At 38.5% G+C, this 72089-nt stretch overlaps 1 long non-coding RNA gene across 1 annotated transcript; it reads right to left on the bottom strand.

The window, feature by feature from the left end:
- Nucleotides 1-24869: 24869 nt before the first annotated feature.
- On the bottom strand, nucleotides 24870-67455 carry LOC139160960 (uncharacterized). The gene is made up of 3 exons (XR_011558048.1): nucleotides 67013-67455; nucleotides 62676-62720; nucleotides 24870-25420 (listed from the first exon to the last, which is right to left on the bottom strand). It is a non-coding gene; the product is annotated as an uncharacterized lncRNA (long non-coding RNA).
- Between the last annotated feature and the right edge of the window lie 4634 nt (nucleotides 67456-72089).

Here is a 72089-nt window from a genome sequence, read left to right as displayed (position 1 = left end):
GTTATAAGTCACATTTTTTGGTGTCATCATAAAAACTATTAACAGTTATTAAACCATATACAGTAGTTGTAAGTCGAAGACTACTTGTCTTTGTATGTGAAGTCTGTTTTTGTTTTGTTTTTGACGTAGGTGTCTGCAGGTAATGATCGTGGCATAACAATTACAACAGAAACATGGATATGTTGTGCCCCAAAAATATGTTTTATTTATCTTTTGCTGTTCCTTGACATTCTGACATTCTGGCAGATAATTATGAACATGAATCACTTTGTTCTTGCTGATACTAAATATATGTGCCATCTTGATGTAATTTCACCCAGTCTGGAAACAGACTTTTTGAAGTTCTTTGTAATCCCTTTTTATGTTAGTAGCCAACCAGTTAGGTATCATTAGCAAAATTGTTCCCTACATTGTCTTCATTTATAAACTCCAAATAGTTTACAAATAATTTTAAAAGTACCATCAAGGTAAGATTCAAGGAGACTCCATTTTGATTGATTCTTCAATTTAAGCATTTCTCTTATTCTTGTTGTGTGCTTTCTGTTCTTTAAACTACTTATTAATCTAAGAGAGCCCTTGATCTTTTATATCATGGCTGCCAAGCTTGCTCAGTCTTTAAATGGGACTTTATCATTTTTTTAAAAGCAAGCACAATATATCTCTTCAATCATCCCAGGTTCTGACAAAAGCCATGCTGGTACTTTTTTGACAAGGCAGTCTTCTATATGGCACTTTCCCTTTAATTATAAATTGTAGTATTTACTCCAAGCAGGTATTAAGGTACCTAGCTTATAATTTTCTCTGTCCCCTCCCTTGTTCCTTGTTCTAAAAATCAGATTTACATTGGCTCACTTCCATCTCTCAGAACACATCAGTTTTATAGAGAAGCTGCATATTTTTACCGAAAGATCAGCAACTTCACACTTCAGTTGTTTAAAAACTTCGGGTAGATACTATTGGATACAGAAACTTCTTTTCTTTATTAGACAGACAGAGTATTAATCCAGTTCCCGAGACAATAATATAATTCAGTCTCTCAGTTGCTAGCCTGGAAAACCAACCTGGCTTTCTTTTGTCATCCAATAACTTTCGTAACCCATTTCCAGTTTAGAATATATTTAGAAATGTTTTCTTGCTCAATTTAATCTTTTTGTCACAGGTTCCTCAAAATCATTCTGAATATTATTTATTTCCTTTGTGTATATTTCCCCCCAAAAAAGTGTGTTCTTTGTTTTATTCTTAATTTGGGTAAGGCTTTTTATGAAGGAAGCTTGCATGCCTTTGATAGTTTCTCTGAGCACTCTTGCATTTGTGACATTCTTCCTTGAACTAAGACAATAGTACAGTTGTCCAAATTGCCACAGCAGTCCCAAATTAGATCGTCATCCATCTATCTATCTATCTATCTATCTATCTATCTATCTATCTATCTATCTATCTATCTATCTATCTATCTATCTACCTACCTACCTACCTATCTTCTTTCTATCTGTCTATCTGTCTATCTGTCTATCTATCTATCTATCTATCTATCTATCTATCTATCTATCTATCTATCTATCTATCTATCTACCTACCTACCTATCTATTTATCTATCTATCTATCTATCTACCTACCTACCTACCTACCTATCTTCTTTCTATCTGTCTATCTGTCTATCTGTCTATCTATCTATCTATCTATCTATCTATCTATCTATCTATCTATCTATCTATCTATCTACCTACCTACCTATCTATTTATCTATCTATCTATCTATCTATCTATCTATCTATCTATCTACCTATCCTCTTTCTATCTGTCTATCTATCTATCTACCTACCTACCTACCTATCTTCTATCTATCTATCTATCTATCTATCTATCTATCTATCTATCTACCTACCTACCTACCTATCTTCTTTCGATCTGTCTATCTATCTATCTATCTATCTATCTATCTATCTATCTATCTATCTATCTTTCTATCTTTCTATTTATCTATCTATCCATGTATCCACCCTTTACTTTTTAAAATTATTTAGAGTGGACATTTTCATGACTTTCAGTTATCAATCACTTTACATTTTGCAAGCCTGCTCTTTGAAATCAGCCATTATAGGGTTTGTTTGAATAACAATTCCCTTGTGTAAAAGTTAAATGCAATGCAATGATATCTTTTACAATCATTTGAATAATGTGTATGTTCCTTGCATTACTTGAGATTAAGAGCAGGATCATGCCCCCTCTAATGTGCTATTTGTGTAGCTGTTCTGAAGAATAATTTGATTTGGACTAATGAAAAACTTTTAACCAGATGTCAACTTTTCTACACAGGCCAAAAATCAACTCCACAGAAATGTAAAACTACTTTTATTGAAATTGACTATACTAGATATTTTTGGCAATCTATTTGTGTTGTACCGCCTTACAATTTAGTGAAATAGGGAAGTACCTATCAAAACTGCTTCCAAATGTTATTTGGCTGTTGGAGATTTACATTTTACCAAAGGTGTTTGAGCTTTCCCTCAAATAATCTTGTATATTTTCTATATTTTCTATCTGAGATGAGACTGAGCTTGAATCAGTGGGAGGAATTATAACTTGATAAAATGTGGGCATTGTGTGTAAACCTGCAGTGAATTTATGAAAATTTTTCTCCCTTGGTCATATTTATCTAAACTAAGCAGCACTAACTGCTATAACCAATTATTTCTTACACAAAGCTGCCTTACTGATATTTGGTGGTCAAACACACAGAAAAGTAAAATGAGAAGCCATAAATATTTCCTATAACTTTTAAATTGTTGACTGTTTCTTATTTCTCTTTTCAAAACATGAACAAGATAAGATTTTTCCATATAAAGAATAGACATTTGGTATATATTTATTTCAAAACTGGGCATATATTTATTTCGAAATTGGGCATATATTTACCATCAGGAAAGCTGAGCACCAAATAATTGAGGCCATTGAACTATGGTGCTGAAGAAGACTCCTGCAAGTCCCTTTGATTGCAAGGTGATCAAACCGGACAGTCCTAGAGGAGATCAAACTTGACTGCTCTTTAGAAGGCTAGATCCTAAAGATGAAACCCATCTAATGAGAAGTAAGGACTCACTGGGGAAGAACCTAATGCTGGGAACGATTGAGGGCAAGAGGATGACAGAGAATGAGATGGTTGGATAGAGTCACAGTATGAGCTTAAGTGGACTCTGGGGGATGGTAGAAGACAGGAAGGAACATTTTCCATTGGGTCACATTGGACCAGAAACAACTTCACAATTAAAAGAAACAATAAATATATTTATTTATTGAGACTTGGTTAAATGTTAATGTATGCAAAAGGTGAGCAGGAAGTTGATCCAGTGGGTGAAGCATTAATCTTGGGCTGAAATTCCACTTTACAAAGACTTTTCTCATTGCCTTGTGTGGGGATAGATATATGAATTTCCTTGTTTAAACATATGTCTTTGTAGGGTTAAATGTTATAGTCCTCAAGATAATGAGTAATAGGAAATGAGAAAAGTAACTATATATACTCGATGTTTGGAAGACCCCTCTGAACATCAGCAGAGAAGTAAATGTTTTTCTAAACAGGGAATCAATAGCTGAATTTATTCTATTGTTTCTCTAATGTGAAATCTGTGACATTGGAATGGAGAATGGGATGATTCCTGTTGGCTTCTGAAGGTCTAAATTCTTGCCAGATTTCGGCATAGGATAATATTTCTACTGGTGGCATCTTGGCCATGAGCCTTGGAAGTTTTCTCTAACAAGAAGCACAGCCTATCTGAACTAAAGAAAATGCTCTGTTCCCAGAGTGATTAATATGGCATTGTCTATTGTAGGGCTATAGTGGAGCCTGAAGGCATTGTCTGTTGACAACCACAAATCTACTTGATATTTCTTTTGTTGTCTTTTCTTCCTTGTTACAAATTCCTCTCACTGGAACTGTACTGTTAAAACAACAATCATAAAGCATCTATAAATGACCAAACATTAAATTGAAACATTTTGCCATCACCTAGATCCTAGCACAATATTCTACTGGACATACCTCCACCTGGAGCCAAAATGACAAGGATTAGGTTTGTTTCTCAGTTTTGGTCCCTTTCTACAAATACAGGAAGAGATAGATTTAAATGGAAAAGACATATAATGGTGTGGAAAAGGGGAGGGAGTAAAATACTGTGAATTATTGTGTTAAGATTCCATTCCCAGGATTAATAAATAAATCTTTATATGTGACTTCATAGACTTCATTGATAATAGCATACAATAGTAATTTGTTTTCCTATGAAGTTTCTTTTTTTTAAACTTCCAGATAGCTCTAGGGTTTCCTGCTGCCCTCCCATTCAAATGGTAGGAAACGCCAAGTGTGTGGAGGCTTTTGAGGTCAGCCCATCTAGATGCTATCACCTAATTGGTAACCTTAACTTAATATCTTGGATAGTGACTTCCCTGTGCTTTTAAGATGACAGTGGATAGAAAACCTGGCACTGTAACTTGATCTGGAGAAAGACAACTCACCCAAATACAGAACAGTTAAAGGAAGTAATCATGATTAAGTTCAGGGTGGGGAGAGTGATGTTGACTCAGCCTTCCATCCTTCCAAGGGGCGTAAAATGAGGACCCAGATTGTTGGGGGAAATATGCTGATTATGTAAACTGCTTAGAGAGGGCTGTAAAAGCACTAAGAAGCAGTATATAAGTCTAAATGCTATTGCTATGCTACTGCATACAGATCCTGATTACTGGACGTGTACTACCATGAGAGGAAAACGGAAACTGAAGTTCAAGATATTTTACTAAATAATATTTGCAAAAATCAAATTCTTCTACATCTCCTTCTCAGGATCTTTTGATTTCCCTGTGGGAACTGCATTCTGGATTTCTCTGCCAGAATCCCTTCTAAAAACTAACCAAGTACAATTCTGTTTTACCTCTGCTGGCCATTATACCACGTTTTCCTATAACGTTCAAAGATACCTAGTGTCTATGAAGAAACATAATGTCTCTCCAGAAACATAGCAAAGCTACTAGTTTCAGTGGCTGTTACACTGCCTGGAGCTCAGGCAGCACTTTTAAAATTCCAGCAGTGAGGGCTATTGCCATTTTGACCTTGCTCCAAATTCCTCCCCCTTCCGCATCGAATTTGCTACTGTGTAAAGGAATCCTGCTCAAGCAGGCAGAGCTCTCAAGCTGCTCAGTCTTGGAGACTCTATAAGGAGCCTTTTCAATGACCTTGGGAAGTTCACCCGGTTCAAGTAAAATAAAGTACTGACTGAATGCTGCAAGCAGCTGCTCTTGGCTAAAACCCCCCGAAATAATAATAATAAAAAAAAGTGAACAGGAAGCTGTAGAGAACTTGGACAGAGGTTGGAGAACTTTGCCTCTGCTTGTAAATTTATATAGGGATTCTTTCCCTTCCTTGTAAGAAAATATATTTTAAAAGCTGTTGCTTGAAGACACATAGTTCTACTCACTTCTGGTCAAGTATCGTGTCCATAATGATTGTTGAATGACAAATGACCAAAAGGTTTTTATTATTTATCAAAGCCGAATGTGTTTCTTGCCGAGTGTCTTAGCTCAAGGTTGTAATGAGTTCTTCATATCCCAGCCAAAGGACACCACAAAGTACTTGTTATCCTTTCTTGGCATTTTTAACTGCCCAGGGAACACCCTTCTTTTCCTATCTTTCCTTAACTTTCTCTTTCACACACACACACGGAGATCCTTTTTTCATTTATTTGGAAAGATAGAGGGCTTCTTATACTTTCCTCCTACAGCCATATAAACAATTGGAATATCTATAGCTTGCTCAAAACTTCAAATAGAGTCTCTTTTTTTAAAAAAAAAAAAGACCACAACTAGGGTGTAAACCAAGCTCAGATTGGGAATTCTTGTCTGAACAAAGACTCTGATCTGCATGCTCCTTACCTATTCATAAAAGGCTGCATTTGAGTCACCCCTATTAATAAATTAAGGAAGAGTGAATTTTCTCACTGAGAAATAGGAAAGGCAGCTCTGTCTGACCTGGTCAAAATGGATTATGTAAAGAGCATTTTTCACTCTTTCCTTGGTGCTGAGCTTGATGGTTTTCTTGCAGATGTTTCATTAGCAAACTAGGTTATTGTTAATGGCGAGTATTCTGAGCAGAGACAGGTTACAAGCGGTGTGCCACAAGGGTCTGTTCTGGGTCCTATTCTTTTTAATATGTTTGTGAGTGACATAGGGGAAGGTTTGGTAGGGAAGGTTTGCCTATTTGCCGATGACTCTAAAGTGTGCAATAGGGTTGATATTCCTGGAGGCGTCTGTAATATGGTAAATGATTTAGCTTTACTAGATAAATCGTCAAAGCAATGGAAACTGCAGTTTAATGTTTCCAAATGTAAAATAATGCACTTTGGGAAAAGGAATCCTCAATCTGAGTATTGTATTGGCAGTTCTGTGTTAGCAAAAACTTCAGAAGAGAAGGATTTAGGGGTAGTGATTTCTGACAGTCTCAAAATAGGTGAGCAGTGTGGTCGGACAGTAGGAAAAGCAAGTAGGATGCTTGGCTGCATAGCTAGAGGTATAACAAGCATGAAGAGGGAGATTGTGATCCCGCTATATAGAGCGCTGGTGAGACCAAATTTGGAATACTGTGTTCAGTTCTGGAGACCTCACCTACAAAAAGATATTGACAAAATTGAACGGGTCCAAAGACGGGCTACAAGAATGGTGGAAGGTCTTAAGCATAAAACGTATCAGGAAAGACTTAATGAACTCAATCCTTATAGTATGGAGGACAGAAGGAAAAGGGGGGACATGATCGAAACATTTAAATATGTTAAAGGGTTAAATAAGGTTCAGGAGGGAAGTGTTTTTAATAGGAAAATTAACACAAGAACAAGGGGTCACAATCTGAAGTTAGTTGGGGGAAAGATGAAAAGCAATATGAAAAAATATTATTTTACTGAAATAGTAGATCCTTGGAACAAACTTCCAGCAGACGTGGTTGGTAAATCCACAGTAACTGAATTTAACCCTGCCTGGGATAAACATATATCCATCCTAAGATAAAATACAGGAAAAAGTATAAGGGCAGACTAGATGGATCATGAGGTCTTTTTCTGCCATCAGTCTTCTATGTAATATCATCAGCATTGGTTATTCCTTGATTCACTCTATTGTGCAGTTTGATGATGAAATGTCTTCAAGAAAACCTCTAAGGTCAGAGAGCACCAAGGACTAAAAGTGAAACCCTGAGATACAAAAATTATCTTCCACAGAGCACTTTGTTTCCTATTGCATAGGAAATGTTTGTGTGTGCAAGTGAATAACTGAGAAAGGGAACGAAGAGAGCTGCTTAGCTGGAAATGATTTTGTCCCTGTTCAGGATTGTAGCAATTCAGTGCTGGCCAGACTAGTAATAGTGACAACAGATAAAACTGGATATTATTTTTGGTACATGGAATTGTACAGTTTTGTAAGTTTGATATACATTGGGTGGACAAAGAAATGGAAACACTTGACCTTTTGGCATCATAATGTTTGAACATGTTCAAATCAATCAAAACTTGACATATTTTAATGTGTTTTTTAAAATTCTGTTATTTGATATTTTTTTTAAACTACCTTTTTTTAAAACAGAAATTTAAGGAAATTGGTTATAACCTTCTAGAAATGGCCGACCTCTCAGACTTTTAAAGAGGCCAAATTGTTGGTGCTCGAATAGCAGGCGCTAGTGTAATAGAAAGTGCCCGATTGTTTGGCGTTTCAAGAGGTAATGTCTCAAAAGTAATGACTGCTTTTGAAAGAGAAGGGGAGTAATCCTCAGCCAAGCACAGGTCTGGTCAAAAGTCGAAGTTGTCAGAGAGAGACCATCAGTGAAAGTGAATTGTTAGAGCGGATTGCAAGACCGCAGCTTCTAAAATCACTGCAGAGCTCAATAGACACATACAGAACCCAGTTTTCACAAAAACTGTTCGAAGGGAGCTTCACAAATCTGGATTCCATGGAAGAGCTGGAAGGTGTTTCCATTTTCTGTCCACCCCCTGTAATGGATAATGTATAAATTATACAATGAACAATTCTGTAAATAAGACCTGTTGTTACTTTAATAACTGTTCTGGGTTGTTGTTGTTTTACTGCACATGTGAATGACACATATAATCCAATTAATTAACAGTATTAACTAATTAATTTTGGTATTAAAATAAACTAGACAAGAAAATGAGCATTGGGTATAATATGTGGGAGCCGGATTATATATTCTCCTCTTTGTCACTTGCTTGAAACTCACACATCTTCCGTTATTGTGCATATATTCATTTGGGAATCAGCACTTAGGAAAAACACATAAAAGCTAGCTAATTGCTTTGGGGTTTCGAAGAAGAGGAAAAATAGAAAAGCAGCTAACTGTGATGGCTCCTTTTAAAATATTTTTCACCCTACAGAAGAGGCGTAGATGACCAAATGCTTGCTTGTAGGTGTTAACATGTTTCCTAAAATGCTCCACTGCCCTCTACAGTTTAAATGACAGGAAGAGTATGGAATATATTCTATCTTGGCAAGGGATGAGGCTACGCACAGCACTATCCTATAACAAGCGAGTGTAAAATATAGAGTGAGGCTGGGTAGGCATTGATTCACTCTATAGTGCAGTTATATATCTCTGGCTGGCAGATGCTGCTGCGGGGAAAGAATGAAGATGTGCTTCAAGGATTGGATGTGCCTAGTTTGGCTGAATGATGAGCAAAGGGAGATGAAATAAGAGGATTACAAATTCAGGAAGGCAAAAAAAAAAGACATAAAAGAGAGCAAACTTTTTGGCGTTATGTAAACCAGACTTATCATAAACAAGGGAAGGATTACAAGCATTACCTTTCTGCTGGATTCATTTCAATGCATTGCTGCATTGACCAGCAGAACCTGTTCTGATAGGACATAGTTGTTTCAGCTTTCACGTATTGCTCTTCTCCTTTTTGCTGCAGTAACCTTGAGTCCCTAAGAGGACTTTAGCATACAACATCCTCAAGGATATGCTGCATTTTCACAAATGCAGCATATGCAAAAGAAGGTGGGAAAAATGAGGGGTAAAATGCTCCTGGTTTGTTTGTGCTTGTTGGTCGACAGAAAGATAGTTGTGAAGGGAGCAGGAGGCTCCAACCACCTGCCCACACGCCATCATTTGGGTTCTTTTACCCTCTGTGCATGCACAAAGTGTTGGTTATGACCTTTAAAGCCCTTCATGGCACTGGACCAGAATATCTCCGAGACCGCCTGCTGCTGCACGAATCCTAGCGACCGATTAGGTCCCACAGAGTGGGCCTTCTCCGGGTCCCGTCAACTAAACAATGTCGGTTGGTGGGCCTTCTCTGTGGCGGCCCCGGCCCTCTGGAACCAACTCCCCCCGGAGATTAGAACTGCCCCTACTCTCCTTGCCTTTCGTAAGCTCCTTAAGACCCACCTTTGTCGTCAGGCATGGGGAAACTGAGACATCTCCCCCGGGCATATACAATTTATGAATGGTATACTTGTATGTATGTGTGTTTAAAAAATTGGGTTTTTAAATATTTTTAAACAGTAATTTAGATTTGTTGTAAATTGTTTTCACTTTGTTGTGAGCCGCCCCGAGTCTGCGGAGAGGGGCGGCATACAAATCTAAATAATAAATAAATAAATAAATAAATAAATAAAATAATAAAATAAAGTGTTCCAGTGGTGATATCTGAGTGAATAGGTGGAGCCTTGCACTCCCTTTGTGACAGGCAAGGGTGAACGAGGAGCATTTCAACCTTGGGAAAAACAATCATCCTGTCTCAAATGCTTACCTATTCGGGAGGTTTGTTTTTTACAAGATATTTTTTTACTTATTGATTTTAAATAATAATTATAATAATTTATTAGATTTGTATGCTTTGTATAATGAGGATATGTTCTCCTTCGCTCATCTTGGAGATGCATACATGGCTTTATATGTACAATTTTTAAAAAGCCAAGCAAGCAAACAAATAACTTCCCCCTCCACCATCTCCTGAAACAATAAATAGTTGCTTGTAGAAACTCCTAATGCTGCTGAGGTGGGGTTTTTTTCTCTGTATAAATATTGCATTGCAGAAAATCTAAGCAGCACAGCACCGAGTTAACTTTACTAGTTCATTGGAATTCAGACTGGGCAGTTTTATTAAATGGTATTTTATATACATCAAAATAAAAATTAATTTGTTTTTTTCCCCTCAACATTATCTAATAACTGCCATTCTAGCCAAACAATCACACAAACATCAGCAATAATATCCCAATGATAAGTGCTGCACATGCATAATTCTTTGGAAAACTTAATTTTGCATTTTCTTTGTAGCTCTTTAGGGTAGCCCCAAAATTAAGCTAAAAATATAATAGTAAATCCAGATATTTTCTAAGATTATGATTCTGAGTGTTGACAGTAAATCCAGTCAAGTGTTTCAGTGGGACTTAATAGATACAGTGAAACCTTGTCTTACGAACTTTTCGAGATACGAACCGAGGATTTCAGATTTCTTTGCCTCGTCTTAAAAACCCTTTACATCTAATGAACTTGAGCCCGGGTCCGTGGGCTCTTTTACTGCGCGTGCGCTCTCTGACTGCCATAGGGATTCCCCTGCTTTGTGACTCTCACCGCCAGGATTTCCCATTTGATTACAGCCCCTGGTGGGATTGGGGGGGAGAGAGCCACGCCTGAACCTGGAGCCCGCTTAGGAGCCACTGCCTGCTCAGAGAAGAATTTGCAGCCGCAACCGCTGCTACAGCCACTGCGAAGTGGTTGCGAGAGCGCTTTCTCTGGATTGATGCCAGGCCAAAGTGCCTGGGGTTTTCCCTTTGTTTTCAAGTGGCTGTGCAAGATACCCCCTCCTTCTCCTCCTCCGGGGACAGGCATGCGCTCCCCTTTGTCTCCCCAGCCAAAGAAGTGGCGGCCAGTTGAAGTAGCGGCTGCTTCTCCTCCCTCCATTTGATCCTCGGCAGCTCCGTCCATGAGAAACTGCTTTGAGTCCTCCTCCCCCCTCTTGCCCATCAGAAAGAGAAAGAAAAGGAGAAAGAGTGGAAGGGAAAGAGAGGGGGGAGTGTGCGTGTGCGTGTGAGAGAGAGGCTGACTGCCTCTCCTTTGCAATGACACCAGAAGCTGCCTGTCTGCTGTGCTGGGCTCGCCCCCTGGACGCGCCCAGCAGCTTTGCCTGAGGACAAGAGAGCAGCTGAGGGACTGGCGAACATGGGTTTCTTTCTTTATTTGTCCCCCCTTCAACCTTCTCCTCAGAAGCTTCCTCCCATGTGCCTCATGCAGCTTCGCAGCCTCCTGTTTCCCTGGAGGGGTTTGTGTGTGGATGGGGGGAGGGGCTTCCCTGTCTTTCCCGATGCTGTTGCCCCCCTCCGACTGAGTGCGTTTTTGTGGTGTGCTGGGCTGGCAATGGGCTGGCCTTCACGAAATCCAGGTGGGGGCTTTCTATCTATCTATCTATCTATCTATCTATCTATCTATCTATCTATCTATCTATCCTATCCATCCATCCACCCATCCATTTATCCATCCATCCATCCATCTAGAGGCTTGCCTGAGAAGCAAAGGGAAACAGTTGCCAGTCCTGGACATGTAACAAAGGTTGGGGGGGAAGGAACTTTCACCTGGAATAGGGATGAAGCAGCACGGCAACTTTGGGTATCATTGCAAAGGAGACGCAGTCAGCCTCTCTCTCTCACACACACACAGGCAAACAAACACACACACACACTCCCCCCTCTCTTTCCCTTCCTCTCTTTCTCCTTCTCTTTCTCTTTCTGATGGGCAAGAGGGGTCAGGAGGACTCGGAGCGATTTCTCCCGGACGGGGCTGCCCAGGATCAAAGGAAGGGAGGAGAAGCAGCAGCGGCCAGATTAGGACTCTGGATTGCCACTTCAATTGGGCACAGCTTCTTTGGCCGGGGAGCATGTGGCTGTCCCCGTGGACTCTGGTGGAGTAGAAGGAAGAGGGGCATCTTGTAAAGGGAGCCTTGTCTGAAGCTGAAGCGCCGGGATTCTCCTTTGCCATCACCGAAAACTTTCAAGTAGGTTGGAAGCCCCACCAGTTGACAAGCCACCAGGCAGCTTCCTGCATGTGTCAATCCACCCATGAGGCTCCCTCTGGGCAGCCTGCGCTGTCTCCCCCCCCTCCACCCACCCCCGAACAAGGATCCGAATGCCGGTGGTAGTAAGGCAAAAGTTTTGGGCTTGCACGCATTAATCGCTTTTCCATTGATTCCTATGGGAAACATTGTTTCATCTTACGAACACCTTATGAACCTCGTCCTGGAACCAATTAAGTTCGTAAGATGAAGTATTACTGTACAGTGATCCCCCGGTTATTGCGTCCCCGACCATTGCGAACAGGGTAATTTGCGATTTTTGAACCCGGAAGTCAGAACACCATCTACGCATGCGTGCCCTTTTTTTCTATGGGCACGCATGCGTAGATGGCGCCGGGCAGATCAGCTGCTGGGCGGCTTCCCTAGGTCTTCCCCCTCTTGGCCGGCATCAGCGAGGAGTTTCCCCACCACCGCCCACGCAAACTCCTCGCTGCTGCCGCTTCGCTTGGGCCGCTTCCCAGCTGAGTACTCAGCTGGGAAGTGGCCCGAGCGAACGGCTTGTCCGCAGCCTGCCTGCCCGCGCGCCCCGCGGCTCACGCGCCCTTCTCCCGCCCACGCCGTTCTCTCGGGCCGCTTCCCAGCTGAGTACTCAGCTGGGAAGCGGCACGGGCTTGTCCGCAGCCTGCCTGCCCGCGCGCCCGTGGCTCGCGCGCCCTCCTCCCGCCCACGCCGTTCTCTCGGGCCGCTTCCCAATTGAGCCCTCAAGCCAAGCGCAGAAGTTCGCCTTTGGCGCTTGGCTTGAGGGCTCAGTTGTGAAGGCGCGCGGGTGTTTTAAAACGTCCCCGCCGACATGGGGGGCTCGCTAGTACCCCCCCGAACCCCCAACCCGGGTTTGGGGGTGTGCTAGCGAGCCCCCCATGTCGGCGGGGACGTTTTAAAACACCCGCGCGCCTTCACAACTGAGCCCTCAAGCCAAGCGCAGAAGTTCGCTTGGCTTGAGGGCTCAGTTGTGAAGGCGCGTGGGTGTTTTAAAACGTCCCCGCCGACATGGGGGGCTTGCTAGCACACCCCCAAACCCGGGTTGGGTTTGGGGGGGGTGCTAGCGAGCCCCCCATGTTGGCGGGGACGTTTTAAAACAGCCACGCCGCCCCCAATCTTCGGCTCCTCGCTAGCGCTGCGGAAGTAAAAACACCATCTGCACATGCGCAGATGGTGTTTTTACTTCCGCAGCGCTACTTCGCGAAAACCCGCTCGTTGCGGGGGGTCCTGGAACGGAACCCTCGCAACGAGCGGGAGATCACTGTATTAGCATTTCAGTTTTATTTCAATAAGTCAGCTCTTGAGGTTTATGGAAAATTCTATCATGGGTAAATATGGAGTAAGGGCCAGGCCTTGACAACTAGGTTTAATATATTTAATGTCATATTTTTGGATACTTTGGTGAGTGGTTTTATATACGTGATGAAACAGAAAAAGGCACAAGAGAGACCTCTTCAGGTTATTATTTAGTATATGGCCACAGAGAGCACATGGATAACAGTTACAAAATTATATAGAATGAACACATAATATTACAGAATGTATACGATGGAAATGTTGTCAATTTTGTTTGAGGAATTAAAATATATGTATATGTCATAGGTTGCGCTCTAAAATATGTTGCTTCATAAGGATAGAATAACTATTCTATCTATTAATATCTAGGCCATTTATCCAATATTTATCAATTGGAAAAAGTTTCTTCCCAAATGGCTAGTCAGTATATGGGTTCTAAAACCCTTTACTCCCAGTTCGCCTGACTGATGCTTTTGTGCATGCACAGAAGCATCCTGGGCGAGTGGGAGGAGCCCCCCCCCCACTGGCAGTACCGATTCTAAGAACTAATATGAACTGGGACCAACCCACCGCTGGATCCCGGGTCTGATGAAGAGTACCCCAGATACATTCAGAGGATACTCTGCACCATTTAAACAGAGTGTCTTGGCACATGCTATACAAGGTGCCGATCCTATTTAGAGTTTTCTACCCCTGGAAGAAAGGAAACTGTAAGCCCCACTGTAAATCAAAACAACTATTCAAAACAACTATTGTTCAAAATAACTATTTGCAGTGGAGTCAACAGCTTTATTTAAAAGTGGAAATTACTTTTACTATAAGAATAAATATCAATGAGGCTTGCATCCTAATAAGTATGTTTAGAAGTACATTTTTAATATGTGTTTATTAAACTGAATGACTACATTTGTACACCCTGTAACAAATACTGTATATGTAAGATTACATTATGGTTTGACTGAAGTATCTACAGTTAAAAGCAATACCAAGTCTTGTTGAAAGTATTGAATATTGAAAATATGTAGAGACCCGCTGTGAAGTATTTTATATGTTTAGATCAATGTGAAGACTGAGTATCCAAATCCATACTTGTTAAGGAAAACTGATCTATGACACATTAGCTTTGAGGTAGTACTGGAGGAGCTTAATGGGCTTTTATCAATGATCAGTGGAGTTCAAAGTTATTTAAGAAGCAAAGCTGTTTTTGAATAAATGGTGGCTCATGAAACAAGAGCCTGTTAACCTTCTTCCTGCTACTGAATTTGCATGTAGTTTATAAGCTATTGACTACTTTCTTTATTGTACAACATCAGATCACATGAAAATTCCCTCACCACAACAGCTGTCCAGCAAACACTTCTTAATTGCCTATAGCTTTTCAGTTTGAAAGGTTATTTGTACTGCGATTCCATAAACATATGTTTTGAAGTACTAAACTGAAGCAAATTTCTGAATAAAGTTGTACAGGGTGCGTTCCAAAAGTAAAGCGATTATTTTTTAAAAAGTAATTTATTGAACAGATTTGCACAAACACTTAAAATTCTTCAAAGTACTGTCCCTGGGCCTCTATACATTTTTTCCAGCGATTCTGCCATGACTGGTACGTGCCTTGGAAGGCGTCTTCAGGAACCTCTCGCAAGGTATTCATCACGGCTGATTGGATCTCTTCTATGGACGAAAAACACGCCTTGCCAAAACGTGCTATGAGTCTGCAAGTTCCTGGCCAAACACCAGGTGCCAGTGCCCCTATAGTCCTGATGTCACCCCAGAAGACTTCTTTTTGTTCCCAGCCCTGAAAGGAACATGTTTTTTGTCCATAGAAGAGATCCAATCAGCCGTGATGAAAACCTTGCAAGAGGTCCCTGAAGACGCCTTCCAGGACGTGTACTGGTCATGGCAGAGTCGCTGGAAAAAATGTATAGAGGCCCAAGGACAGTACTTTGAAGAATTTTAAGTATTTGTTCAAATTACATTTTTAAAAAATTAATTGCATTACTTTTGGAACACACCCTGTATAGGACCAAACTGTTAATCCACTTTGTGTGTGTGTGTGTGTGTGTGGTAAAAGCATGCTCCAATTATTTTACTGTCCCATTCTACTGCCTTTGTGTAAATATGTCTTTATGGTAATGTTGAACATATTTGATATGTTCATTGGTGAACATATCAAACATTATGTGCCAGTGATTATAGAAACATCATGTTATGAAAAACGTATTATTTAGTGATTTTGTGCTACATACTAAAACATTTCTATTTCAAATGTAGTTTTTGTAACATTATTTTTAATGCTGCAACTCTTTGCATTGATTAAATCCATTGGTGGTCAAGGTAATACAAAGGTTACATGTTAGGACTGGTATCTTATGATTGTCTTTGATTGGCATGAAACTAAATCTTTAATTTCTCTCAAAGAATCCAGATACCATAAACCTTATATTTTATACTCCACGATGTCACCTCCTGGGGTTTACAGTATCTGAATATTTTATAATCTTTGATCTTAAAATCATTACACAGAATTTTGGTAGGGATATAAATAAAGCTTAAGATATTTGGTACATTTATTAATTTTAAACAAGTCCCATTGTTCCCCAAAGAGCTCCCAAATTGGTTTCACAATTAATTTCTCTTTTCTAATTAAAGAAAGGTGGTTCTCAGTTCAAAGAAGAATTAAAACATTTCACCCATTCTATAGTTTTATCCGAGTCCTTTATATTAGTAAAGTAAAACAATTATTATAGATGAATGCATCCTGAAATAGAGATTTAAAATCTAGGTATATTATTTAAGGTACACTTTTAGTATGTTACTCTTCATTTGTCTATTCACCTGAATGTTTGTTGCATTATCTGTGGTAATATATTATTAAATACGTTGTTTATGCTTATTTTTTCTTTTAAAAAATATACAAGTTATACTGTCATTGGGGCAGCTTATAAATTAATTAATAAAAGTGTGTAATCTGCAATAATTCCTGAACAGGATCAATTATTATATACAAGCAAATAGAGAGGAAAAAACTTAAATAATTTTAAAATTGACAAAATTTTACTGTAACTTTAATTTTTAAAATAAAAAATATTGTAATTTTGATAACATGAGTCCTTCAGGATTGGGTGGCATAGAAGTCAAATAAAATAAATAAACATACAAATTCATAAAAATTCAAAATATCCACACAAAGATAAAATCCAGCATATACAACAAATGAAATCAGTATTTACAAGGGATGAAAACTACTGTTGCGTTGGTTGAAAAGCGACCCATCTTTTCCCTTTTATCTGTTGCCATTTCTCAAGATTCTTGTTTAGAATCATGGTACGATTGGTAGATTCATTTTTAATTCATCCCATTGGATCATAAAGGGAGTATTTATCTAAATCTTAAATCTTGCATAATTAGTGAAAGAGTATCAGTTAATAATAAGAACTTTCTGCCTGTTCTGCCGCCCAGGTCACATGCTGGTGTGGATTCTCCCAATACTCTAGAACAGGGGTCGACAAAGTTGTTCAGAATCTAGGAGCCAGCCAAAAAATTTAGGAGCCAGAATTTTTTTTAAGCAAACTTGGTTTTTTGCCGAGTCTCCACCTGACATCGCTTTCACCCCCTCTGTCTCCTCCTTCCTCTCTCATCTCTTTCCTTCCTCTCCCTCCCTTTCTCTCTTTCCTTTCTCTCCCTTTCTGTCTATCCTTTCTATCTCTCACCCCTTCTCCCTCTTTCATTCCCTTTCTCTCCCTCCCTTTCTCTCTCATTCCTTTCTCTCCCTCTTTCCTTCCTATCTCTCTTTCTTTTTCTCCCTCCTTCATATCTTCTTTCTCTCCCCCTTCCTCCCTCTTTCCTTTCTCCCCCTCCCTTTCTCTTCCTTTTTCTCTATCCTTTCTACTTCTTACTCTTTCTTTCTCTCCCTCCTTCATTCAATTTTCTCTCCCTCCCTTTCTCTCCCTTTCTCTCTCTTTCCTTTCTCTCCCTCCCTTTCTCTTCCTTTTTCTCTATCCTTTCTACTTCTTACTCTTTCTTTCTCTCCCTCCTTCATTCAATTTTCTCTCCCCCCCTTCCTCCCTCTTTCCTTTCTACCCCTCCCTTTCTCTTCCTTTTTCTCTATCCTTTCTGCTTCTTACTCTTTCTTTCTCTCCCTCCTTCATTCAATTTTCTCTCCCTCCCTTACTCTCTCTTTCCTTTCTCTCCCTCCCTTGTTCTCCCCTGGGGCTGCCTGTGCCTGCCCTGCACCATCCAACACGGACGGACAGTCCCCGGTCGTCGGTTCGTCGCCCCCCACCCCCCCACGGAGGGAGATCAGGCTGGCGAGGGCGGTAGAACTACGTCACCAGCCACTGGAGGGAGATCGGGCTGGCGGGGGCGGCGAATCCACCTCCCCAGCCGCGCGGAGGGAAATCCGGTAGGCGGGCGGGTGGCCGCGGCTCCCTGCGCGCCCCTGGAAAAGCGTACAGGGAACGGTGCCCGGGGCCGCTTTAGCCGCCCCCCCTCCCCCCGCCATCTCCCCGCGACTGCCTGTGCCGCTGCAGCCGCGGCCCCCCCCGCTCCCACCGCCAGTGCCCTCCCGCCGGGCAACCAAAGGACACTTGCCGATGACGACAGGGAACCTTCAGCTGGGCGGGCGCTGCCGTGCCGGTGCCTCCGACCTCCCGGTTCCTGCTCGATGCCGCGGTTTCTGGCGCTCTCCTGCTGGGCCCCAAAGAAGGAAGGCGGGAAAAAGGCGCGAAGAATGGAGGTCTCCTTCCTGCCTGCCTTCTTTGGGACCCAGCAGGAGAGCGCCAGAAACCGCGGCATCGGGCAGGAGCGGAGAGGTCAGAGGCACCGCAGCGCCCTTCTAGGCGCCAGACAACATTTTCTAGGCGCCACTGGCGACCAGGCGCCTGGGTTTGTCGAACCTTGCTCTAGAAAAGAAAAGAAAATTTCCCCTGGGAGCTGATTTTGCTCAATAAGTATTGAGGTTTATCTACCATTACTGGGATATTAACATACTTTCATTATACACACAACACAAAAACAGTGCACAGTGAATTGTGCTCCTGCCACCCAACATCGATCATTCCAAAGCTCTTTTATTATTATAAAAATCAATAAAATTTATTTTTTTAAAAAAAAATCCATACTTTCATTATTGTTTTTTTCAGAGTCAGTATAAAAAACCTGAAAGACAATAATTGGCATAATAGTACTTGAAAACTCACAACAACCTACATCAGAAACCATTCAAACTGTGTGATAATAAAACTGACACATGTTGCAAAAAAAAAAATGTAATAGAGCATTTGTGAAAGTGTGATCTAAGAATCTTTGGAGGTTCCTTAAAAGCATCTCCAGCGTCTGTGAGCTCATATTTATCTCCGGGACCTCCTTCTGCAGCAACCGGTTAGGTCCCACAGAGTTGACCTTCTCCAGGTCCCATCGACGAAACAATGTCGTCTGGCAGGACCCAGGGGAAGAGCCTTCTCTGTGGCGGCCCCGACCCTCTGGAATCAACTCCCCCTGGAGATTAGAACTGCCTCCACCCTCCTTGCCTTTCGCAAACTCCTTAAAACCCACCTCTGTCGTCAGGCATGGGGAAATTGATTCCCCTGGGCTGTTTCCGCTTTATGTATGGTTTATATAAGATGTATGATTGTTTTTATATTAAGGGTTTTAAATGGTTTTTAATTTTGGATTTGTACTGTTTTTGTTGTGAGCCACCCCGAATCTTCGGAGAAAGGCGGCATACAAATCTAATTAATAATAATAATAATAATAATAATAATAATAATAATAATTTGCCAGATACTGAAGATATATGCAAAAATTTTAAACAATGTGTTTTCATTATTATGTTTAACATTAGAAACATGGAAGGAAATTATCATAAAAATGTTTTATTTATGTTAATATTTATTATATTTAATATTTGCGCCTGATTCAATAAATAAATAAATGTTGCAAAAATGTGTCAATTTTAATTTTTTAATATAGTCAGTATCAAGAAATATAACCCATACTAACAAAAGCTCTTTTAATGATTTCCATAATTTTTTTAAATGGAAAGTGTCTTGATGGCAAAAAAAAAATTACAAACACTCATCTCATAGTTTTGAGTGGAGACACCGAAGCTGAGTGGCAATGGGTCTTCGGATTATTTAGGAATTATTTTCTGTTTGGATCTGTTACACTTTCTTGAGAGTTCAATAAAGCTTTATAATTTTGTTATATGTTGAACCGATTATTGAAATCTGAGTTTTCTAGGCTTAAAGTAGGCTGGCAGAACTGAAACTGATAAACTGCCTGGGTTCTTTTTTTCATGGAGTTGTTTTGACTTTCAGTTCACAAGAACACTTTCTTCTATATTCATTTCTATCCCAATAATTGAGCAGCTCTTAAAAATAGATCTATCGTTTTACCAAACTTCTAAATGTTCATAAAATGGCAACATGTGCAAGGACTTTCTTCTGCTGAAACTTTAAATTGGTAGTTCATATGGTTCTTGCATTGGTTATAAGTAGGATTTCTGGGAATTCCAGCTGTCATGAATTTTCTTGTTTGCTGTTGTTTATTAATTTTGTTATTTGCCATTTTATCTCTTGATAGACACGATACAAGTATTCTACAAAGCATTAATGTTTCACACAGTAAAAAACAAGCAGAATACATTTCTAGTGTAATATTCACAGCAACTTTTGTCATCAATTTAAAATTTATCTTCATTTTAATGAAGAGTCAGAAAATGCAGAATATCAATATAGTTGGGCATCAAAAGCAACATGTGGCACACTGAGTTAGTATCCATGCATGTCAAAGTTTGATTTAACGTTCAGATATCACCTTGACATGATCCTCTAAAAATCAAGGTCAATTGTGCCTGTAATAGAATGTTTTGATAACAGTCATATCTCCAATAAGTAGAAAACAGAACAAGCTGAACTTTTGTAAATATTACATCAGATGTGTTATTAGAGACAACATGCTTGCTAAAGTTTTCAGACTGGAATGAACCCACAAGTCATATAATTGTGACCTGTGGTAGGACTGTTTCCTGCTAAGACTGCAAATGGATGGTATATTACATTGGTTGCAAGAACTGGAACAATGAAATGAGGCCATCCGTATTTTGTGTAAATAAGTATAAGCCTTCTACTGTTTGAAGGGTAAAAGGGGATGTCAGAAATGCACGTAGTGGAAAATCCCAGAGTCAGATATTATAGAATATTGGCTGGATTGAAATACCTCTTTTATGTATGTACAAGAATATATACATGTCAATAAAATGTATATTCTGCCTTTCTGGAAGTATGCATCTTTTAGAGTACTTTATAATAAGGAAAACCATTAATAAATGCAACGGTATTTCCTTCCTCCCCAAAAAGAATTATAAGAAAAGGTGAAAGTAGCAGCCAAAAGAGGAAAACTGGACATTATTTATCTTGATACAAATGATACCTAATAAGCAGGGAGATCTTTGTCACATAGCAGTCAAGATTAAACTAGCTCCCTCCTCCAAAAGTTCCACAATTTAACTATGGGCATTAAAACTGTTTCTCAAATTCCTGTGAATTAGGATATAAAGAAGAGCTCCTCCATCAGATCTGAAGACATGGACACATTAAGATGCAAGACCTTAGGTTTTCCAGGACCTAATTTAATAGTACCAGAATTGTATTTCAATCACCATAAATACAATCCCGTAGAGCACGGGTATCAAACTTGCCATGTCATGTTGCCATCACATGACGTTTAATATTTTCCCCATTTACAGAGCTGGGGTGGGCATGGCCTGCAGGTCGCCAGTTTGACACCCCTCCTAGAAGAATGCCTATCAACTTTTTTTAGTGTTCTGGATCATTTAAAGCTCTTTTTAAGGTATTCAAGTTAGTTTCCAAGACTGTTATCACAGCAAGCCATTTCAAATCAAACCACATTGAAATTTTATTTATTATTAAATTTTATCTCTCCCTCCCTCCTTCCTTCTTTCCGTCCATAATAGCCTTCTTTCCAGAGTCCCCCCCCCCCCCCCCATAGCAATAATAAGGGAAAGCACTGACCCAAGACAGCAGTGAACTTCCAGATCTGGTGGTGAATCTCCTGAATCAGTAATGGCCAAACTTTTTGGCATTGAGTGCTGAAACTGAAGAGTGCGCACGTGCCAGAACCCAGAAGAACAGCTGGCCACCATGTACATGCTACTGGACCAGCTGGCCAGAGCTCATGTGCACGACAGAACCCAGAAGAGAAGCTGGTGATAGCATGCATGCCCACGGAGAGGGCTCTGCGTAGCACCTCTGGCATGCTTGCCATAGGTTCACCATTACGGTCCTAATTCATAGTCCAAAACTTTTACTATTATACATCATATATATAATAAATAATAAAGACCTACCCAGGCTCCATGCTCTGGGGAATCCATTATACCATGGTCTTTCAAGACTGAAAAATGCCAATGCAATAAACACCATGTCTGATTCAATCTCATTAACCTGGGCTATTCAGATTCAGAGCATATTTGTAAAACAAATATTATTCTTTCAATCCCAAACACTGGAAATGATATTCTGATATTTTCTCATGTGTGCACATTTTTTTAAAAAAGAGAGAGATTATTTTTTAAACAATGCATGTTTGTATTAATCAGTGCTTTATATTGGTTTTAAACACATTCTTAATCATATTTAAACGTAAAACACCTGTTTCTGAATATGTTAGTAGACATACTCAAGTCAACCAGTGTCACATTCTGACTGTTTTCCATAACTCGCTAAAAGATTAAGCAGACTCTGAACTGAATATTCTATTTTTGACTGAATACAGTAGGTTTAATAGCTCTTTATTTTGGTGTTTTGTGCTTGTGCATTTTTCCATTTAGGCCAAATGTTAATTATTTTACTTTATTCTTCAGCTTTCCAGCAGATGAACAGATGGTCATCAAATGTGTTTCAATCTCATAATTAAAACAAAATTTGTTTACTAAAAATATATCAAAGGTAAAATTTCATTGCACCAATTGATTCCATTGTATGTCTGCAAGAATAAACTGCTTTACTCTATTGTGATCAATCCTCCCAGTGATGTAGGAAACATTGATGCATAGAATGTTCTATTTGCCTAAAAATTAGTAACAATTTAGATTGATTTATTTTTATCTAAAGATTTACCCCCTTTATTAATATAATAATATACTAATATCTGCATAACTGAATCTGGAATTGTTTCAGAGTAATAAATAAATAAACAAAGCCCTCCAAATGCACAATAAGGAAATGGGGGGGGGGGCTGCTTTTATTTGGACAACTGGAAACAAAACTGCGTTCTGTGCAATAGACTTGAATTACTGAATAAAGGTGAGATGGTAAGAGCTTTAGCCTCTTTTTTTAAAAATAAGCTGAATATCAAACCATATTGCTTTCAAATAATATTAAATAATATTTAGTTTTAAAGATTTGTGATTATTTTTCAAAAGGCACATTTGACATTATAGTGGAGAGCTTGGGTTAAAATGAAGGTACTAGAAGTTTGTGTACTTTATAAAGAAAATAATGTACATATCTCTTATTTCCCCTACTTTCCATATTCCTATGATTTGAGATTGAAATATTAGGATGTTCCAGAAACAGGAAAAATATTGTCCTATAGTTTTTCTTATTATAAAATAAGTGAAAAAACTAAAGTTGCCCCACCAGATATTTTCCTTTCACACTTTTCAAAACAACTCACATTTCTTTTGGATTACCGGTATTTGTTTTTCTAATTGTCCAAAGATGTCATCTGTCCACTCCAGTTTTTCCTCAGTTTCGAAGGGTCTTAGAATCAAGATTTTCACAATTGTAACATGTTTTGCCTTCCCAACTGAACATTTTAAACTTTATGAGCAAACACGAATCAAATGTCTGTCGATATATCAATCTATTCTGGGAGAACCAATCACATCTTTTTATCAAACTCAGAGATTTGAGCATTCCTTCTGTTACCTGCTGTATGCAGTAAATAATTTAGTGACTTACCTATCTTGTCATATACAGTACTTGATTCCTGGCTGTTTTGAATGCAAAATTATTTAAATATTTCTGAACAAGATAGCAGACACTTTTTGAAGAGTTGAAAAGCTGAACACCTTCTTTTTGTCCTATGGATTCTTCATTGGTTCTATAAACATTTCATTTTTAGACACAAAACAGACAAGAGTATAATCCCTTGGAATAGTACTTTCCAGTGTTTTTAAAGATATGTAGACAAAACTATAGTCTTCATGCTTATGCTTCTTCTCAAAGTTGGTAAATAAAAAGGGGCAGGTGGCCAATTTTTTTTGAGAAATACTTATTCCCAAAACACTGTAGGATTCATTAAAGCACATTTGTGTTCCTTACGCTTTAACAGAAAATATTTCAATAGTCTCTTCCATCAACCTCTCATAATATCATAGATTATCTCCAAGAGTGAATTCTCCACATGCAATGTAACATACAAAACAATAGAGAATAAAGAAAACAGAATTTGACAACAAATAGTTTCAGGAACAGAGTATAAGACAATTTTATCTCAGGAGAATGCAAAACAGGAAAGTAACACAATGACTGCTAAATATCTGTAAAAAACATGTTTTCAAAAGGATTTTAACAAAGACAAGTTACCAGTAATGGATAAAAATTATTGGTTGAACAATGTAGAAAATGGGGAAAATAAACAAAGGCAGGAAATAGCAAAATTGTTTTTCTATGGTAAAAGAGAATATGAGTAAGTTGTATTGTCAAGAACTGTGTATCTTTATCACAAACATTTTCACTATCATTCAGACATATACTGTATTATGAAGGATATTTTAAAGGCAGCCACAATATTTTCAGTTATAACTCCCCACATTCTAACACGTCTCTATTCTAGGTAACAGCTGCACGACTCCAACAAACAAATCTCTAAAAATATCAAAAACTGATGAAAGTAAGTATTCCACCTTAAAAATAATATTTAGAAGACAACTACCCATAAATGGTATTTGAAAAACAAGTGAAAAGCAATATTTTGCTCTAGTGAATCTAGCTGAGTTTGCAGGATTGTTTGCATTCTCAACTGGTGGCTTTGAATTCAATGGAATTCTCATTTGCATCATCAGGTTGACGAAGCTGAAGTAAGGTGTCGTAAATATTAGTTCCAAATAATTAACTTATGTGCTTGCTCTATGTTCAATTATCCCAGTGACAACTACAGATAACAAAGAAAATTTCCAATCAAAACACTGATTTAGTCTCAGACAAATTATTTGATATTAGATTATTCATAACTTATAGACAATTCTCCCATGACAAAAGTACATATGCTGTATAACCATTAAAAGGAAAAAAATGTTTTCATAATTGAAAGGATATATATTTTGAATAAATTTCTTTTCAAACAAGATAGACCCAGTACATCAATTTATATCTACATATGCATAAAGTGAAAGAAAATGTGTAAGATGAGCCATTAGCCGAAAAAGAAATATCAAGAACATCAAATTTAGAAGAGAAGCTGCATTTATTTACTTTACCTTAAAAACAGTATATTTTTCATTAACTTTCAGATGTTAACCATAAATTCCATCTTCCAAAGCTCAGTATAAGATGACATAACACTTGAAAATAGTGGTAAAGGCATATCATCACAGGAACATAGATATGTATACATATATTTTTATCCATAAATGAAGGGTTTTGTTTCCTGGTAGGCTCCATACTGTGATATCATAATATTAGGCAAAGCTGAAATTTATACACTATATTGTCTCTACTTAAAAAGCAGAGAGAACAGTAAAATCTTTGTACAATGTCCATTCAAGATGTCACCTTGGAAGCAATGCAAGAAACAATATTAAAAATCTTCCGGCCTGATTCGAGTTATGAATGCATGAAGTGCACCGAAAATTGTTTTCTGTTCAGATCTTTTTCTTAAGCCATCCATAAGCATGGTGCAAAACTAATATCCAGACCCTGTCCAGGGCCCTTCTAAGATATACAGTTCTTTCTGGAAATGAGTCCCGGCTGGGCAATTTATATAAAGCAATAAAAATCTGCAAGATATAAAGACAAAATATATTTTTGCATATAATATTAGCATTGTCAACACCACAGACTTTATCTACTGGTCAGAGAGGAAATATTCTGAATAGTGTCATTTGTTTGTGGGAATGCACAACATAGTTTCAACAACTAACACTTGATGTTTCTTTGCAAAATAAGCCTTTGCTGGGTGTCGAACTCAAATGTGTTTGGGCCCACTTGTATCCCATGCACTCTTGAAAACAATCCTGTAAAAAGGAGATGAAGGTCATTAACTAAAAAAGTGCCTGGTGGTTTTGAATGTGTTAGTTTTATTTTTATAGCCCAAGAAAACACAAAACACGGGGAGTAAGAGACAGGAGGGGAAAACTCCATTTGATCCTAGAACATGAGTTTAACCTTGACATAATGAATGTAACGAACAGCTGACATAATCTACAACGGCTACGTAAATATCCTTTTACAAATTATTTCATTTGTTCTCACTGACACAGCCAGATCTTCAAGCCCACAAGGAAGCCCAACAGGGTCAAAGCCAACCTAACCCCAAGGAGGATAGTGTTCCAAAGAGGGGGCACCACAACAGAAACACTTCCCATCAAATCATATTCTTTGATAGATAGGACCTATAGCATGCCTTTCCTGCTGGATTCTGGGTGAGAATAGCCCCTAAATTACCAGACTGCATGCAATGAGGGAATTATCACTAAGTACCAAGCAGCTTAAATTTAACTTGAATTGAGCTTGAGCGCGGGGGGGGGGGGGTAGTGTTGGACTAGAAAACCTCCAAGGTCACTTTCAACTCTTATTCTGTTGAAAACAAATACAGTTTACAAAACAATGTGGGGTAAGGAGACACACTGATAATTTAAACCTGCTTTAATTTCTATATACAGTATATAATTCCAGGATAGCCCCATGCAATATGCAATATGCCATTAAATTAGATAACACACATTTTACTTAAAAGCTATAAGCATTATAGCCATTCAAGCTTTGGATAACAAAATTTAAGAGTTTTGTGTTAAGCTTAGAGGCTCTAAAAGTTCAGGTCTTGGCTATTGATGGGCCGAATTACTTGTCATCTGTCTCAAGAAAGACAAGTTTAAACAACTGCAATCCAAAGTACAGGGACTGGAGACTCCCAGAACAAGTGGGGCAGACAAAGTCTGAGCTCGGAAAAATACTATGTAGACATATATGCCATTAGAGAAACTGACCATAAAAGTCAGTTTACAGGCATACTAAATCAGGTGTTCTTGTGTTAAACATTTAATAATAATGGATAAATTTACTTCAACTATCAGTAGTTTCAAGAACATGCATACAAATTCAAAAAATGTTATGGATTGTGGCCTGACCTAAAACAAGATGCTTTGATGGTCCACGTTACTGCTTTTGGATAATACATAGAAAAGGCAAACTGATTTAAGGAAATTTATTTCATTTATTTTTCATTTATTCATTTGTCCAATACATAAATACATAGGAAGAAAATAGACTTGTGTTAATATAAAAGAGGGTGAAAGTGAACTTAGAGGAGAGGATACATGAAAGGAAGAGAATATATAACATAGGTGAAAGAAAGGAAAGACAATTGGACAGGGGACGAAAGGCACTCCAGTGAACTTATGTATGCCCCTCACTGACCTCTTAGGAACCTGGAGAGGTCAATCGTGGAGAGTCTAAGGGAGAAGTGTTGGGGGTTAGGGGTTGACACAATTGAGTCCGGTAATGAGTTCCACGCTTCGATAACTCGATTGTTGAAATAATATTTTTTACAGTCAAGTTTGGTGCGGTTCGTATTAAGTTTGAATCTGTTGCGTGCTCTTTTTTTTTTTTTTTTTTTTTTTTAAATTTTTTATTATTAAAATATAGACATATACATCGATATATACAATATATGATACAAGTTACAGTGCGGGGCATATCATATATAAAGAAAAGGATAACAAAAAAAAACAAAAAACAAAAAAAAAACAAGCAGAACAAACAAAAACAAAACTAATGACAGTATCGGCGAATAGGCAGAGGAGTTGAATTGAAAACGAAAATTAGATCTAGATATTTTTGCTCAGTTAACATATTTCAAATAAGTTATCCAAAAGTGTTAGAAGCCAGCGTTGTATTTACATATATTGTTAGAAAGTTCGCAAAAAATAATGATAGGTTTAGATAGTTAAATACATATACAATCTCATGTAATAATATTAGATAATGAAATACGTTATACCGGATTTGTGACAGTTCATGGTTTGTTTTTTTTTGGTTTTAAACCTTCTTAAAGCCAATTGGTCTCTCTGATATTTTCTAACCATTTATATAGAGGGTCCCAACAACTGTTAAATGTATCTAGCGGTTCGTTCCTGACTTATAGGGTCAGTTTCGACATTTCTGCGCAGTACATTATTTTCCTAAGTATTGCTTCTTTTGGGGGAAGATCTTCATTTTTCCACCACTGCGCATATGTTAGTCTTGCTGCGGTAGTTAAGTGGATGATAAGATGAGCTTGTGGTTTTGACAGTTTTTGCCTAATTATACCTAGTAAGAAACATTCAGGGGTTTTGTCGAACGTCAAATTTAATATTTCTTCAATCCAATTTCCAATCATCTCCCAATAGGGTTTGGCTTTACTGCATTCCCACCATAAATGAAAATATGTACCCAATTCTTGTTGACATTTCCAACAGATTGGTGAAAGTTTATTGTTCACTTTGGTTAGTTTGATTGGGGTAATATGCCAACGGTAAAACATTTTGACCAGGTTTTCTTTATAAGAGGTGGCAATTGTCAGTTTATAGTTCCTTGTCCAAAGTGTTTGCCATTCCTCCTCTTTTATCTCTTTTTTAAGGTCTAGGTGCCATTTTTTAACATTGGATTTTTGGTTAAAGGAGTCCAGATCATTGTAATTTAAATAGCCATAGAAGTTTTTGATTATCTTATCTTGTGGGCCTATACATAGCTTATCTAACAAAGCATTTTTGGTAATCCCGGAATTTTTGGTGTCTTTGTTAAATTTGGTCTGGATCTGAAGATATTCCCACCATTCCACTTTTTGGCCCAAATTTTCAAGTTCTAATCTTGTTTTAATTGTCCCATTTGGGTTTAAAATGTCTTTATATCTTAATATATTATTATTCTTATGTAGATTAGGATGTACATAGGCTTCTAAAGGAGCATACCACATGGGAATTCCTTTGTAAAATTTAGTTTTAGTTTTTTTCCAGGTGCCAATTAACGATTTTCTAATCAGATGGTTGGAAAAGTATTTGTGGGTTGACGGCTTTTCGTCCCAGAGATAATAATGCCACCCTGCATGGAGGTCGTGGCCTTCTAATTTAAGAAGTCTAGTATTTAATAAACTCATCCAATCTCTTGTCCAGTCTAGCGATGCAGCAGTATAGTAGTTCTTCCAATTTGGAAGGGCCAGACCGCCCTCTTCTTTTTTCCCTTGTAAGTATTTTAGTCGAATTCGAGGCCGTTTGTTTTGCCAGATAAATTTGTTGGTTATTTTATTCAAATTGGTAAAAAAGTCCTGTTTAACTTGTATAGGGATAGTTTGAAATAAAAACAATATTTTAGGCAGAGTGTTCATTTTTATGGCTGCAATTCTCCCAAGGAGAGATAGTTGTAAATTCCTCCATTTTGACAGGTCTTTATTTATCTTATCCAGTAATGTATCGTAATTATTTGATTTCAAGCTTGACACTCTATTTGTTAGAATGATGCCAAGGTATTTGATTTTTGTGACAATTTGAATGTCTAATTTAGCAGATAAGATATCTTTTTGTGCTTGTCGCATGTTTTTGGTTAAAATTTGGGTTTTAGATTTATTTATTTTGAGGCCTGCCACTGTACCATATTCTTCCAGAACTTCTAATAATTTAGGACCTGATTTTAAAGGATCTTCTAGGATAAATACCAAATCGTCTGCGAAAGCTTGGAGTTTATAAATTTCTTTCTTACAGTTTAGACCCCGTATGTCTTCCTTGTCTCTAATTATTCTTGTTAGTACTTCAAGAGTTAAGATGAATAGTAAAGGGGACAGTGGACAACCTTGTCTTGTGCCTTTGTGCAAAGAGATTTTGGATGATGTATCTCCGTTGAGGATTATATAGGCCGATTGGACAGAGTAGATAGCTTTTATTGCGTTAATAAATTTGGGGCCAAATTCCATATATTCCAGCTGTTTTATCATAAATTTCCAAGACACATTATCGAAGGCCTTCTGGGCGTCAAGAAATATTAACGCCACTTGTTTCTCATTATGGGCTTCGTAGTATTCGAGCGTGTCTAATACTATTCTAATATTATTCTTTAACTGTCTCCCGGGGAGAAAACCGTTCTGATCTGGATGTATAAAATAATTTAAAAAACTTTTGATTCTGTTCGCTAAGATAGAGGTGAATATCTTGTAATCGGCATTTAAAAGAGAGATCGGACGATAATTAGCTATATCTGTCTGGTCTGTATCTTTTTTTGGAATTAACGCTAGGTTTGCTTCTGTCCATGAATTTGGGATTTTGCCACTATCTAGAGCTTCATTTAACGTCTCTAAAAAGGCTTTTTCCATTTCTTTAGGAAGGTCCTTATAAAGTTCTGTGGGGAGTCCATCCGGACCTGGAGCTTTATTGTTTTTTTGATTTTTTATTACTTCCTTTAATTCTGTTTCAGTAATCGGTTTATTGATTATATTGACCATTTCTTGTGGTACTTTAGGGAGTTTAGCCTGTTCTAGGATTTCTTGAATTTTTGCGTCTTGGGTATTATTTTGCATAGTTTCAGAATGTCCATAAAGTTTACTATAGAAATCGCTAGCAATCGATTTTTTCCTTTCCAAGTCATGACATGGTTCCCCATTTTTGTTTTTTAAACAGTTTATCAGTTTCTTTTCCTTTTGCTTCCTGAGCTTATTAGCTAGCCATTTGCTAGGTTTATTGGCATTCTCAAAATTGTGTTGGTTAGTTCTTTTTATTTGTTGTGCCCAGTTTTGTTGGTCGATTAAGTTTAGTTGGTGTTTAATATGTAACATACTTTGTTTGATTTCTTTTTTAGTGGGGAAGTTCTGGAGTTCTTCTTCTAAAGCCCTATACTCTTCTTCTAAATTAGCTAACTTCTGTTTTTTTTGTTTAAATTCTCTAGCCATGAATGAAATAGCTATCCCTCTGATAACAGCTTTGGCTGTATCCCAAACATTTTGAAGGTTAGTATCCTCTTTTGAGTTTTCTTGGAAGAAATAGTTCATTTCAGTTTTAAGTTTTTGCTTAAAGTCTTCCTGACTTAAAATAGATTTCTGAAGCGACCATCTACAACTCTGTTTATTCCCTTTCCAACAAACTTTGAGCGCACTATGGTCTGAAATATAATTAGGTTCTATATCTATCGAGTGAATTTTGGTGTTAAGTTCTATTGTCGTCCAGACCATATCCAATCTTGACCAAGATTGATGCCTATCAGAATAAAAGGTAAATTTTTTAAGTTTGGGGTTTCTGTCCCTCCAGCTATCTTTCAATTTTAGTTCTTTAATTAGATCGAAAAAAGTTTTAGGTAGTATTCTTTTCTTTTGTTTGGTCTTTTTGTCATTCTTATAGTCCATTTCGGTACTAATTATGCCATTAAAGTCACCTAATAAGCAGATGTTCTCAGAGGAATGTTCTCTGATGGTGATTAATAGTTTTTTGTAAAAATTTTCTTGGCCTTCATTCGGGGCATAAATATTTATTAAAGTTATTTTGTCTTTTTCTATAGTAAGTTCTAGGATTAAAATTCTACCTTCTCTATCTTTATATTTCAATTCGGCTTGAATATTAGGATTGATATAACATATTACACCCCTCTTTTTTTCCCCAGCAAGCGACGTAAACAGATTTCCAAGTTTATTCCTTTTGAGTAAGTGCTCAAATTTTTTTTTAATGTGCACTTCTTGCAATGCAATAATGTCGCAGTTTAATTTAGCAATTTTATTTAAAGTTTGGCTTCTTTTTTTTGGTGCATTTAGGCCATTTATGTTAATTGAATATAGTTCAATTCCTTTGTTTAATTTTCCTTGTGCCAAGTTTAAGTTATCTGTACTTGGGTCTTGTTGCCCTTGTGCTTCTAGTTTCTTTTGGGTATCCTGTATAGCCATTGTTGCCTAAAGTTAGTTTATCAGTAGCCTGCGTTCTTTCTAAACTTGTTGGGCTCTGTTCTATTGGTTGTACACTAGTGGAAGGGAGGGTCATTGTTCCAGTATCGTCTTGATTTTCAGGAGTTCGGTCGGTAGAGAAATTTTTGTCGAAAAATTCTTCAGCTTTTTCGACAGAGTCAATTTTTATTTTCCTATCTTGCCAGGTCACCAGCATACCCTCTGGGACCAGCCATCTGAAATTTATATTGTGTCTGGTCAGTTTTGCTGACAGAAAGGAGTATGGCCTACGAAGGTCTCTGACGTGTTTTGGGACCTGTTTTAATATTACCAATTGTCTTCCTTTATGTTCTATAGGGTCTTCCCGGGCTCTGTGAAGGATTTCATCCCTGACTGATTTTTTGATAAATTTGATGTGAACTTCTTTGGGGAGGTTATGGCGTCTTGCGTAATTAGTGTTTATACGATAGGCTTCATCGATTTCGTTTAGCATTGTATCCTTTTCAATGCCCAGAGCCTTGGAAAGGATATCGGCCATAACATCTGGTAGGTCTTCACTTTTTTCCTCCCTAAGATTTTGAAATCTGAGATATTGGTTAGCTTTTTCGCTTTCTAATTGAATTACTGTGTTCTCTAAATCTTTGTTGGCGTGGATTAATTTATCTGTCAGGTCTTCCATTTGTTTGTGCTCTTGGTCTATTTTGTCTTCTAAGACCTGTATCCTCTGTTCTTGTTTAGTCATTTGTTGTTGAAAAGCCTCGTGCTTTTTGTCCATGTTCTGCATCCACTCTTTTAATTCGGTTGTGTCACTCCTCACCTCACCTAGTTCTTTTTTAATATCCTGATGATTTTTCAACATTAGCTCCTGCATTTGAAGCAGCGTAGCTTGGAGATCTTTATAAGAATTAGACCTCTCTCTAGATATCATATCGTCGAGAGATCTCTGGGTAGAGGGACTTGGTATCGCAGATGTAGAGTGGGTGATTGATTTTTTCCCTGATCCTAGCCTAGACAAATTAGAAAGGCTTGTCATTTTTATAGCTGACCACCAATTTGCCCACTGGTACAGTTGTTTGATGGTCTGATCCAGATTTTGGTATCAATAAAGTAAAACAGTATATTTTAAGTAATATGTAATTAGGATAACAATTCCTGTTGGACTCAATATTGAACCTTGAAAATTTAAGAATAATTCTTCCCTCTAGAGAGTATAAATACGTAGGGGAAGATAAAAGGAATGAGTTCAAACAGGTTATGAACTAATTAATTATTAAGTAAGTATATATATGTAAGTTAAACAAAGTATATAACTGTTACAGTGTAAATACTACCTTATCTTAATTATAATAAGCTTCTAAATAAGATGTCATTTACTATTGACCGATAACTAATTAACAAAGACAGAGTAATATATATAGATTAATTCAGAATATTGTTGCAGATATATCTTATCTTATCTTATATTTCTATTTCTATTGTTCTATTTCTATTAAATACCCAGTACAAGTTTTATAGTTTAGTGTTAATACTTGCAGAGTTAATAATATATTCAAATATTCTTATATCTAAGTTTTTTTTTTTTTTTTTACAGAAAGACAATAATTATCAATTAATATATACAAAAGATTAATAATAGCAGTTAATGTCTTGTTATATTAAATATAATATATAATATATTAAATAGTAAAGTCAATAAGCTTATTCATATAAATTCATTACATTAGAGTTGATTAAGGCCTTAAGTTATTTGATATAAATAATGACGCGCGCTTGGAGAACCCCCGGCTTCGCTCCCCAGCTGGGGAGCGGCCCCAGCAACGCGCGCGCGCTTGGGGAAACCCCAGATCCGCTCCCCAGCTGGGGAGCGGCCCCAGCAACGCGCGCGCGCTTGGGGAAACCCCAGATCCGCTCCCCAGCTGGGGAGCGGCCCCAGCAACGCGCGCGCGCTTGGAGAACCCCCGGCTTCGCTCCCCAGCTGGGAAGCGGCCCCAGCAATGCGCGCGCGCTTGGGGACACCCCGGCTCCGCTCCCCAGGAAACCCCAGGCGCGAGCAACGGGGTGGGCGGGCGAAGGGCGGGCGGCGGTGGAAGTAAAAACACCATCTGCACATGCGCAGATGGTGTTTTTACTTCCGCACCGCTACTTCGCAAAAAATCGATCATCGCTTGGGGTCCTGGAACGGAACCCTCGCGATGATCGAGGGTTCACTGTATAGGGGCACTTTGGTACTTGACTGCTTTTAAACTCATTGAATTTGGTACTCGACACATTCTGAAGTCAATATATTGTCATGCTACTCATCACTCAGCATGCTGCAAAAAGAAGTGAGGGACAGCCACAGAGAGCAGACAGGAAAATGACCAGCTGGAAAGGTCACTGACATAGAAAAAGGGACAGATAAGAAGTCCATTCTATGGTAGTCACATGGTAAATCACTTGGTTTATTTGCTACTCATCCTTTTTATTACTTGTTGTGCCACCCCGAACCAATTAAGCATGCATTCTGAGGCCCTACTGTAGCACTTTCTTAAGCACTCATGTGACATGATAATCCATGTTTTAAATATATAAGTGCTTTCACTAAGTCCTCCATAAATACCTGTACCCCTCTTCCTACTTATGCATATACATGGACCCATGTAGACAAACATGCAACATAATTTAGTCACTGCTTCCTTTTTTTTTTTCAATTTTTTTATTATTTTTCATAAAAAGACAAACAAATACAAACAAACAATGAACATAAAGTGGGGGTGTATTTCCCCCGCTTCTTATGAAAGTATAAATTCAAATATAGAAAAAGAATACATATGTGTTAACTATTATAAAAAAAGAAAAAAAAAAAAAGAAAAGATTAATAAATTTGGGTTGAAGTTTACAAATCTTAATGTGGGTATTAAGGTTAGTAATAACATAATTACCAGAAAAGAAAGATATCTTTAATATAATCCTAATTACTATAATAAAATAGTGTTAAATCTTCAATCTAAACAGTAAGACTAAATTCAACTATTATACTTCAAAAATCTTAATATATTGTTTATACTTATACATACATAGCTATATCGTAATCGTCAAAAAATCCTTTTAAACTAATATTACTATTATTATCATCTAGATAAAAACTAATACAAAATAAAAAGAAAGAAAAAACAACCACTAAAGATATATCTTATTTTTTCTTATCTATCCATTTGTAAACGTTGTTCCATGTTTCGTAAAATTTAGTATCCTCTTGATCGTTTAATCTTCTTGTCATCATATCCATTTCAGCGCAATCTAATATCTTAGCTATAACCTCTTCTTCCTTGGGGATTTCCTCCCCTTTCCAGTTTTGCGCATATATTATTCTAGCCGCAGTTAATATATGTATGATTAAATAAAAAATTTCTTTCTTATAGATCTGGGTTGTGACACCTAATAAATAAAATTCCGGGGTATTATCTATATCTTGTTTTATTATTTCTTTTAATATTTTTTCAATCATCTTCCAATATAGTTTTGCTTTGCTACATGTCCACCATTGATGATAGTAAGTTCCTATATCCTTCTTACATTTCCAACATATTGGGGATGTTTTAGGAAACATTTTTGCTATCCTATTTGGTGGGAGATGCCATCTATAGAACATTTTGATTTGGTTTTCTTTTAAGGAAACTGATTTAGTCATTTTCCAATTATTAATCCACACTTTCTCCCATGTGTCTATATCTATTTCCTTACCAATATTTCTACACCATCTTATCATAGTATCTTTTAGAGTCAACTCTATATTTTTATGAGCAATAAGTAGTTTATATATTTTCCCTATCATTTTTGTAGAGTTAGTGGTTATTAAGGTAGTTAAAGAATTCTTACTTTTATTAAAAATGTAGAGAGTTTTATCCTTCTGATATCTAGATCGGATCTGGGCATAGTGCCACCAATCTATTATTATCCCTTCTTCTTGTAGTTCGATTCTAGATTTAAGCTTCATCTGATCATTTAATAGTTCTTTATATCTATGAATCATTTTCTTGTCCTTTATAGACTTTGGATGCGTTATTGCTTCTAAGGGAGCTAACCAATCTGGGATGCTTAAGAAATGATTCTTCTTTATATCTTTCCATACTTCTAGTAAGTATTTCCTTAATGTATGCCTTTTAAAGTATGAATGGTTTTTGTCCTTATCATACCATAAAAATGCGTGCCATCCAAGCATTAAATCATGTCCTTCTAGTTCAAGTGTTCTTTTATTATCTAAGATTATCCAATCTCTAAGCCATGTTAGTGCGGCGGCCTGATAGTATAATTTCCAATTTGGAAGGCCAAATCCTCCTCTTTCTTTGATATCTTCTAAGCAATTCATTTTTATCCTTGCTTTTTTACCTTGCCATATAAATTTTTTAACTATGTTGGTTAAAGTTTTTAGAAAGATACCCCCTGGGTTTATTGGTATTGTCTGAAAAAGAAATAAGACCTTGGGTAAAATATTCATCTTAATTGTTGCAATTCTTCCTAAGAAAGATATTTTCAAATTGTTCCAGGTTGCTAAGTCTTTTTTAATTTCTGCTAACAATTTCATATAATTATCATTTTTTAATGTTATTGTTTTCGCTGTTAAATTTATTCCTAAATATTTTACCTTTTTTACAGTCTTTATTCCAGAAATAGTTTCTAATTTAGTTTCTAGTGTTTTGTTCATATTTTTAGTCAAGTAATGTGTTTTGTTTTTGTTTATCTTTAAACCTGCTACGTTTCCATATTGTTCAATGGTTTGTAGTAAAGTAGGAACTGTTGTAGTCGGTTCTTCAATTATAAACATTAGATCATCTGCAAAGGCCTGGAGTTTATAGATTTCATCTCCTACGGTTAAACCTTTTATTCTGGGGTCCGCTCTTATTTTAATTAATAAGGTTTCAAGGGTCATAATAAATAATAATGGTGATATAGGACATCCTTGGCGAACTCCCTTATTTATATCAAGTATTGGTAATTGACTGTTATTCAGTATTATATTCGTTGTTTGTTTTGAATATATGGTATCTATTAGATTAACAAATTTTGGGCCAAATCTCATTTTATTTAATTGCATTTTTATAAATATCCAATTAACGTTGTCGAAGGCTTTTTGAGCATCCAAAAACATTAAAGATGCCATCTTATCTGGGTGTTGTTCATAGTACTCTAGTATATTTATTACAGTTCTAATATTATTTTTAATTTGTCTCCCTGGAAGAAACCCATTTTGGTCTTGGTGTATTATTCCATTTATAACTCCTTTGAGTCTCTCTGCATAAATGGCAATAAAAATCTTATAGTCTACATTTAATAGTGATATAGGCCTATAATTTTTAATTTTTTCTGGTTCTGTACCCTGTTTATGTATTAAGGTTGTCAGTGATTCTGACCAAGATTTGGGGATTTTTCCGTCAAGTCTACAGGAATTAAAAGTTTCTAACATATGATTTCTTATTGTTTCATTATCTATCTTATACCATTCTGCAGGTATGGCATCTGGGCCTGTGGCCTTGTTGCTTTTCTGTTTTTTAATTGTTATTAGGAGTTCCTCCATTGTTATTGGTCCATCCATGGTAGCCTGTTGATCTTCTGTTATTTGTGGTAAATTTGAAGCCTCTAAATAATTAAAAACTTCATCTTCAATGACATGATCTTTAGCATATAATTCCTTATAAAAATTATACACAATGTCTGCCTTACCTTCTGTATCGAATTTTATTTTACCATCTTTATCTTCTAATTTTTGGATTAATTTTGATTGACTCTGTTTTCTAAGTTTATACGCTAGCCATCTGCCAGGTTTATTTGCATATTCAAAGTATTGTTGCTTTGCTCTTTTAATCTTTTCAGTTAGTTGGTTTTGTTCTATAACTCTAATTTTATGTTTAATTACGTTTATTTCTGTCTTTAGATCTCTATTCTTAGTATGTTGCTGCGATAAGGATTCTAATTGTTTTAATTCGTTTGTTAATTGTAAATACTCTAATTTCTTTTCCTTATTGTATTTTGCTGTATAAGATATTGTTAAACCTCTTATGTACGCTTTAACTGTATCCCATAAGTTCTGTGGAGTAGTATCTGATGTTTTATTAATTTCAAAAAATATTTTTAATTCCTTTTCAATCCAATCCTTATATTTCTTGTCGTTTAATATATACCTGTTCATCCGCCAATTGTTCTGTTTATTATTCATCGTCATATAGACCACTATTGGATTATGATCGGCCCATGTATTAACGTCTATCTCAACTTCTCTTATTTGTTCTGCCACCGTTTTTGGTGCCCATAACATGTCAATTCTCGTCCAAATTTTGTGAGGATTGGAATAAAAGGTAAATTGCCTTTTGAGAGGGTGTCTTTCCCTCCAAATATCGTTTAATAATAGTTCCGCTTTCATTTTTTGAAAAGTACTGGGTAGCAAGTTTCTTCTTGTTTTTTTACCTTTTCCCCTTTTTTTATTACCTCCCCCTCCTGAGTGGTCTAATTGTCTATTCGCGATAGCATTAAAATCACCTATTATCAATAGGTTATCAATAGCTAAATCTGTTATTATTTGGTGTAAATTTTTATAGAATGTCATTTGGTCTTCATTGGGGGCGTAAATAGAAACAACCACTAGAGGTCTGGGTTCAATGTCTACTTGTACAATCAATATCCTACCCTCTTTATCCTTATATATTTGTTTGGAATTTATAGAATTCTTGACATACATCACTACACCTCTTTTTTTTTGGTCTGCTAATGCAGCATACATTTTTCCAATTTTGGGATTCAACAGTAATTTTTGGTTATCTTTTTTAATATGAACTTCTTGTAGTATTGCAATCTGAACATTTTGGTTTCTGATTTTGGAAAAAATTTGCTTCCTTTTTCTTGGTTCGTTAAGTCCATTGACATTTACGGAAAAGATTTTCAAGTCTTTATTCGTTGTCATTTAATAGGTTTTTTGGTTTCTCGCTGAGGTTGAACTCTTCTAGAGCCTTGGTCCTGCTCTATTACTTGGGCAGTTGCCCCCAGGTTTTCTTCTTGCTGAATTAGTGATTTTTCCCCTGGTTGCTGTTGAGCTGGTTGTAATTGGACCACTAGTTGCTTACTTGCATGGTCGGAGTGGCCCAAACCACTCTGTTCAAGAAAGAACATAGCTTGATCTACGTTTTCCAGTTTGTACCTTGTAGAGCGCCATGTCAGAGAAAGTCCTTGTGGAATAAGCCAACGGTAAGTGATATTTTCTTTAATCAATATTTTGGTTAAAAAGTGGTAATCTCTTCTGTTTTCTCTGACACTTCTTGGAACTTGTTTTAATATCTTTATTTCTACACCATGTCGTTGGGGCGGGGAGTTTCTTGAGTAAAGAAGTATCTCGTCTCGCAACGCCTTTCTTGTAAATTTAATATGTATCTCTCTTGGGAGGTTGTGTCGACGGATATAGCTATTCGAGATTCGGTATACTTCATCGATTTCTTTCTGTAAAGCCATGGGGTCCTCTTGAAGTATACCTCCAATGATTTCCGCCATAGTCGTTTTTAAGTCTTCATCTTTTTCCTCTTTTATATTCTGAAATCGAAGTCCGTACGAAGCTCGTTGCATCTCCAGCTGGATGATAGATTCATCATATTTTTTGTATCTTTCATCAGCTCTCCCTTCAAGATACTCCATTCTTTTCTCATTTTTGTCAGCTTGCTCTTCAACTTTTTTAACTCGGTCATCACTTTCTTGAAGAGTTTGTTGAATCTGCTTTATCTGATCTTTCATCTCGCCCATATCAGCTTTCATTTGAGCCATCTCCACTTTAAATTCTGCCAAGTCAGCTTTTATGGCTTCTCTTTGTTGTGTTGCCTCCTCCTTTATGGCTTCTCTTTGTTGTGTTGCCTCCTCCTTTATGGCCTCTCTTTGTTGAGTGGCATCTTCTTGTGATTTGACCATAAAGTCCTTCAAAGCATTCAAAGTCTCATGAATAGTTGCAATATTGGACTGCATTGTTTTGTCTTTGTCTTTGTCTTTGGTAGACATGGTTAGCACTTGATGCGAAGGAGAAGAATGCGGTGACACTTGTGGAGATAGGGTAGTTGGTGTTGTTTGTTTCTTTGTTGTTTTAACAAAAGTTGAGGTGTGGGACATTATCAAATTAGAATCCACTATTTCAAATTTTAAGGTTAGTTTCAATTTTATATATAGTGAAAAGGAAAAGAAATTACTATAAATTCCAAATCTATTCAATATATTTTGTTTCCCTTATAATATGATTATACCAATTCAATAGCAATTCAATTAATAACAAAGTTCAAAAGAAGAAGAGAAAAAAGAAATATTATTGTTTAGTGCCACAGGGGAAAAAAAAACAAGTATTAGCCTTTTCAAGTAAAAGGAGGACAGAAAATGAAAGAAGAGAAGGAATATCAACTGTATATAGAAGACAAAGAAAGAGAAGAAAAAAAAAGTTTTTGGAAGAAAAGACTTTAGGAGGAGGGAAGAAAAAAAGAAAAGGGGAAAAAGTGAAGTAAAAAGAATTGTTCAAAAAGAAAAAGAAGGAGGGTGGTATTTTAGTTCAGCTATTTAGAATAGAGCAGGAACCCAAGGCTTATTAACAATGCATATAGTTCAAACCAAACTTCTTCTAGTAATAAAAATGTAAGGAAGAAAGTCAAAGAAAAATCAGGGAAAAAACCAGATAATTATTCAAAGACACAATAACAGTATTGTATACTTAAGTTCTTCTTATAAATCCTGTAATTTTGCTAGGAAGTAGAAATGAAGATCCAAATCTGAAAGGGTAAAGTTATGTTTGATTTCAATTCAAAATTCAAGGAGTAAAGCAATTCCAAAGCTTGCTTGTGTTCAAGATGGAGTCAGTTTATTTTCCAAATTCAAGACAGGAGCAAAGAACAAAGAAAGAGATCCCAAGATGGAGTCAAGTTAATTTTCGTGCAGCAGGCAGATGTTAAACCAAAGAGTTCTCAGCAAATAATCCAAAAGGTGTCAGCAATAATCCAAAAGGTGTCAGCAAATAGTCCAAAAGGCTCAGCAAGTATTCCAAATAGGTTAATCCAACAATAAGTAAACCAAGAAAGAAGTGATTTCAATCTCTTCTAGGTTCCATTTAATTCATGATTATTAAGTTATTCATGTTGTGAAAATAGGCAGCAAGAAAAAAAAAAGGCAGCAAGACTGTGTTCCTCCGCTTCAAAAATTAAGTCCAGAAGATTATGATTTTAAAAGTCTATCAAGAACAGATTCTGTTCATCTCTAGAAATTTTCTTCAGCAGTTAAAATTTTCTAAATAGTCATATCAAATTTAAACTATTTTGTTAAAGCATAAAGTCAGAAAATTATTTTGTAGATTCCCAAGCTCACGTTCAAAATGGAAAAGTAAAAGTGAAGAAAAGAATTAGGTCCGGCTGTTATTTGCGGATGGGTTTAAACAAGAAAAAACTTTCACTTTCGCCCTGAAAAAAAAACTTTTACTTAAAAGTTTTACGATCTTCTGACTTAAAAAACGAAACACAATGGAGATTTTTACCTTAAGTCCTTTCTCTGCTATATTCTTTTTCTATGTAGATGTAGATATTTTTACTTTCACTTCTTTGCTTTTATTCTTCCCGCTGAGTGAGGGGAGAAAGCGCTGGCCGGTCCTCTTAAGCAAAGAGGAGCGGTTCTCCCGTCTCCGAAGCTGCGGGGCGAACCGCTGCCTCTGGAGTCCTGGCGAAGGGTCCTCGGGCAGAGGAGAGCCCCCTGTTCATGGATCGGGCCATCCGGGCCCGATCCGATCGCAATTGCGACCTTCGGAGGGGGTAGAAGAGATTCGCCTGGCAGAGCCCTGCCAGACACGTCTCGCCGCGATCTCCACCAAACCGGAAGCCCTAATTTAGTCACTGCTTCCATCTGGCATTCCCTATAAAAAGACTGGAACAATTATTAAACAATTATAGATTATTTTTGCTTCTATGGATGCCCCATATCATGAAATTAAATACTTTAATCATAATGGTACCTTGGAAATCTGATAGAATGAGCCTCTTGTATGCTGCTTTTTAAAAATTAAATAGGTGATTTTTTTCAAATTACAGAAGAACTAAAAGATGAAGAGCAAACCAGTTTGGCTCTGCCTAATTCTGCCAACTCTAATTAATGTCAAAGACAGAAAAAAGGCAACTGAATATGACACCTTAGCGTAGCAGTTTTCATTCCACTTATATCTCCTCAATCCCTCAACAACTAGTTATGAGCTGATTTTAATTACAGTGGTACCTCTACTTAAGAACTTAATTCGTTCCATGACCAGGTTCTTAAGTAGAAAAATTCTTAAGTAGAAGCAATTTTTCCAATAGGAAAAAAGCAAATACTGTAATGTGTATTAGGAAAGAAATAAAAGCTCGGAATTTGGATGGGAAGAGGAGGAAGAAGAAGAGGAGGAGGACAGTCGCTGCCAAAGGAAGAAGGTGAGGTGAGGGGACTAAAAAAAAAATCCAAAACTTTAAAACTTAAAACAAAGAGAGGGACTCTGAGGCGGCGCCCAGAGAAAGAAAAATGCTCAGTTCGCTCTGGGCTGCCAAAGCCTCCTTAAGCGGCACCGAAAGGCTCCTCTGGCAGCCCAGAAAAGCCCAAGATGGCCGGGATTAAAGAGGAAATGACAGGAAACTGGCCAGGCCTTCATGTTGCTCTCAAATTTCCTGGGAAATTTTTCCGGGCTCGGCTTCTTAAGTAGAAAACGGTTCTTATGTAGAGGCAAAACAATCTTGAAACACTCGGGTCTTATCTAGAAAAGTTCTTAAGTAGAGGTGTTCTTAACTAGAGGTCCCACTGTATCTTCATTTCTGGTGATCTGAAAATCCCAAGGTTATTAACAACATATGCCAATTACATTTTTCAACTGACCAACCAGGGAATTCAAAAACAAAGACAAAGTAATCCAGCAAGCATAGATGATCAACATTTTACTTCTAAGAACTCACTAATAAGCATCTGGAAGGTAGATAGAATAGGGAAAATGTTAAATTCAGTTATGAAATGTCAGCCCTTCCCAACACACACCGACACACTTATACAAATATGGGTTGAAGCCCTAAGTGTTAAAACATTACATATGGACAATGCTACTCAAACACAAATGCACAGTATAAGGCTCAATTTGATGCAAGGTGTCACACTAGAAGCTTGATTTCCCTCTCATATAGAAAAATTAAGGACTGGGTCATCTTGAAATGTATAGTCAAATAGTAGCAAAGTGGAGCCTTCAGAGTTAGTTAGTTAGTTAGTTAGTTAGTTAGTTAGTTAGTTAGTTAGTTAGTTAGTTAGTTTGTTTATTCATTCATTCATTCATTCATTCATTCATTTGATTTTTATGCCGTCCTTCTCCTCAGACTCAGGGCGGCTCACAACATGTTAGCAATAGCACTGTTTAACAGAGCCAGCCTATTGCCCCCACAATCTGGGTCCTCATTTTATCCACCTCGGAAGGATGGAAGGCTGAGTCAACCTTGAGCCTGTGATGAGATTTGAACCGCTGACCTACAGATCTACAATCAGCTTCAGTGGCCTGCAGTATAGCACTCTACCTGCTGCGTCACCCCAATCAACAATATTGTTCTTTTTATCCCAAGGGTGCAATGAAAAAAAGTTATTTTTTTATAATATTGTGATTATAGAGGAAAAGTCTCCCTCTATTATAGGGGGTCCCCAACCCCTGGCCTGCAGTCTACTATGGGGTCTTGAGTCATTCAAAACCATGCCGCGGAAGTGGCAGGTGAGTGAAACATGCATCTCCACTTGCACTAGCAGTGGGTGAGCACATGCATACATGCTCCAATTATGCAAGCAGCAGGCACATGTGCTTGCCACTCATACAAATAGAGTTGTACATGCTCACTGCTCACACAGACCATCATCCTCCCTATGGGCTAGGCCACAAAGCTGGAAAGACTGGGGAACTCTATTCTATTCTCACATTATCAAATATTAGTTTGGGTGATTTGGAAACTTCATCAAAGTCAGCAAAGATTTGCACAAACACTCTAGCTGTACTGAAGAATAAGCACATAATGTCTTAGAAAAAGACAGTTGTCTTCTTTCCATTATAGTTTGATTGTCAGTGATATTTTGAAAGTGGAACACAGTGATACATCCAGTATGCAGTGGTTGTATCTAATTCCCTGGTACCATGTAATGAAAATACAGTTGGATTTATATCAGAAGCATCCCAGATCCATGTTTTCCTAATATCATTTTTATTCCCCACATTTTTACATGAAATAAAGTGTTTTCTCAAAACCATCACTGACATTTAAGGAAACAAATCTTGGAAGAACATCCTCTCTCATTTTAAAATAATCTATTCTGAATCAAAATACAGCAAAAACTTATAGGCTTTGTGTTTACAAGAAACATTGGTTCATGCTTTTAGCACAGACTTTTTAAAAAAAGAGCCAGATCTTACGAACCGAATCAAGCACAAAGAAAAATTCAACAGAATTCTTCTAGATTTTGTAGCTATTTCATTTTATGTATTCAATAAATGCTACTTTCAAAAACAGTAAAGTAACTAAAGTAATCCGTCATTTATTAAAAAATTATAGAGAAGAGGAGAAAGAAATGATAATATTGACATTGCCAGGATATGCCACAAAATATTTTCTCTCTGTAAGTCTACATTGTTTAATTTCTGTATGAATAGAAAATATTCAATAAAGTGTGTTTCTTTTAAGAAACCAAAATATGTCACTTTTAGAAATGAAAATAATTATTAGTAATTGTTCTGCCGGGCTCTCTGGTAGAAGCCTCCTGAAAATTCACGGGTACAAATTTCAGACACACACACACGTTTGAAAGTTCAAAACAATGCCCTTTATCACAAAATTCAATAGAAACAAAGCACCCTTTTTGTATTGCAAAGAGCACTCTTCCCCAAAACAACCTGGTAGGTTGTACAAGTCCCTTAATCAGTCCTTAAGTACTTAGCTAGTAACTGTGAAGAAATGTCACAACCCTCCTTCTTCCCACGAAGTGAAACACACACACACACACTTTACCCTGCTTTGGTGTCAAAGGTGTGAAAAATCCACAAACAAAATTCAGAAACAGTGAGGCACGATCCTGAAGAGCTACAATCAGATAATCTTCCACAACGGCCAAACTAGCACGCTGCTATTTATAGCAGCAGCTCTAATTGCTGGAGCCCCACCCAAACACAGGTGGCCTCTCTTATCTCCTGTAATATTTCCTCAATTGGTCTCTTCTATGCATAATTCTGCCCCTGCGTGGGTCTAACATTTCATCATCCAAATCAACCGAAGATAATGGTGATTGGCTTCCTGGGCTGTATGCCAAGCCCCCCTCTTCCAAGTCACCCCCACCTTCTTCATCCGAGGAAACTGCACTCCCTGACTCTGACGGCAACAAAACAGGCCTAGGACATGTTGATGTTTCCCCTGCCTCCAACTCCACATTCCCTGGGGCAGGAGCTGGGCCAGAGCCAACCACAACAGTAATTCAGTCAAATTTTTTTTCTAATAAACTATCCTATTATATGAATATATTCAAACTGTCACTAGTTTTGAATCATGTCTTGGCTGAAATATCAGAGTGGTTTGAAGAATTAGTCTTTGTTTAGCATGTATTCATTTCTGTTTTCTCATTTTTCTTTCATTATTCAATTAAGTACATTGACATTTTTGGGGACTTTGATTTCTTTCTCAATCTGTGCTATGTTTTATCTTCTTAATATAGGGGTTTGAAAAAGTTTTCAGAGGTTCTAATAAAGTTTTGGATTTTTTTGCTCTATTTTTTCAGCATATCTTAATTATGTGCAGTCACAGAGATTTGTTTGGAAATTTCTTAATCAACTGGACAAATATGTGTTAAGTCAAAAAAATAGAAAAAACTTTGGAAAAAAACTCTTTGAATTGAATAAATAAAGTTATTAAATAAATATATGCAATGCTTATATTGACTTCTTAATTTACTGGGGTGTAGAAGGAAGAAAAAGAAAACCCATTCAAGCTTTCAAGGTTATATAGTATTACTATACTATATAATCAATAAAGTATATAACAGTTCTGTTCAGATCTGTGGAGTCTATTTGCAGAGTTAACTATCTTGAAGGGTTACCACTATCGCCCTTTAAAAATGTTATTTTAATTAAAAGTTGTAATATAATTCTAATATAATTCTTATACAGTGATACCTCTTCATCTTACAAACCCCTCGTCATACAAACTTTTCAAGATACAAACCTGGGGTTTAAGATTTTTTTGCCTCTTCTTCCAAACTATTTTCACCTTACAAACCCAAGCCGCACCACTGGGATGCCCTGCCTCCGGACTTCTGTTGCCAGCGAAGCGCCCGTTTTTGCACTGCTGGGAATCTCCTGAGGTATTTCTCCATGGGAAATACCACCTCTGGACTTCTGTGCTTTTGCGATGCTGCATGGGAATCCCAGCAGCGCAAAAACGGGAGCTTTGCTGGCAACGGAAGTCTGGAGGTGGGGTTTCCCAGCAAGGGGAGCCTCAGCGAAATCGCAGCATCACAAAACCACGGAAGTCCGGAGGTGAAGTTTCAAAGACTTCTGTGTTTTTGCAATGCTGCAGGGGAATCCCAGCAGCGCAAAAACAGATGCTTTGCTGGCAACGGAAGTCCAGAGGTGAGGTTTCCCATGGAGGGGAGCCTCAGGGGAATCCCAGCAGCACAAAAATGGGCGCTTAGGCTGGCAAAAGGGGTGAGTTTTGGGCTTGCACGCATTAATCGCTTTTCCATTGATTCCTATGGGAAACATTGTTTCATCTTCACCTTACAAACCTCGTCCCGGAACCAATTAAGTTCATGAGACGAGGTATCATCGTATATGTGAAGCACCCCCTAATCATCCGTCTGGCATCGCAGTGTGGAATAGGCGAAAAACGGTCAGAACTAAGACATTGTGACCACCAAAAATTCCTATTCGGCCCCCTAAGGGCGACCCCAACAACAAACTGTACGATAGGGAGGGAGGGCGGGTGTTCGCTCATCGGCTACTGGGGCAAAAAGGAGGGCCCCAGGCAGGCACAGACCCTTATAAAGTGCTGGCCTGGCCTGCCCCGGCAGCGTCATAGGCCGGTGATGCTGCCAGGCCCAGCCAAGATCTCACGAGAACTCACGAAATCTCAGCAAATTCAAAATGGCAGCTGCGCCATTGAGAAAAGCGTTAGCCCTGGATCATATCTTCTAATGTAAAACACAGTAGTAAAATAATTCTATGCCAATATGTTAAACAGTTTATGTTTATATATTTACCCATTAAAAAAATGAGCAAACTTTTTAAAATATTTCTTATCTCTTTTTTTAAAAATTTTTTAAAATAAATTTTTATTGATTTTATAGGTTTACAAAAAACAAACATAACAGTGCACAGTGCATGTGCCCATCACCAAACAACACACACACCCCATCACCCCCACCACCCCTATAGAAGGATTCAAAGAATTTTAAGTTATTTATCTATCTATTGATCCTTGGCTCTATCTTGAACGATTTTTACTAAAAGAGTGATTGTAATTTATTTTTCGTATTTACATCACAGATTCTACTTAACATATAATCTTTTACCTTGTTCCATCGCACCATCAGCTTCTCTAGTTTATTCTCATCAAAATTATTTAATCTTATTTCCATAATTTCAAAATGTATGTGATCCACCATGTACCAGTACCAATTCTGTAGTGTCCATTTTGTAGAGTCTTTCCATCCTAATACTATCACCGCTTGAGCACTTTCCAATGCTACAGTTTTAATTTCTTTAGATTCTCCTAGTTCCCTATATTTAATTAAGATTGCTGTTTCTTTTGTAATTATCCAATTAATGTTCAACATTTTATTAATTTCATTCTGGACTACCTTCCAGAATTTCTGTATTTCTGTACATTCCCAGATCATATGCATAAAAATTCCTTTTTTCTGGCATCCATGCCAGCATTTACCCTTCTCTTTCCCCTGGAAGTGTGCAATTTGTACAGGTGTATAGTACCACTTATGTAAGATTTTTCTTCTCATCTCTTTAACTCTCGTATTTTTAATCTTATATATATATTTACTATTATTTCTTCCATTTCTCTTTCGTCTATTTGTAAGTCATCCTGCCAACATCTTGTTAAACTTTTAACTACTTCTTCTTCCCTCTGCAATAGCATTCTATATATGTTACTGGCTTGTGCTTTACTTTCATTTATCTTTACCCTTATTATTTTTTCCAAGCTATTTTCTTCTCGTAAGAAGGCTTCTTTATTCTCACTTTTATTTAAATATATACATATTGCATTAATCTGCAACCATTGCTGTTTACCGATCCACCATTCCAATCTAGTTCTACTAACTCTTCCATCTTTCTCATATAACTGTTCCATTTTCATTACCCCTTTACTATTTAATATTTTAATAATTCTAGTTAAATTAGCATCGTCCCCTATATTCAGTACATGTAACGTTGATAGCTTGGATATCTTTATTCCACTTGTCCTCTGCCATTTAAGCCATATTTCTAAACATGCTTTAAAAGGATCACTTAGGGTACTGGTTTCAATTCTACTCCAATTTTTAAATAATAATTCTTTGTTATTTATATTATTAATTTCTCTTTCTAATTCTACCCATTTCTTTCCCCCCCATAACTGTAGCTCGATTAACCTTTCGATTTGAAATGCATTTCTATATAATACTAGGCATGGGCTTCCCCAACCTCCTTCTTTTTCTTGTGCAAACTGCCAATGCTTCCTTATTCTGGATTTTTTCTCTCCTTCAATCCAAAAGTTTAGTCTATTATCCCATTCTCTTAATTTTGCCTCAGGAAAACTACCCGGTAAAACTTGAAACAAATACATCATCTTTGGTATTATCATCATCTTAAGGGCCCTAATCTTAGCCTTTCTTCCTAAATTTTTACCCTTCCAATTTTTGATCTGCTTCTGGATTTTTTTCCATATTAAGTTGTAATTGGCCGTTGTTATTTTTGATGGATTTTTAAATAACCAAATTCCCAAATATTTCATTTTTTTACAACCTAATTTCAATCCTGAAATTTTTTTGAATTTCAATTTGCTCTTTGGGGCCAGTATTTAAACATATTATCTCTGATTTTTCTATATTAACCTTAAGCCCAGATTGATCTTTAAATTCCTGAAGTAATATCATTATTTTTTTCATCATTTCAATTGGGGTTTCCGATATTACTATAGCATCATCTGCAAATAAGTTTAATTTCAATTCAAATTCCCCTATTTGATAGCCTCTCCATTCCTTATCATTTCTAATTTTATTTGCTAAGGTCTCAATTGCTAATGCGAATAGCATTGGGGATAATGGGCAACCCTGTTTAGTTCCATTTTGAATTTTAATCATTTCTGTTCTATTGCCATTTACTCTAATTTGAGCTACATTATCCTTATACAGTGAACCCTCGATCATAGTGAGGGTTCCGTTCCAGGACCCCAAGCGATGATCGATTTTTCGCGAAGTAGCGGTGCGGAAGTAAAAACACGCACATGCGCAGATGGTGTTTTTACTTCCACCGCCCTTCGCCCGCCCACCCCGTTGCTCGCGCCTGGGGTTTCCCCGCGCGCGCGCCGCCCGCCCACACCATTGCTGGGGCCGCTTCCCAGCTGGGAAGCGAAGCTGGGGTCCCCGCGCGCGCGCCCGCCCACGCTACGAGCGGCATTTCACCTTCCCTCCCAGGCAAAAAGATGCCGGCATTCTGGGCTGATGGGGTCGGACTTCCCAGGCGGAAGGCGTGCCCCTCTCCCCGCATCTTTTTGCCTGGGAGGGAAAGTGAAATGCCGCTCGTAGCAGCTGCTAGAGCCGCCGGCATTTCACTTTCCCTCCCAGGCAAAAAGATGCCGGGGCACGCCTTCCGCCTGGGAAGTCCGGCCCCATCATCCCAGAATGCCGGCATCTTTTTGCCTGGGAGGGAAAGTGAAATGCCGGCGGCTCTAGCAGCTGCTACGAGCGGCATTTCACCTTCCCTCCCAGGCAAAAAGATGCCGGCATTCTGGGCTGATGGGGTCGGACTTCCCAGGCGGAAGGCGTGCCCCTCTCCCCGCATCTTTTTGCCTGGGAGGGAAAGTGAAATGCCGCTCGTAGCAGCTGCTAGAGCCGCCGGCATTTCACTTTCCCTCCCAGGCAAAAAGATGCCGGGGCACGCCTTCCGCCTGGGAAGTCCGGCCCCATCATCCCAGAATGCCGGCATCTTTTTGCCTGGGAGGGAAAGTGAAATGCCGGCGGCTCTAGCAGCTGCTACGAGCGGCATTTCACCTTCCCTCCCAGGCAAAAAGATGCCGGCATTCTGGGCTGATGGGGTCGGACTTCCCAGGCGGAAGGCGTGCCCCTCTCCCCGCATCTTTTTGCCTGGGAGGGAAAGTGAAATGCCGCTCGTAGCAGCTGCTAGAGCCGCCGGCATTTCACTTTCCCTCCCAGGCAAAAAGATGCCGGGGCACGCCTTCCGCCTGGGAAGTCCGACCCCATCAGCCCAGAATGCCGGCATCTTTTTGCCTGGGAGGGAAGGTGAAATGCCGCTCGTAGCAGCTGCTAGAGCCGCCGGCATTTCACTTTCCCTCCCAGGCAAAAAGATGCCGGCATCTTTCCCTCGCTGCAGCCGCGCGCCCCTCGCCTTCGCCTCACCTGACGGAGCCTTCTCCGTCCCTTTCCTGCTGCACTGGTCTGGGGCCAAGTGGGCGGGGGGCGGCCGGGACCTCGCCTGTCTCCGCCGCCCGCATCGCCCCTCCGGCGGGCCGGCCTCCCCCGCCCGCCTCTGCTGCAAGCGCACGAAAAAAAAGAGAGAAGGCTTCTACCAGAAGCCGGGGACGGCGGGCAGGGGCATGAAGGATCTCTTGCGGGGGAAAAGCCGCTAGCCAGTTTTCGGAGCTCCTCCGCCATCACCCGCTTCTGGTAGAAGCCTTCTCTCTTTTTTTTCGTGCGCTTGGCGAGGAAAGGCAGGCGGGGAGGAGGCGACGGGGCCAAAGGGGGCCGAGGGAAGCTCGGCTGCAGTCGAGAGAGAAACGGCTTGGGCTCGCCGCAAGAAAAAAAAGAGACAGGCTTTTAGTTTTGGCTGCGGGGGGAGGGAATCCCGCCGCAAGGTAAGCTTCGGGGCGGGGCGGGCGGGGCCCTTTTGTGCCAGTCGGGGAGGCGGTGGCGGCTGCAGCAGAGGCGGGCGGGGGAGGCCGGCCCGCCGGAGGGGCGATGCGGGCAGCGGAGACAGGCGAGGTCCCGGCCGCCCCCCGCCCACTTGGCCCCAGACCAGTGCAGCAGGAAAGGGACGGAGAAGGCTCACTGGCAGCCCTTGCCCATCGCCGCGCCTTCGCTTCCCCCCCTCCCCCGCTGGATCCGGCAGCGTGCTGAGGGGAATTGCCGCGGACTGGAGGCAGTGAGGCAGACCGGCTCCGAGGCGAGCGGCCGGAGCTGCGCCCTCCTTCGCCCGCCAGGTGAGGCGAAGGCGAGGGGCGTGCGGCTGCAGCGAGGAGCCGAAGATCCGGGCGGGGAAGACCCAGGGAAGGTTCCTTCGTCCGCCTAGCAGCTGATCTGCTCGGCAGCGCAGCACCAGCGAGGAGCCGAAGATCTTCGGCTCCTCGCTGCTGCTGCGCTGCCGAGCAGATCAGCTGCTAGGCGGCCGCTCGAGAGCAAGAGGGGGAGAGATAGAGAAAGAGAGAGAAGGAAAGAAAGAGATGAGAGAGGGAGGAAGAGAGTGTGAGAGAGGAAGAAGCAACATAGAGAAAGAGGGGGAAGACCCAGGGAAGCCTCTGCCCGGCGGGGAAACTCCACCATCTACACATGCGTGGAAGGGCACGCATGCGCAGATGGTGGAGTTTACTTCCGGGTTGAAAACTAGCGAAATAGCCCTTTCGCGATCCTTGAGGACGCGAAACTCGAGGGTTCACTGTATATTGTTTCTATAACTTTACAAAATTTATTTCCCATATTTAAATCTTTACATAGTTGAAATAGGTATTCATGATTAACTTTATCGAAAGCCTTATAAACATCTAATTTTAAAATGCTTAGTTTCCTTTTGGTACTGGTAGCATGGTGTAAAACATTGATCACGTTTCTTATTGGTTCAAAGATTTTCCTTCCTTTCACAAATCCATATTGATCTTCTCCAATTATTTTTGGTAATATATTCTCCACCCTATTTGCCAATATTTTCATAAATATCTTGTAGTCCTGATTTAACAAGCTAATGGGGCGATAGGAACTAGGATCCGTTAAATCACGATCTGGTTTTGGGACCATTATAATTTCTGACATTTTCCACGTCTGTGGAGTTTCAAAAGTTTCCATTACATTATTAAACAATTTCTCCATATACGGTAGTAATTCATTCATATACACTTTATAATATTCAGCTGTAAAACCATCTGGACCTGGAGCTTTAGCAGGTTTCAATCCCTTAATAACTCTAGATATCTCCTCACTTGTAATTTTTGCATTTAACATTTGACTGTCCTCTTCCTTTAATTGCTTTTTAACCTCTGAAGTTTGTGAAACAACATACTCTTTTTTATATAATTCCCCATAAAAATCTCTCATTATTTTTTCCATTTCTATAGTATTACGTTTTATTAGACCATCCTTATCTTTTAAAGCAGAGATAAAAGATTTCTCTTTTCTTTTTTTCAAATAGTGTACCATTTGCTTCATAGATTTGTTGTTCCAACTTCTAATTCTATGTTTCATAATCATATTCATTTTATTCCAATTTTCCTCATCAAGTAATTGTAATTGCTTTTTCTTAAATGTTAATAATAAGTTCCATTCTCTGTTTCTTGTAATTTTTAAGGTTTCTTGGATTAATTCTATCTCTTTTAATAAATTATTTCTCTTAACATTCCAGGATTTCCTAAGGAAAGCTTCCATACTAATGCAATTACCCCTCATCACTGCTTTATGTGTATCCCAGACTATTGTTTCTTTAATCTCGCCTGTTGCATTAATACTAAAGAATCCATTGAGTTCCTTTTGTAATTTAATTCTACTCTCATCATTTGCTGAGACAATGGGGTTATACCTCCAAATTCTTTGTTTATTACAAACCTCTATTTCTAACACAGCTGACAAAGGAGCATGATCTGATAGCCAGATAGCTTTCACTTCTGCTTTCTTCAACTTAACCTTATCTGTTTTATTAATTAACATATAATCTATTCAGCTAAATTTATTATGTCTTGCAGAATAGAAAGTATCTCTATTAACTACGTTTTGATGAAGGTCCATCATATTAATTTTATTTAAATGTAACTTTTTCTTTTCCCCCTTCCCTGTTGTTAATTCCAAATTAAAATCACCTGCTAAAATCACTATACCTTCCGCAAAATTATCTAATTTCCGTTTTACATTTATTATGAATTGTTTTGCATTTACGTTAGGGGCATAAATAACCACTAGAGTTACTAAATTATTTCTTATTTTCCCCTTAATAAATAACATTCTGCCATCCTTGACCCTCTTAATATTGCTTAACTGAAAATCCACTCTTCTGTGAACCAAAATAGCTACCCCTTTTGCTTTGTTCGTTCCTTTCGACTGATAAACTTTTTCCCATTCTATATTAGTTACTAATCTATTTGTTTTTTCCCTTCCCTTATGAGTCTCTGAAAGGAATAAAATATCTGCCTTACAGTCTTTAGCCAGCTTCATGATTCTACATCGCTTTTTCTGTGATTAAAGACCATTTACATTGAGAGATAAAAGGCCTAAATCACCCATTTACATAAACTAAATGCATTTCCTCTTTCAACAAAACAGAGCCTGCCGGAGAATTGTTTATTTTTCCAATGAATCCACACCCTGGTGCCTCTAACCTGACCTCCCCCCCGAGGGGAAGGCAACGAAAAAACCTTCCGCTACTGAGAGGCACTCTTAGATCTATGTTCCCTCTGAAAGCCCTCCTTCTTCCCCATTTTACAAGACAATAAAAGATTCCCCCCTCCTTCCCTCCTCTCCCCTTGTTAACTAGCATGAACCCCCAACAAGAAGTACAGAAGTACGGAAAAAAGGTTAATTAGTTGAAAAACTTAATATCATATTAGCACGACAACTCAGTTCAGTTTATTATTTTTTTCTTTTGTCGGGTGATTCGTGGCTCATCTCGCTTCTCCGATTGAAGTGAAGCCAATTCTCTTTGAAGCTCGGCAATTTTCTCCCCTTTGCTTTGTTCTGACTCGCGAAACGGTTCTGCTGCATCTGGCCGGTCGATCGATGCCTGGCTCTGCATTGCACCCTCTGGATTTAATCCCAATTGGAAAAGCAGCTTTCTTCCTTCTTCTAATGACTTTGCCTGAAAAAATTTGGTATCTTTAAAGACAATGATGGTGGCAGGGTATCTCCAAGAAAATTTGATTCCATTTTCATACAGCTGAGAAGAGACCTCTCTCATCTGATTTCTCATCTTGAGAGTCTCGGCAGATAAATCTTTTAAAACACGTATTGGAAAAGCTTTGTAACGTAAGTTTAAAATCTGTTTCAGTTCTTTAAAAATCTCTGCAGCTCTTCTTTCTGAAGCAAATCTAATAACAATGTCTTTTGAATCACCCTTACGAGGTCCAAAAGCCCAATGCGCTCTTTCAAATTCTTGCAACTCACATGTAACTTTGTTCTCGATAAACCACTGGAGGATTTCTTGAATAAGTTGTTTGCCCCCCCAAAAAATCTTTGGGGAAGCCTCTCAAGCATATGTTAGCACGACGCTGTCTATCTTCAAGATTTATGATGCGAATTTCCTGGCGAGATTTCCCCGCTTCCAGCTTTCCAATCCTTTGATCTTGAGTTTTTGTTTGTTGTTTCAGTTCCGCCATTCCAGTTCCCAATGCCGATAAATCTTTTTTCATCTCTTGGAGCAATTTGCCCATATCAGCAAAACCTTTAAGCAGCGAGTCCATCTTCTCCTCCAGCTCCACAGCATACGCCATTTTCCCTTTGTGCTCACTTCTTCACCCAAACCACGTTAAAAAAAGTTGTTTGCTTCAACTTTTAACTCCTTCTGGTAAAGTTTTCCGACAGCTTATTCAGTTCACTCTCCTCTCAATCCACTTTTGGTAAGCTAGAGAGGGTAGTTAAGGGTTAACTTTTATTTTTCCTTCTTCATATGGGGGAGCTTTCCCTTGGTGCGTCTAGTCCATCCGACGCATGCGTAGATCTCAACAAAGTTCTATTCTTTTTCATGATGGCACCAAACAAATGATATTTTGACTAATTTTTACATATCCCAGAACTCTGTTGTCACTAGGTGTTTCATATCCAGCTCAAATTTACAATAGTTGCAATATCCTGCAATCATGTAATATCCATTTATGACCTTTCCTGCCAGTTTGCCTAGAAAGTCATTGGGGAAGCAGGCAAGGAATGTGCAAATTACTGGAGCAAGTCTCTTCGACCTGTGCAAACTTTCCATGCCCCTCTACACTCACATGCCATCTATTAATACACTCATTGACCCAGAAGTCTCTCTACACCTCTTGCACACACCTATACACTTCCCCCAAGTCTCTTGCACCATCTTACATGTACCTGAGCCTTGCCATGCCTTCATCTGACACTTGCACCCTTCCTCTTCTGGCAGCAGCCATTAGCCTACCTGCCAGCATGCTTGGAAACAACCTGAAACTTTATTTATTTTATTTATTAATTAGATTTGTATGCCGCCCCTCTCCGGAGACTCGGAGCGGCTCACACGAATCCCAGCGACTGATTAGGTCCCACAGAGTTGGCCTTCTCCGGGTCCCGTCGACTAAACAATGTCGTCTGGCGGGTCCCAGGGGAAGAGCCTTCTCTGTGGCGGCCCCAACTATCTGGAACCAGCTCCCCCTGGAGATTAGAACTGCCCCCACCCTCCTTGCCTTCCATAAACTCCTTAAAACTCACCTCTGCCGTCAGGCATGGGGGAATTGAGGCATTCCCCCCTCCCCTGGGCCTATACAATTTATGTATGGTATGTCTGTGTGTATGTATGGTTTAATAATGGGTTTTAAATTTTTTTTTAATTCATTAGATTTGTTGTGAATTGTTTTATCATATGTTGTGAGCCGCCCCGAGTCTACGGAGAGGGGCGGCATACAAATCTAATAAGTAAGTAAGTAAGTAAGTAAGTAAGTAAGTAAGTAAGTAAGTAAGTAAGTAAATAAATAAATAAATAAAAAAATAAAAAAAAGTACAAATCCATGAATTGAAACAATTTAAAACCCTCAATATAAAAAACAATCATACATCTCATACAAACAAAAACTGTCCAGAGGAATCAATTTCCCCACGCCTGACGACAGAGGTGGGTTTTAAGGAATTTGCGAAATGTAAGGTGGATGGGTGCAGTCCTAATCTCCGGGAGGAATTGATTCCAGTCCTAATCTCCGGGAGGAGTTGATTCCAGAGGGTCGGGGCCGCCACAGAGAAGGCTCTTCCCCTGGGTCCCGCCAGATGACATTGTTTCGTCGACGGGACCCGTAGAAGGCCAACTCTGTGGGACTTAATTGGGATTTGTGCAGCAGAAGGCGGTCTCGGAGATATTCTGCTCCAATGCCATAATCAACACTTTGAATTGTGTCCGGAAACTGATCGGCAACCAATGCAGACTGCGGAGTGTTGGTGTAACATGGGCATACCTAGGGAAGCCCATGATTGCTTTCGCAGCTGCATTCTACACGATCTGAAGTTTCCAAACACTCTTCAAAGGTAGCCCCATGTAGAGAGTTTGCAACCTCAGAGTCAGGTTCAACTTATAAGATGGTGGCAAGAAGCTGGCAGCTTTATGACTGCATTGCTTAATGACATAAATTTGTCAAGGACTATTTGTATTAGCTTCTTGAATGTCATCAGGTTGCGAACCATCCAGATTACTGAGAGAATGTCATTCTAGAGGGCTGGTCTAGACAAAACCAGGCCCTCAAAAAAAGCCCAATGTAAGACTTTATAGGTGATAACCAGCATCTTGAATTCTATCCAGAAGTCAACTGCTAAACAGTGCAGCTCATGATGCTGTGGATGGGTAGCATGGGCATGCAGTGCTGAGGGAAATAATAATACATTTCTTAGCAGCATTCAAAAAGTTTTTTAAATCTAGCTTTCAAGGTGAAGTAAGTAACTTCTTCTAAATAGTTTGTGGTTATATTTTTAGAATTTTTTGTTGATGCTATCATGCTGATTAAAAAAAAACCTTGGGAATTTTTTTGCAATAATAACATAGAAGATATTAGAGATATTAAATAATATTAATTTTCCCTACATCAAAACATAAACCTAAACTTGAAAAAGCTGTACAGAAAGCTGTATGCCTCGGCTAGCTTCTTAAAAAAACTTTCTAAAAATAAACATACGTACATTTAAAAAAAACTTTTTTGGATCAAACAAGAAATCGATCAAATTCTTCATGTTGTTCATAATAGCAAATATTTCACATATATCTACTTCCCAGCAACTGGCATTCATAAAATGTTACTTTTGAACCAGAAGGCAGCTTACATCCATTATAACTAATTACATAATGATTGTATGAATAAAATATGAGTCAATACTTCATTTTTCTGAATGTTGAAAACTGGATTGCCTCAGACTTTTGTGGATCTGATGCAGATATTAATATATGGGACATTTAATTAAATATTCATAATTGAAATGAACATGTTGTTGCTTTCTTTGTTCCCTAACAATTTAAGAAAACATTCGATTCAAAATCATCCACCCAATCCTTTCGCGTACAAACATCTTTTTCTAAGGCTTTATAATATCCCTATGAGGTACAACATGTAATAGTTTGATAGTATTACCAAAGCAATAATAGACTATAATAATTTTAAGATCTCGGATGAAAACCTATTTTGTAGGAATGAATCCAGAAATAACTGCCTGCTCCATAATCCCTCCAAACAATAGTAAATAGATAAGCTTTATTCTATCATGAACAAAATAGTATTATGTAGGCTTTTATATATCCACAATTGTGAGCGTAATCGTGTTGGTAAATTTAGTTGGACTATAATAATACAAAAGCTATTCACACATTCAATTATTTGCTGGGTAAAGGCAAGAATGAAGAAAACTACTGATTGTGTATGGCCTATGATTAGCTTAAGGAACATAAATGATAATTTTTAGAAAGTTTCAGAAATTAATCATTATAAACTTTCTATTGCTAGTAATTAATTGGGAACAGATACTATTGATTACATCTAAGCCATTTTTAGCCATCATGAAATATTGGTGGAGCCAAATTCCATGCAGATCTGGATACTGTATATTCATATGGAAGGACTGCACAGCTGGATAAGGCAACATGGGTATTTTCTTAACACGTATAGTATTCACATAAACAAAATATCTAATATATCAACTATTTCTTTAGGATTCTACGGTAGCTTTCATTTTACATTATATAATGTAGACATGATATATTTTCCATAGTGTGCTTATTACTGAAGAAATAAAAGGCATAAATATACAGGTCTTCCACATTGATTTCTGCTTCACTCGGGTCTTATAGGATGATTTTCAATCATCCTATAATGCCAGTTCAAGCATGTATCTCCACTAGAAAAGTTACCCTTGGTATTTTGCCCTCCAGAAACAAATGGCAACTTATGTTATTTGCCAGTCAATTTATTTACATTAAACTTTAACAGAAAAGAATAGAAGAAAGATTATTACAAGAAGGGATACTCTCTTGCAATATCTCAGGAGTTGCCATAAGGAAGAGGGAGTCACGCTATTCTCCAACGCACCTGAGGGTAGGACAAGATCAGTGAAGGTGTAGCAAAAAATTTACTACCACACTGTGGTCGTGGCTTATGCATTTTCTTTCAACATCTTCCAGTGCAAATTGAGTGCTCTGGGGTGGAGCTTTATTTTCAGTACCCCACTGCGTTCCCCCCCATCCGGACAGTAGCCCACCCCTGGATAAGATGCAATGGGTGGAAACTAATCAAGGAGAGGATCAACTTAGAACTAAGGAGAAATTTCCTAACAGAACAATTAATCAATAGTTTCAAGTTTCAAGTTTTATTGGATTTATATGCCGCCCCTCTCCGAAAACTCGGGGCGGCTAACAACAATCATGAACAATATACAATAAAATCCAATACTAAAAGCAAATTAAAACCCCTTAATATATAAAAACCAAACATACATACAAACATACCATGTATACAGTTGTAATGGCCTAGGGGGAGAAAAAAACCTTAATTCCGCCACGCCTGGCGGCAGAGGTGGGTTTTAAGTAGCTTACAAAAGGCAAAGAGGGTGGGGGCAATTCTAATCTCTGGGGGGAGTTGGTTCCAGAGGGCCGGGGCTGCCACAGAGAAGGCTCTTCTCCTGGGTCCCACCAAGTGGCATTGTTTAGTTGAAGGGACCCGGAGAAGACTCACTCTGTGGGACCTAACTGGCCGCTGGGATTCGTGCGGCAGAAGGCGGTCCCTGAGGTAATCTGGTCCGGTGCCATGAAGGGCTTTATAGGTCATAACCAACACTTTGAATTGTGACCGGAAACTGATCGGCAACCAATGCAGACTGCGGAGTGTTGGTGTGACATGGGCATATTTAGGGAAGCCCATGATTGCTCTCGCAGCTGCATTCTGCACGATCTGAAGTTTCCAAACACTTTTCAAAGGTAGCCCCATGTAGAGAGCGTTACAGTAGTCGAGCCTCGAGGTGATGAGGGCATGTGTGACTGTGAGCAGTGACTCCCGGTCCAGATAGGGTCGCAACTGATGCACCAGGCGAACCTAGGCAAACGCCCCCCTTGCCACAGCTGAAAGATGTTTCTCTAATGTGAGCTGTGGATCGAGGAGAATGCCCAAGTTGCGAACCCTCTCTGAGGGGGTCAATGATTCTCCCCCCAGGGTGATGGACGGACAGATGCAATTGTCTTTGGGAGGCAAGACCCACAGCCACTCCGTCTTGTCTGGGTTGAGTTTGAGTTTGTTGACACCCATCCAGGCCCCAACAGCCTCCAGGCACCGGCACATCACTTCCACTGCTTTGCTGACTGGAAATGGGGTGGAGATGTATAGCTGAGTATCATCGGCATATTGATGATACCTCACCCCATGCCCTTGGATGATCTCACCCAGCGGTTTCATGTAGATGTTAAATAGCAGGGGGGAGAGGACCGACCCCTGAGGCACCCCACAAGGGAGAAACCTAGAGGTCGATCTCTGACCCCCCACTAACACCGACTGCGACCGACTGGAGAGGTAGGAAGAGAACCACTGAAGGACAGTGCCTCTCACTCCCAACCCCTCCAGCCAGCGCAGAAGGATACCATGGTCGATGGTATCGAAAGCCGCTGAGAGGTCAAGAAGCACCAGGACAGAGGACAAGCCCCCGTCCCGGGCCCGCCAGAGATCATCCATCAACGCGCCCAAAGCAGTTTCCGTGCTGTAGCCGGGCCTGAATCCAGACTGCTGAGGACCTAGATAATCGGCTTCTTCCAAGGACCGCTGGAATTGGAGCGCCACCACCTTCTCGACAACCTTCCCCATAAAGGGAAGGTTGGAGACTGAACGGTAGTTATTAAGCACGGCTGGGTCCAGGGAAGGCTTCTTGAGGAGTGGGCGCACAAGTGCCTCCTTATAAAGGGCCGGAAAGGACCCCCTCCCCAAGGAGGCGTTGACAATCTCCTGGGCCCAGCTCCGTGTCACCTCTCGACTGGCCGAAACCAACCAAGAGGGACACGGATCCAGTAAACAGGTGGCGGAGCTCACAGCTCCAATGGCCTTGTCCACTTCATCAGGTGACAACTTGCATTCAGAAGTTGTGAATGTTCCAACACTGGAAGTTTTTACAAAGAAACTGGATAACCATTTGTCCTTCCTAAACAGGGGGTTGGACTAGAAGACCTCCAAGGTCCCTTTCAACTGTGTTATTCTATCATTTCTGATTCTTGCCAGGCATAGTGTAGCATATGCCAATATAATAATGTAAATATGTCATATTATCTCTTAGGATAGCTATAATCGTATTGCAACCATAAATTGTACTGATGAGTTTATTGAACACAAATTCATCTAGAGCTGTTGAGATTTAAGTAGCATACAAGATTAATAAATTATAGTTACAAATTAATATTAACAATTGCTAGAAAAAAGACACAATCTTTGTATATAAGTTGACATTGGGCAAAACCTATGTTGATTACTTCTTTGCAGATAGCAAATACTTAATGAATAGTGGGAATATTGGTTGCTGGTAGTGGTAATTCAACCCTACCTGTTGACACTTAGGCTTTCAAAATATAATTGGCAGAAAAATCACAAAAAAAGCAGTAGAACAAACTCAAACTAGAGTCTTGGACTTTAAGAGAACTAATTTCAATAAACTTAGAGAGAGTTTGTGGAAGATTCCATGGATAGGAATCCTCAAGGCAAAAACAACTCAAGAAGCTTGGGAAATTTTGAAAAGCGAGATTATAAAAGCCCACTCTAACACAATACCAATGAAGAAGAAAAATAATAGATCCCAAAAGAAACCAGCATGGCTACATAAAGAAATCTGTGACAAATTGAAAGACAAAAAGGACAAATATAAAAAGTGGAAAGAAGGGGAAATGACTAAGGCAGAATACCATCAAATAGCCCGAGCCTTTAAAGATGAAGTAAGGAAAGCTAAAGCTCACAATGAACAAAGGCTTTATTATTATTTATTTATTTATTTATTACTTAGATTTGTATGCCGCCCCTCTCCGAAGACTCGGGGCGGCTCACAACACGTGGAAACAAATCATAAATAATCTGACAAATTTAAAATATTTAAGATTTTAAAAAAGACCCCATATACTAACAGACATACACACAAGCATACCATATATAAATTAAACATGCCCGGGGGAGATGTTTCAGTTCCCCCATGCCTGACGGCAAAGGTGGGTTTTAAGGAGTTTACGGAAGGCAGGAAGAGTAGGGGCAGTTCTAATCTCCGGGGGGAGTTGGTTCCAGAGGGCCGGTGCCGCCACAGAGAAGGCTCTTCCCCTGGGGCCCGCCAACCGACATTGTTTAGTTGATGGGACCCAGAAAAGGCCCACTCTGTGGGACCTAATCGGTCGCTGGGATTCGTGCGGCAGGAGGCGGTCCTCGGAGATATTCTGGTCCAATGCCATGAAGGGCTTTAAAGGTCATAACCAACACTTTGAATTGTGACCGGAAACTGATCGGCAGCCAATGCAGACTGCGGAGTGATGGTGAAACATGGGCATACCTAGGTAAGCCCATGACTGCTCTCGCAGCTGCATTCTGCACGATCTGAAGTTTCCGAACACTTTTCAAAGGTAGCCCCATGTAGAGAGCATTACAGTAGTCGAACCTCGAGGTGATGAGGGCATGAGTGACTGTGAGTAATGAGTCCCGGTCCAGATAGGGCCGCAACTGGTGCACCAGGCGAACCTGGGCAAACGCCCCCTTCGCCACAGCTGAGAGATGTTTTTCTAATGTGAGCGGTGGATCGAGGAGGACGCCCAAGTTGCGGACCCTCTCTGAGGGGGTCAATAATTCCCCCCCCCCAGGGTGATGGACGGACAGATGGGATTGTCCTTGGGAGGCAAAACCCACAGCCACTCCGTCTTATCCGGGTTGAGCTTGAGTCTGTTGACACCAATCCAGGCCCCAACAGCCTCCAGGCACCGGCACATCACTTCCGCCGCTTCATTGACTGGGCATGGGGTGGAGATGTAAAGCTGGGTATCATCCGCATATTGATGATACCTCACCCCATGTCCTTGGATGATCTCGCCCAGCGGTTTCATGTAGATGTTGAATAGCAGGGGGGAGAGGATCGACCCCTGAGGCATCCCACAAGGGAGAAACCTAGGAGTCGACCTCTGACCCCCCACTAACACCGACTGCGACCGGCCAGAGAGGTAGGAGAACCACTGAAGAACAGTGCCTCCCACCCCCAACCCCTCCAGCCGGTGCAGAAGGATACCATGGTCGATGGTATCGAAAGCCGCTGAGAGGTCAAGGAGCACCAGGACAGAGGATAAACCCCTGTCCCGGGCCCGCCAGAGATCATCCATCAACGACAAAAGTAAAAAGTAACAACAAAAAAAGCTTATTCCAACATATTAAAAACAAGAAAAAGTCAAGGAAACAATTGGTCAATTGCAGGGAGACAGTGGCAAGAAGGTGACAAGCAACAAGGAGAAAGCAGAGCTACTTAACTCATTTTTTGCATCTGTCTTCACAGAAATGGAAAAACAGTCCAACCTATAAAAATATCACAAAAAACATATAAGGAACACAGGTTAAAATAGGGAAGAAAATGGTAAAGGAACACCGGTATATTCTAGATGAGTTCAAATCACAAGGACCAGATGGATTATACCCCAAAGTTCTGAAGGAACTGGCAGACGAGATCTCAGAACTACTGAACTATATCTTTCAAAGATCTTGGAGGACCGGGAAATTTCCAGAAGACTGGAAAAGAGCTGATGAAGTTCCCATCTTCAAAAAAAGGGGGGGAGATAGATCCAGGAAACTATAAGCCTGACCTCAACACCAGATTGATTCTGGAAAAGATAATCAAGCAAAGAATCAACAAACACCTAGAAGCAAACAAAGTAATAACCAAAAGCCAACATGGGTTTGTCAAAAACATGTTATGCCAGACTAATCTTATTGCATTCTTTAACAAAGTGACAAAATTAGTGGACCAGAGAATGCTGTTGATTTATTTTACTTGTACTTCAGTAAGCATTTGATATAGACCATAACCTACTACTAGTTAAAGTTGAAAAATGTGGATTATACAGCAACACCACCAGATGGATTCAAAACTGACTAACCAACCGCACTCAATGTGTAGTCCTCAATGGAACTACCGCTACATGAAGGGAAGTATGCAGTAGAGTACCTCAAGACTCTGTTTTAGGTCAAGTACTCTTCAATATTTTCATCAATAACTTGGATGAAGGGATAGATGGGGAACTCATCAAATTTGCAGATGATACCAAACTGGCAGGTATAGCCAACTCTCCGGAAGATAGGCTCAAGATACAGAAGGATCTTGACAGTTCTACTTTTAGGCAACAAAAACAAAATGCACAGGTACATTATATGTGGTATCTTACTCAACAGTAATAACTGAGTCCTAGTGGACAACCATTTAAATATGAGCCAGCAGTGTGCAGCAGCTGCCATAAAAGCCAAACAGTTCTAGGATGCATTAACAGAGGGATAGAATCAAGATCACATGAAGTGTTAATACCACTATTAACTTGGTAAGACCACACTTAGAATTAGGGAGGAAATTCCTGATAGAACAATTGATCAGTGGATGGGTTGCCTCCAGAAGTTGTAAATGCTCCGATACTGGAAATTTAAAGAATATGTTGGATAACCATTTGTCTGAAGTAGTGTAAGGCCTCCTGCCCAAGCAGGGGGTTGGACTAGAAGACCTCCAAGGTCCCTCTCAACTCTGTTGTTGTTATTATTATTAAAAATGTGCAAATTATGCTGTAATGCCTACCCAAACTGTCTTTAGATAAACTATATGCATAATCATCTCCATGACATAATAAAACAAAGAATGCACTGATTAAACAGAAGGAATATAGCTTTCTTAGGCAGTTTATCTTTTTAATATAAATCCCTACATTAGAAAAGAATATATCAAAAGCAACAGAAACCCAATATCTTCATGCAAAACTGCAATGTAAAACAGTAATCCACCTCTAAGGTAAAACTGCAAGCAGGGAACTCTAAATAATATAAACTAGAACACAAATATTTGCACATGTAAAGTACATTTGAATTTAAGAGGTCATTTTGTTTATATGGATTTAGGTCTTACAGTTACTGGCATCAAAAAGCTGCTGTATTACCCACAAATTAGTAATTAACTTCAAAATGTTCTTACTGGTGCTATTTGTTTTAGTTTAAAAATGGGTTTAATTTAACTTCAAGAGCTTCAGGAGCAAGAGTGATTTGAATGTTTCAGCAAGTATTGGGGGAGAATAATTTGAGGCAAAATGAACTAATCCTGCTTTGTATTTTTTTCTGTCATGGTCTGATTAAAGCAATATAATGAGTGAGTATGAAGAGGGCTTAAGTACTGCTGTGTGTAAATGATATATCTTATGTATTAACAAGTTGAATTAGATGCTATTACCGTAGAATGTGAAAGCACTTGTTTTAAAAGGAGAAATATTAACATGCTTTTAAAACGAGCTTAAATTTGGTTATCTTTTTATATATGAAAGCGAAGAAACAAGACACCCAATAAAATATGTCTCTGACTACATTATACAAATATGGTTGCTTTATGTGACTGAACTTCTTTGGTGCAGTTTTTTTATGTACTGTACTAGAAATTCTTAATGAGAAATACAATACCATGTTTCATCAAAGGATCAAGTCATTATTAGCGATTTTAAAAATGCATGGAATTTGTAATGTCTTTGCTCTATATTTTTGTTTTAAAACCATTGATGTGATTACTGTTGATTTACTGTTTATTTTATATTGAGGTCCTTTGAAAACTGTATAGAGACACGTTTTTTTTAAAAAAAAATATTTAAATATTTTAAATTTGTCTGATTGCTTATGATTTGTTTTTACATGTTGTGAGCCGCCCCGAGTCTTCGGAGAGGGGCGGCATACAAATCTAAGTAATAAATAAATAAATAATAAATAAATAAATAAATAAGATTCAGATCACAGCCTCTTGATTATCTGGTGTGAACATATTAAAACATTATATGAATTCTATGCAAGCAGCATTAGTTTAGATTTAGCTTCAAGATGCAATTCATTCTTCTCTAAAATTTGAAATTCTAATGATTAAGTTCAGATATGTATTATTCTATGGTAAACATTTCTGTATGCCCTGCTCTTCAAATTATTCCATATCTAGATAAGGAATTCATTTTGTTTGCACTTTATTTTTATTTTCCATAAGAATATTTTTCAAGTTTCCCATATCTCAAATTTTCATACATAGGAAAACAACACATTTAATTTTTTTTCAAAACCAGAAAGGATATACAGTATCAGCAAGTTTACTTGGCTTGTAGACCCTGGTCTAGATCTGTAATGTATTTGGGGTTCGAAATGTAGGGGACTTTCTGAATTACAAAGAATGGAATGACAAATGAAAATCCGGGTCATGTTTGGAGGAATTTTCCCCAGCTGTTACCTTAATGCAATTCCCATGAAAGAAATGAACTGCAAGTCCAGTTGAATTAGCATTAAAAATGGGAATTTGTTAAATTAATTTAGAATACAGAGTGCAGTTTTGGGAGAAGCAACAAGTTAAAGTCAGAACTTTTTCAAGAAATTTTTATTTTTATTAAGATGTAAAACAAATGCATTATTTTACTGAAGATTAAAAAAAGAGAAGCAAAGCCACCAAAAATCTGCAGAGATAGAAAAAAAGGAATGAGAAGTTGAGAAGGCAAAAAAAGCTATTTTTTTAACTTCCTCAAAGCAGACAGAAAACTGCAAGAGGGCTCAGGCAGATTAAAAAACTAAATGTTATTTTTGGTATTGGAAATACTTGCTTTTCTGATTAGGAATTGGAGAAATAATAATAATAATAATAATAATAATAATAATAATAATAATAATAATAATAATAGTTGGGAAAGATATTGTAGGTCTTCTAGTCCAATCCACTGCTTAGGCAGGAAACCCTACACTACTTCAGACAGATGGTTATCCAACATTTTCTTTAAAACTTCCAGTGTTTGTCATGGTTTCAGACAGATTTAAGCAGCATATTCCAATATTTATTTTTAAATGTACATTTTAAAATATTCCAACTTCAGGATTCTCCATGAATAGTTTGCAGGTTGTTTTGGTTGTATGCTACTCCTCTAGTTCACTGGTAGTAGTTCCTTACTAGTCTGTTCTTATTAACAACCACCGGTTCTGGAATTGGTTCTGATGCTGGCAGAAAAAGGCTGCTCTGCACATCCCTAGAAACTAGACAAGGAATGGAAATGGTGGCTAGTCCTTAAGAGTTTGTTCTGGCTTCAGACATTTGAGATTGCTCTGTTGTCAACATGAGGGGCAGCTTTGGGGACTTCTGAAACCAAAGTGGTAGTAACTTGCCTGGATTCAATGGTTTAAAGGGGCCTTTAGTTCTTATTTTGCCAAGGACCAGTGTTTTGGCAATTTTAAGTTGCTTGGACTTCAATCCCCTGAATTCCCCAGCAACCACAAATCTGCGAATTGTGGGAGTTGAAGTTTACAATCTTAAAATGGTTGAGGTTGAGAAGCCCTATTATAGATAAACGCACATGCACACGGACACTTATCTGTTGCATTCACTTCACATTCTGCTGTTCCTGCCCCCACCCTTCTTTCTCTCCATTCGTGTAGCGCAGTGTTTCCCAACCTTGGCAACTTGAAGATATCTGGATTTCAACTCCCAGAATTCCCTAGCCAGCATTCGCTGGCTGGGGAATTCTGGGAGTTGAAGTCCAGATATCTTCAAGTTGCCAAGGTTGGGAAACACTGGTGTAGCGTCCCCCACCTCCCCGCGATTCTTTCTTCACCTCATCTTCCTCTTCAGCTTTCCGGCTGCCGCTCTCCTCCTTTCCCCTCGCCGTGGGTCACCGACTTCGCTTTCTTCAAGGTGGGCCCTGCCTTTCCCTTTGTGCTCACAACCTACCGGCCATTCTCGAAATGTATATATTTTTTTAAAAACCTGTTTATTTTACACGCTTCCAATTCTTTACGAATTGGAGGGACTGTGTCCCATTTCATTTGCGTCGCTTCTACCTACGGTCCGCAAGCGTGCGCTCCGCACAAATGCATTGGCTTTTGTCCGCACAAAAACTCCTTTACGGCTGCAATAACGCTTGGTTTTAAGCCCCGTGGTAATAGCTTAATGTCTGACGAAAGGATTATTAGGGTCACTCTTCAGAATCTTCCAAGATTGCCCTGTTCGAATTTATTTTTGGGTCTTTCTTTTTCCCGCGTTCGATTTTTAGAAAAAGGCGTTTGTTTCGAGCGACCCCGTGTGGCCGAACGTGGGAACAAAGCGGGAAAAAGGAAGTGATGCCGTTTTACGGCGGACTTAACACGGCTGAGTTCTATCACCGGGTTTCTTCCTTGCTATCGCTTTTCAGTGTGCAATCAAAGGGGTTAAAAATACACCCGGACAGGCGATATATTTGCCTTCACTTCCCTAAAGGGGATGGAAAAGCTTTAAGCATCCTTTCAGAATTTATTTCCCGAAGAACTTCATCGTCCACCACTTCTACTCTCGGGTAGGCGGCTCTTCTATGACTCATAGACTTCAACTCCCAGAATTCCTGAGCCTATCATACTAGCTCAGGAATCCTGGGAGTTGAAGTTCAAATGTCATAGAAAAGCCAACTTTGCCTACCCTTGTAATGGTAGCAACGAATTGCAAACAGCAATTATCTTAATTTCTATTTCCTGCAAGTTCCTCAAAAGTTATTGTGGGGGCGGCGGAATATGTTCTAAATATATGTATTTTCCATCTAAAAGTTCACAACTTCAAGAGCAATGCAGTTAGCAGCACAGATCACAACTCAATTGGGCATCAGACAAACAGAAATCCTTAAAACCTAATACGTAAATTTAGATTTAGATTTAATTTGATTAATTAAAACTGGAGTGCCTTTACTTTTCCATCCTGTACATATCTAGTATATTTTTAGATTAATTGTTCTTTACATTTTACTCATACACAAGAAAATCTGTAGGTTAGCTCTGTAACAATTGAATTACAGTAATCGAATTACTTTTCTTCTAAGTGGAACCTGACCCAAAAGAATAACTTCTGTGGGTTGAAATGCATAAGGGTGTTTATTACTTATCACATGATTCATCTATTAATAAAACAAGTGTACAGTATTTACATTTCGAGTTGCCATGATGCAGTACAGTAAACTGAACCTAACAGGATGAATATGTACTTTAATATCTTAAAATACCAATGGTGCCCCCTTGTGGTCAAGGGAATTAAAAGTAGTTGCTGTATTCACACACACAGAGAGAAAGAGAGACAGAGAAAGAGACAATAGGATACAATTTGATTTGCATTTATGGTAAAAGAAGTAGATAATGAACTGCCTGTTTTCATAATAGATGCTTTATATCAAGACTGTCAGTGTATTTTGTCATTCAGCACCATTGATTATTCAACTTACCTCAGTGATTGCAGATACTATTAAATTAAAATTATCAGCCCATTTTACATAAGTGGAATATTATGTTATGTCAAACAAGGAACATTTAAGCCATATTAAGATAAAAATACTTATGTGACTGTGCTTATAAATACATATAAGAACTGAAATGCTGTCTCTCTATACTCCGGTTCATCTTATACTCTGAAAAATACGGTATTATAATTATACAATCCCTGAACAAGAGACTTCTACTACTTTTGCTACATTGAAGTGGATTTCTTTTTCTTTTTTTGTTTCTGTTTTTCACAGAAACATAAAGTTTTCATGAAAATCTAAGATTCTGCAGAAAATATTTTGAAAAAACTCTGGCCTAGACTAGGAAGTGGAAAAATATACACTGTAAGAAGCAAAGACAACGGTAAACTACCAGATTTTTCAGAGTGTAAGACACACTTTTTCCTCCCTAAAAGAGGCTGAAAATTCAGGTGCCTCTTATACTCTGAATGCAGGGTTTTTTTCAAAGCTTTTTTTTCCAGCCCTAACTAGGTACTAATGATCTTCCCAGCTCTCATCTTGCAGGTTCTTTCATTGTTTCTGTCTGCGAAAAATGTTTTCCAAGGTCTAAGTCTTTGCAGAAGTTTTTTCATTACTGTAACTTGCTCCAAGTTTCTTTCCAGCCCTAACCGGGTGCTAATGATGTTCCCAGCTCTTACCCACTTGCAAGCTCTTTCACTCTTTTACTCTCTGTGAATAATGTTTTCCAAACCCTGTCTTTGTAAGTTCTTTTTTCTTCTTCTTATACTTGCTCCAACTGTTTCTTTCCAGCCCTAACCAGATGCCAACAATGTTCCCAGCTCTTACCCGCTTACAAGATCTTTCATATGAGAGCATATGCACCAAGACAAATTCCTTGTATGTCCAGTGTCCAATAAAAAATTCAATTCTATTGTTACTCTCTGCTAATAATGTTTTCCAAGCCCTAAGTCTTTGCAGGTTTTTTAATTGTTCTAACTTGATCAAAATGTTTATTTCAAGTGTTAACCAGGTGCTAACAATATTCTCAGCTTGCAGGGTCTTTCATTGTTACTCTTTCCAAATAAGGTTTTTTTCAGCCCCAACCAGGGGATAAAATAATGTGCTGAAACTGACCAGACTAAGGATGCTAGCCCGATGAATATCTGGTAAGCAGATTCTTTTCCCTATTTTCCTCCCCCAAAACTAAGATGCATCTTATACTCCGAAAAATACGGTATGTGTTAAGTTCTGTTGCTTAGAAAATAATCAGGAATCAAGCCTAACTAGCCTGAAGAGCTTATCATTTTATTAGCAATTTATTGTATGTATGTGAAGTACAAATAAACTATCATTATTTGAGATTTAAAGAAAAAACTATTTCTTAGCTCACATTTTATGCGAATTGATTCCTATACAATAAGTTATCAAAGGAGTTTCAAAAGTTTGGAGAAAATTGTTGCACTTCATTCTGATTTTTATTTATATTTTCTTCTCAGATGTCCAAGAATGATAAGGATCACTTTCTTGTTATTGATAATGCAATCAGAACTTTGGATGAAGTATCATCTGAAATGAATAAACTTATTGGTAATATCAAATGCCACAGTCAGAATAAAGATATGAAATGAAGAATGATATGAATATGAATATGAATATTTTCTTTTTTTAATTTGAGAGTTCCAAAACTCTTCAGCTCTTTAAACCATTCATTGTATGAAAATAATTTAATAAATGCCACCTTACTACTACACACTACTATTAATAATGCTACATTATTATTATACTAATAATAATCACAATAATAGATAGCATCACCAAGTCTTAAGTTGATACTGATCACTTTGCAAAACCCTGCTCCAAATATATATTAGTTTTTTAAAAATTATCTTTTTTATAATGCAAGAAAGTAGAAGCTGTAAATTAAATGTTCTGTTGCTGAAACTGTACTATTAAAACTTGCTAAGTCAATATTTTTATGTAATGAAAAACAGTAAACACACATACACAGAAAAATAGTTTTAACACAATTTATGGTACCATTCTGGCTCTATATTACTCTTAGATATGCTACCAATTTGCCAGGAGCTGCTGAATTGCTTCTGTGGTTGAGAAAGGTTTTGCAATTTGGTTACCAATATCTAGGGCAAAAAATTCTATTGGAATCACTGCATCTTGGTTGTGGTTCCAGAAATACAGCAGAAAACATTACTTAATGCAAACACTCCTTGCAATATAAGCATTAAGTAATGAATGGGAGATGAGTGTTTAGTTACAATTTGTCTTTAGCTGCTTCAAAGCAAAACTCAGATTTGGCAAACTTGTAGGCCTTTTCCAGTCCATTTTGCATTATAGTGTCAGGAATTTCTACATAAATTGTATGATAATGGCAATAAAACATGGCATTAGTGATGTTAACCCAAATGTTTAATTGCCTTCTGCCGCACGAATCCCAGCGACCAGTTAGGTCCCACAGAGTTGGCCTTCTCCGGGTCCCATCGACTAAACAATGTCGTCTGGCGGGACCCAGGGGAAGAGCCTTCTCTGTGGTGGCCCCGACTCTCTAGAACCAACTCCCCCCAGATATCAGAGTTGCCCCCACCCTCCTTGCCTTTCGCAAGCTCCTTTAAACCCACCTCTGTTGTCAGGCATGGGGGAATTGAAATTTTCCCTTCCCCGCTAGGCTTATAGAATTTATACATGGTATGCTTGTATGTATGATTGGTTCTTTAAATTGGGGTTTTTAGATTATTTTTAATATTAGATTTGTTTACATTGTCTTTTTTATTGTTGTTAGCCACCTCGAGTCTTTGGAGAGGGGCGGCATACAAATCTAATAAATAATAAAATAATAATAAGAATACTGTACATTCTGTACCCAGAGTTTGTGTAAATCAGGTGGCCTTAAAATGACTAAAATCTACAAGCATGCATTTTAATTGTGGAGTGTGGTTTTTTTTAATGTTCTGTAGTACAGTACTTCCACAGAGGGATGTCCCTAATACTCTTCACAATATACTTACCTGCATTTTAAGAAAATCATTTCAGAACTTCTTTCGTTCCAATTTCACATTTTTGTCTCTAGCTTTCCCTTCCACTTCAGTTATTTCCTAAAGATTTCCAGCTCTAACAGTTGGGAGTTTAATAATTGAGAGTAAATGGAATGTGATGTGTCCTTGCTTGACCATCTTCATGGAAAGTGTTAAAATAGTATGCAGAATATAACATATTTTTTCTCTTTTTCTTGCTTTCAGTTTTTTTTAAAACAATATTGTCATGCATACCCAATCACAATATAACATTAAAAACCATTGGTTTTCTTTCTCATCCTTTTTATCCAAATTGCATTGTGGAAGCAGTCATATAATTATCCCTTAGGGCAATAAGGGCACATAACATAATACAGAGAAATAACACAATATGCAGATTTTTAAAGACAAAATCAAATGTTGTTTTG

The sequence above is a fragment of the Erythrolamprus reginae genome, chromosome 2, assembly GCF_031021105.1.
Source record: "Erythrolamprus reginae isolate rEryReg1 chromosome 2, rEryReg1.hap1, whole genome shotgun sequence".
NCBI classification, from domain to species: Eukaryota; Metazoa; Chordata; class Lepidosauria; order Squamata; family Dipsadidae; genus Erythrolamprus; species Erythrolamprus reginae.
Note: the sequence above shows the minus strand (reverse complement) of the source record. Positions and strands in the feature narration are given on the sequence as shown.